The sequence below is a fragment of the Nicotiana tabacum genome, chromosome 1, assembly GCF_000715075.1.
Source record: "Nicotiana tabacum cultivar K326 chromosome 1, ASM71507v2, whole genome shotgun sequence".
In the NCBI taxonomy this organism is placed as follows: Eukaryota; Viridiplantae; Streptophyta; class Magnoliopsida; order Solanales; family Solanaceae; genus Nicotiana; species Nicotiana tabacum.
This window is the reverse complement of record NC_134080.1, coordinates 36,350,649-36,422,737: the sequence shown is the minus strand read 5'-3', so window position 1 is coordinate 36,422,737 and position 72,089 is coordinate 36,350,649. Positions and strand designations below refer to the sequence as shown.

Below are 72,089 nucleotides of genomic sequence, written 5' to 3'. Positions count from 1 at the left end.
GTTTGCTGATGGTAGGGATAAATTTGGCCGGATAATATAACGGTAGGGATAAATTTGGCCGGATAGTATAACAGATATTAAATGTAGACAATATCCGAAAGTAAAGGAGTATATTTGGCCCTTTTCCCAATTCAAAATGACCTATGAATTTTTTTTCTAGTTAGCATATATCGACAATCCAAAGGGTAATATATTAAAAACACAACAGCATACCTGCCCTTTTCTTCGTAGAGATGTCGAGAAGAGTATCTTGCTTCGTTTCTTATACATAATAGAAATGTAGATTGCTAATACTAACTATTGTATGGGTCGAAATCTGACCAAAAAAGAATCTGCGTAAAGAGAAATGGCAGTCACTTGGACGAAGTCGTATTCTTACAACGCTATAGCAACAAGCACCTCGGCCACGACCGAGGTCGTGTACTTAGAATGCTTGTACGACGAATTGGACGCTACGACATTTCAGAGGGTCAATCTGTAAAACAGTTAAATAAATTAGATACTATGGCTAATGATCGTTGTGTAAAGGAGAATACCTAGTATAAATATTAGGTGAGAGAAGGAATAAAGGGGGGGGGAGTAAAACCACACACTTCATCACTAATAAATGAAGGATCAGAAACTGGCCATTCATTTTTCTCTGTAACCATTGTTATGGAATAAACACAGACATACCCCGTGGCCATTAATGGTGAATTCTTTCCTTCTTCATTATTTTACATTATAGAGTAACGATGCCGAGAATGAATGCAAGCTCATCATATTCATTTGACTCTTTTTGTTATCTTGTGAGTTCATAAGCTTAACCTTAGCCAACTTTTCTTACTTAGCATTTATGGATCTAGAGTGAATTATCTTTAGTTATGATTTGCTCTCTATTTTCCTATTCAATTAATTTAACAAAAGGTCTCATACTTTTTGGTCGAACAATTTGGCACCGTCTGTGGGGATTTTTTAGCCAAAGCCTTAGTTCCTTCTAGATCCAAGCATGGTCTTAGCTCTATCTCCCGTTCGGTGAAGTTTCACCCTTTCATTACGAATGTCAACTTGCTAAACTGGTCGGTAAACCCCCGAAACTGCCAAACCAACCAAGGTTAAATCCTTACGCGAAATCAGAGTTATGCCTGGTTTGCACACGAAAGCTGCGATGCGCCACAACAGCAGCCCTGATGCATTGTGAATATGAGCCATCGTCGTGTGACTATGACTATGCACACCAAATGAGCCCGTAATCCCATTTCCAGGTTAGTACCCAACACCTACATCCTGCACATATCGCCTTTCCTCCTACTGTATGTGACGATGCTTGTATAATTTATTGATTAAAATACTCCTCGTCTGTATGTTTGTGGTATGACTTACATTTTTTTCATCTTTGCACGCCCAGGACTTAGATGAACTAGGACTCGAACTCGAGACCCTAATTGGGAGGGGGGGGGGAAGCGGATCGTCCACCCACGAGATGCCAAAGCTCAACTGGTGACGGGGTTGCACGTAAAACTGAAGCCGACATCAAACTGGAAACTAGTACCAAAATACAGAACCAGGCGAGCCGCGATCCCTAGTTCATTGCCAAACGAGGGAACTTCCCAGATATAAAGAGCGCAGTTGTCGAGGGAAGCGTGGCCAATCCCCCTCATTCGTCAGCTGAACAACCGACCAAGGTAACATATGAACTATGTACTTCTAACTCGCTATTCCTTCTAAAAAAAGAGAGAAAAGTGAAACAGAGAATAGGGACGTCCTCCCGAATACGCGAACGAAGGCTAGCCGACATACATGCTATATGTTCCTCCCTACGGCAAATCGGAATACCCCTTACATCGTACCATGCTACGAATAACAGACAAACAGCTCAAAACAAGCCGTCATCATTAAGAAATGATCTCCATAGCCTGGGACTGGTCGGAGAGCCCATGCAACGTACAATCTCCCCAACACAGGCAGAACATGAACACGAAAAGCTTGCCCGTATGCTCACCACGGCGACGCTACGCCAATTCAGCCGACTAAAAACACTACGAATCATATTTGAATTTTGTTCGAATTAGAGTCCCAGGGTGCCCAGAAGCCCGAGCAGTAAGTTTATCACCCGCCCATCAATGGTATCTCCAGGCCGAGCAATGAAAGCAAGATTAGCTAAACTGGGACTCCACCAACGCATATATAAACTATGCAACAATGTATGATATTCTCCAATAAAAGCAAGATTAGATAAACTAGAACTCACCCCGACGCATGTATAAATGATGTAGCAACAAGTAATATTCTCCAGTAAAAGCAAGGTTTCATGCAACATTCTTTCCACTCCATCGAGCCCCCACATCGCCAAGCAAAATTAAAATTCGGCCTCTTCGAATTAACAAGTCAACGTTCGACCTTGCTCGAACTCATCACGGGTCACAATTCGACCTCGTTCGAATTCACACCCATGCTGCCCTCGGCCATCGCCAAGCGAAAGTAAACGTCGACCTCGTTCGAATTAACAAGTCAACAACCTTGCTCGAACTCATCATGGGTCACAATTCGACCTTGTTCGAATTTACACCCATGCGCCCCCGGCCATCACCAAGCGAAAGTAAAATTCGACCTTGTTCGAATTAATAATTCTACGTTTGACCTCACCCGAACTCATCCGATTTCACACTAATGCGGCTCCCGACCATCGCCAAGCGAAGGAAAAATTCAACCTCGCTCGAATCTACAAGGCAAGATTCGACCTCTCTCGAATTTACAAGTCAAAACTGACTCCGCCCAAGTTGGCAAGTTAGAATTCGACCATACTCAAATTTACGAGTCAAAACTGACTCCGCCCAAGTTGGCGAGTCAAAATTCGACCTTGCTCGAGTCTACAAGCCAAATCTGACCCTGCCCAAGTTGGCGAGACAAAATTCTACCTTGCTCGAATTAACAAGTCAAAAGTGACTTCGCTCAAACTGGCAAGACAAAATTCGACCTTGATCGAATTAACAAATCCAAATGGACTTTGCTCAAATTTGCAAGACAAATTTCGACCCTGCCCGGGTTAACAAAGTCATGTTCAAATTAGCATGTCGAATTCGATCCCACTCAAATCAACTACCAGAAGTCGGGGACTTATTGCGAGAATTTGAGAAATTCGAAAAGGAAAAGAGAAAGGAAAGCCAAAAATATACAAACAAAGACGAGCCGACTATTTCATTCAAAGAAAAGATAAGTATCTTACAAAGGGCCAAAAAATGTGGGCCCACCTAGCCAACCAAGTACAAAAAAACTAAACTAAGTACAAAAGGACAAATTAAATGCACAAAGGTTTCACTCAGCATCATCACTATCCACACCACCACCTCCCTTCACGCTCGGTCCGGCCGCTTCGTCTCCACCATCGCCCCCTCCAACATCGTCATCATCGGAAGTAAGCTTGTCCTCGACCTCAGCATCTCTGCCAGCCTCCAGTGTTGCAGGGTCATAGCCACAAGCAAGACGAACTTCGCGTGCCTTAACCCGAGCATCTTCAAAAATGGCCTCAAGAAGCTCCTCGCCACCCACAAACCCTTGTATATATCTCTTTGGGCCTCAACATGGACCCATATCTTGTGCAAATGGAGGGGGACAACAATAGAGGCAGATTCTTGGGGGGGGTGAATATGGGTCTGAGCCAACAGTTGTGCCTTCTCGGCCTCGAGAGCCACAACTTGGTCTCCTAGGTTCGAGGTACCTCGCTTGAGCTCACCAATCCGCTACTCGAGCCTTGCCTCCCTCAGTGTGGTCGTTGCCCTCTCGGCTTCCCGTTCAGACCTAAGGACGCAGATAGTGTCTTCCAGCGTCGCTACCCTCGCTAAAGCCGCCACTCGGGCTCCCTCAACCCTCTCTGACTCGGCCACCTTCTTTTCTAGCTCTGACACCTTCTCCGTCCACTCTGCACTTAGATATGCAACTCTAGTGGCATTCTGCTCAAGCTCGGCTCGCAAAGACAATACCTTCGCCTAAAGATCCTCGCATTCTGCCGCAACCCCTTTGCCCAACTTGAGCTCCTCGGCTTTGACCCTAAGCAGCCCCTCGAGCTCGCTATATCTGCGGATAGACCACATCAGATCCTCGTCCCTCTTCTCCAACTCCTCCCTGATGGATTGAGCATTACCGCCCGCCCTAAGCTGCGTGTGCATCTTAAAACACCTGTCGCGATACCGGCAATACTTCATGGCTATTTTCAGAAAGGCATCAACCCGCGTCTCAGCCCGATGAGCACTCTCGATCTCCACCATGTAAGTCTAAAAAAGGAAGGATCAGCGAAAGCAAATTGCACAAAACAACGAAAATAGCAAAAGGAAACTCACCCTCAAGGCCATCCCAGCCACACCACGTGACAAACCGAAATCGCTAATCTCCCGAAGAGACCTGCTCTCGGTGTCGGAGCACAAAAGGTCAAATTGGGGCACCAAGTCCACTGTGTCCTCCAATAGATTAAAGTCCGATGGAACTTCAAGCACACAAGAAGGACCTTCCACCCTCACATCGACCCTGGTAAAACCTTCCTCGAGCATCTTCATATCCTTAGGATCAATATTAGAATCAGATTCAAAGTCATCTACCACTACGCCCTTCAACCTCTCATTAGCCGAAGAGGGGGCGCGGCCCTGCCGAGACGTCGATGGACCACTCGAAACAATTGTGGCGACATCCAAACTCTGTCCCCTGCCATAATAGCCTCTTCCATGATTGAAATAGGTATTGCCTCTACGCCCAAGCTGGCATCACTGCCGACTTTAGACACCACCGAAATAGGGTTACCCCTCGAGGGCATTTCAATCAAAGAAGCCCCCTCCGACATTACCCTCCGCCTCTTTGACGGGGCCTCTTGGCCACCATCATGAGAAGGTTCGTTCGTTGAATGAACTGTGGGGACCGGAGTGTCCGACAGAAGAGCAACCTTCGAACGAACATGTTCGGACGCAGACGCGGTCCGCGTAATAGCTAGACTTTGGACGCCCTCATCCACAGCCACCACTGGTATGTGCCTGGTAGAAGAAGCCGACTGACGAAAAGCAAGCACAGGAGCCCTTTCCCTTCGCGCTCCCCTTCGACCTGCCAATGAGAGAAATTCAACCAAATGAAGATATAAGGTAAAGGAAAATACGGAGCAAAGAACAAAACAACTAAGGCTGAAACAAGCCAACTCACCAGCGGAAGGTTTGCGCCCAAGCCTCTCGTGAAAAGTTGCCCATTCGCGAATCCCCATCGTGTGGGGCAGAATCGAGCTCACCTACTCCCAAATATTAGCAACTTGTGGAGGAAGTACTCTCTTGGCTGCAAAAAAACAAAAAAATCGGCGAACACTCGACGAGGTCATTAAAGGGAGATGACCAACAACCATCGTAAGAAAAAAATAAAAAGAAAGGAAGACATACAGGTGAAATTCCACGTCTCAGGAAACCCCGCAGGGTTCGATACCACGTGCTCTTTTCAAACGTAGAAGAAGTTCTCCCAAAAGCGATGATTTGCCTTGTCATTCATCTTCACCACCAAACCCTTGGTTCCTCATAGACACATGTGAATCATCGTACCCCTATAAAAATGGGGGGCGAAGAGGTGAAGCATGTGTTGTAGAGAAATTCCTCGATCGACCAGCTCCGAGTACTTGATGAGCATAAGGAAGAGCTTGTATATGTACGGAGAGAATTGAGCCGGACGCACTTCATAGAAGCGGCATAAGTCCATCTCCAAGAAAGGAAGGGGAATCATGTATCCGATGATACTTGGATATGCATAAAATGCGCAGTAGCTTGGGCGGTGTATATTCACTATGTCACGACAAGCCAAAACCAGTTTAATGTGATCGGGGATTCTCCATTTGGTTTTAAACGTCGTGAGCGTTGCGGCATCCATCATAGAAATAATAGGTTCAAACGCATCCTCAGCAGGGCTCTTGAAGTCGGTCCTTGCCTTCCCTAGGCGGGGGACCACTTCATCCACCATCAGGAAACTTTCATCCCCCACCATAGCCACTCCCTTTTCGAGTGGGGGAATATTGTTTTTCGGTACCGGGGCACCAACGGCTCTATAAGGTTGGAGGATGCACTAGCCATCTCTTCTTTGGTTGCGAAAATCGGGAATGATAAAGGAAAAAGTTAGCGGTCACAAGAATTTTTAACAAAGGGAAATGTGAGAAACTGAAGGAGAAGAAGAAAAGCTGCAAGTCTTTCTTGAGCGATTGGGAAGCACATCATTCAAATGTAAGATTTTCCCCTATTTATAGGGATATAAATACCTTGAGCGGGAAAACCAAATGCTGCCATTTTGAAAAGGAAAGGGCACGAGAAACAATGCGATACATAGAAAATGTGCGCCATAATAAAGCATGAGGAGTTTTAATGACACCCTGAATTGACGTGACGGTCTGATGCGGCTCTCGAAAGTTCACGTCACTACCTCGCCACATAGTACTCGCCCATCGCCCAAAGTGCTCAGATTTTTCACAACTTTCGAATTTACAGAGTCTGCCCATCGAGCTCGCCAAAAGACGACCCCAATAGGCGGATGGACTATCTGTATGGGTCGAAATCTGACCAAACAAGAATCTACGTAAAAAGAAATGGCAGTCACTTGGGCCGAAATCGTATTCATACAATGTTATAGCAACGAGCACCTCGGCAACGGCCGAGGTCGTGTACTTAGAATGCTTGTACGATGAATTGGATGCTACGACATTTCAGAAGGTCAATCTGTAAAACAGTTAAATGATTTAGATACTCTGGCTAATAACCGTTGTGTAAAAGAGAATACTAGTATATATATTAGGTGATAGAACGAAGAAGGGGGGGGACAAAAATCACACACTTCTTCACTAATAAAAGAAGGATCTGAACCTGGCCATTCATTTTTCTCTGTAACCATTGTTATGGAATAAACAAAGATATACCCCATGGCCGTTTATGGTGAATTCTTTCCTTCTTCATTATTTTACATTATAGAGTAACGATGTCGAGAATGAATGTAAGCTCATCATATTAATTTGACTCTTTCCGTTATCTTGTGAGTTCATGAGCTTAACCTTAGCCAACTTTTCTTACTTAGCATTTATGGATCTAGAGTTAATTATCTTTGGTTTGTATTTGCCTCTATTTTCCTATTCAATTAGTTTAACAAAAGGTCTCATACTTTCTGGTCGAACAACTATGCCTCCTAAACAAAAGAAAACTTATCAAGTTAAAATTAACCAAAGAACCATGGACCTTACAAATTTTAATATTCAAAGTAGACATAATACCAACTACTACAAAGAATAAGAAGTTATACATTTTTGAATTGTATTGAGTTTCCATTCCCGAGGGTCTATCGAAAAAACCTCTTTATTCCATCAGGGTAGGGGTAAGGTCTGCGTATACATTATCCTCCATAGACCCTTTATCTTACTGGGTTGTTGTTGTTGTTGTATTGAGCTTCCATTCCAATACCATTTTGAACAACAAGAAGTTAATCTTTTCCTTCCAAAATTTGTGGAGACCTCTTGCTAGAATAAGCAAATTTTAGATATTTGTCCTCATATCCTTCTAAAAAGTAAACTCTAAAATATGTTCTTCTAATCTTTCAATGTATTACCGAGTCCAACGGCGAGTAATTAGAAAAAAAGTTAGAGATAAACTAAGTTTACGTGGAACATAGTCAGTGAAAAAATCTCAGACAGTATTGTTGATGAGTTTACAATGCCTTAGCATTATGTTTTGATGATCTAACAAACTTAGTGTCAAAGAACCAGATAAGGAACCTGACACACTTGGTACACAACTCAAATCAACGGATTCCAGCTAATGTGAACTGCTCAACTTCAGAAGATAGAGAATCAACATAAGGACCTGATACCCTTGTGTTTCCCTAACAGCAGTACGAAGTCAACTGTCTACAGCTAGAAATTGACTGCCTACACTGTACATAAAAACGATGTAGCACAGTTCTACAGTCACTTCTCATTTGACCTACCAAGTGATTACATCATTCAAGTGATGTCTTCTATGTTGTATTAACAAAGTGCATTACAACAAAACATTACTTGAACACATTGATAATTCATTCAAGCATTCAAGCATCTAACATTCAAGCATTCAACTCTCAAGTGCATCAAGAACAAAGTTTAACACTACTACAGACCAGTTCCTAGAGCTAGTATTTTGTATGTCCTTAGTTGAGTTGTAACTTTGTGATTGTTCTTCATTGAAATTCCTACTTTGCTTATCTAGAAGCGTTACTTAGGAACCTCCTGCAAAACCATAAACCCTTAGTGTTTGTGTCGTGACTAGAATTAGTCATGAGTTAAAGTCTTTGTAATAGGTGTATTGCAAAGTGGCTTGTAATAGGTGTATTACAAGTTAGTAAGGGATTAAGAGTTTAATTCCTAGATTGCATAGGTTGCAATCTAAAGTTGCTCATAGTGAAGTTGAAATTCTACTAGTGTAGGTCGTGATTTTTTTATCCCCTTGAGCAGAGATTTTTCCACGTAAAAACTCCCTTCACTTTACAGTAAAGGAAGACGAATTCGCGAAAGGAAAGGTAACTGAAAGCGTATCTGCTTTGGGGCTTGAAGGATTTTCTGTTCTGACCTTCCTGAGAACGAGAGGCGTAACGATCTGGGCACTGTCTCGGAGAGAGGCTCGGTGAAGTAGACATGTCTGTGAATATGCGGACTACCTCCACCTGGACAGAAAGACCGATTGAAGCTTAACTGTTCCCTGGGATTGGCTTTGGGCTTTTCCTGCGCAGCTTAGGTTGGTCCGCTAACTCCATAAAGGGCTGGTGGGTGGGGGTAGAGCCTCTAGCGCCAATGTCGATGAATCAAAGGTGTCTGTTTATGGTATGGAATAGGAAGAGCAAGAATGGAACCGCTATCGCTTATCCTATCATCCGCGATGAGCTTCTTTCATTCGTTAGTATGGGGTAGGTAGAGTCCTTTGCTCGTATGCTTGGCATTACTATAGTCGCACCAGTCTTCCTTCCTTTTTAGTGCACATGAAACGGAAACCCTAATAGAGACTACCCACACGGTGATCAAAACTCTTCCTTCTCTGCTTCACTGTCAATTGATTGGCGCATGAACGAAGCTGTAACGGAGCATGTACGCGACGATCAAACACGGCTGCTTATTTGCTTACTGTTTTATTAGCATTCTTAGTAGAAACTCATAGAGAACCTGGTCTCTATATTGGACTCATATATTCTATCAATTGATATCAGAGCAGGTTCTTTCTATCAGGATAACACCTAGAAAGGATCCTTCTGGCTGCTCATCCAAATTTTGAAGAAGGTCAGCTACGTATAGACCACCCAGGTTCAATGGGAAATACTATGGATGGTGGAAGATAAGAATGCATGATTTTATCATGGTAGAAGATTCTGAGTTGTGGGATGTTATATGTGATGGTCCTTATGTCCCAACAAAGAAGGTCGGAGACCCTCCAGTAATAACGCCAAAGACTAGGAAAGAATACAACGATGCAGATAGGAAAGTTGTGGAGAAAATTTTTCGAGCCAAGAAAATTTTGGTATGTGGCATAGGACCTGATGAATACAACAGGATCTCAGCTTGTCAATCCGCCAAGGAAATATGGGAAGCTTTGCAAATAGCACATGAGGGGACCACTCAAGTAAAGCAATCTAAGATTGATATGCTCACCACTGAGTATGAGCTCTTCAGGATGAAAGTCGATGAATCTATTCAAGACATGCACACAAGATTCACTTCCATCATAAATGAGCTACACTCGCTCGGTGAAATCATTCCTAGGAACAAGCTCGTGAGAAAAATTCTTAGTGTTCTGCCTAGTTCATGGGAGAGTAAAGTGAATGACATTACTAAAGCAAAGGATCTGTAGGCCCTAACTATATATAAGTTGGTTGGAAATCTTAAAACTTACGAAATAAAGAAGAAGGACAGTGAAAGAAGAGAGCCAAAGAAGGAAAAGAACCTGGTGCTCAAAGCTGAAGGCAATGACTCAAGTGAGGAGGACTGTGACATGGCTAACCTAACCAAAATATTTCAGAAAATGGTCAGAAGGAATGGGGGGATACCAAAGAGAGGCAGTTCCAGCAGACCAAAGAATTATGACCTTTGTCATAAATGTGGAAAGCCAAGGCACTTTATAATAGATTGTCCTCTCCTGAAGCAAGAACACTTCAAGTACAACCCTGATAAAGTAACCAAGAGGAACACGGTTCCTGACAAATGCTTCAAAAGAAAAATGCCACTAATAACATTGTGAAGCAAGCTCTTGTAGCATTGTAAAGACCCGACCGGTCGTTTCATGAGTTACCACTCTGTTTTCCCCATTTCTATTTATTTATATGTTATTCAGCTGTATTTCATCGTATCGCATTGGTTGGTTTGGGTTCGAAGTGGTTTTATAGAAGAATGAGACACTTAGTCTTTTTTGAGTAAGCTTAAGTTAGAAAAGTCAATTGGATATTGACTTATGTGTAAAAGGTCCCGAATGTGAATTCCAATGGTTCGTATAGCTTCATTAGGTGATTTGGGACTTAGGAGCGTGATCAAAATGTATTTTGGAGGTCCATGGAAGATTTAGGATTGAATTGGCAAAATTGGAATTTTGGCATTTTTCGGTCGACAATGGAAATCTTGATATCAGGGTCGGAATGGGATTCCAGAAATTAGAGTAGGTCCGTTGTATCATTTTTGATGTGTGTACAAAATTTAAGGTCATTCGGATGAGGTTTGATAGTTTTTTGGATCGGTTGCGGAATTTGGAAGTTTGGAAATCCTTAGGCTTGAATCCGAGAGTGATTTGGTATTTCGGTGTTGTTTAGAGTGTTCCGAAGATTAGAATAAATTGGAATAGTGGTATGTGACTTATTCGTATTTTTGGTTGGAGTCTCGTGGGCCTCGGGATGATTTCGGATGGTTTTCAGAAAAGTTTAGACTTGAGGAAATGTAGCTGGCGTGCTGCTTCTGTCATATCCGCACCTGTGGTTGGGGACCGCAGGTGCGAGCTTCGCAGGAGTGGTCTTGAAGCCAGGTGCACAGAGGAATCGTAGGTGTGGCTAGGTCCCCGCATATGCGTGACCGCAGGTGTGGTTAGGCGACCGTAGAAGCAGAGCTTGGTTGGTTAATGAAAATTCGCAGAAGCGGAGATTTGTCCGCAGGTGTAGACCGCAAATGCGACATTGGTACCACAGGTGCGGTTTTGCTGGATAGAAAGTATAAATAGAGGCCTTCACGAAATTTGGTCATTTCTCTACCATTTGTGTTCGGACTTGGAGCTTTTTGAGAGGAATTGAAGAGGGATTCAAGGGGTAACAATTGGAGGTAAGGTTTTTGAACTCAATACTCGATTCAATGGTGATTTCTAACTAATTATATATGAAATTAAAGGGATTTAAGGGTTAAAATTGAAGGCTAGGGCTTGAGTTTTGGAGAGCTTTGAGTGGGGATTTGAGGGGCCATTTGAGGTCTGATTTCAATGTTTTTGGTATGTATGGACTCGTGGGAGGATAAGGATTCTAGTGATGTGATTTTATCGGATTCCGGATGTGGGTCCAGGGTCGGGTTTGGCCAATTTCGGGATTTTTGAGTTAATTTGATTATTTTCACTTGGGCTTTGTTCCTTTAGTGTGTATTAATGATGTGACAATGATTTTGGTAGATTCGGAGCATTTGGAGGCTGATTCGAGAGGCAAGGGCATCGCGGGCTAGAGTTTTGACCGGTTTGAGGTAAGTAATAATTGTAAATATTGTCCTGAGGGTATGAAACCCCGGATTTCACATCGTTGTGCTACTTTGAGGTGACACACACGCTAGATGACGAGCGTGGGGGCATGCACCATTGGGGATTGTGACTTGGTCCGTCCCGTACAACTATTAAGTTGCGTATTTGATTAAAAATTATTTGATACTATTCTATTTTGGAAAGTATTATTATGTTTTGGGCTGAATGCCATATTTGGGCCTCGTACCAACTGTTTGGACCCTTAGGGGCATTTTACTACTATTCCTCACTGTTTTGACTTAATATATGTACTCAGTCATGTTATATTTTACTGATTTCACAACTAAGCCATATTTACTCTGTTTTGATACTTTAAATGATATTTTGGGTTAAGTATCCTGTTTTACTGTTGCCCGAGTGACTTAAGAGGTTTCTGACTGAGTGAGGCCAAGGGCCTGTATTGTGAGGATATCATGGGATCGGATTGCACGCCGCAACATGTTGTACTGATTTGTGATATATGAGAGGCTGAGGGCCTAATTTATTATGCCACGAGATGGCTTGTCATAGCACTTGGGATGTAGGACCCCCTCCGGAGTCTGAACACCCCAGTGAGCGCGGGTACCCAGTGTAAGTGATGTGATGTTTCCCGAGGGGCTGTTGTTGATTCATGTTGTTGCCCGAGGGGCTGATTACGAGTGGTTGTAAGGTAGCCCGATGGGCTGGTTCTATTGATATTTTGCCCGAGGGGCGGTTTATGGTACATGTTATGCCCGAGGGGCTGTTTATATTTCTATCATTTTTACTCACTATTTCATCCATTGTTTGAAACTATTGAAAGATGTTTTTAAAAGAAAAGGTTTTACTAAAACTGAGTTGTTTTACGAGATAATTGATTTCGGTACTATTTTGGAAATATATTGTATTTGATGTGGTGTTATAACATGGAATTATCTGTTTTCTTACTGCTAAGTTTTCATTTAATTTTATTACTTACTGATTTGGCGTCCTCACATTACTCCCTGTACTTTTTGTGCAGATCCAGGAGTGGCAGGTCTTGATAGCGAGCATTGATCGTTCATTCAGCAGGTCTTGGAGTCGACAAGGTAGTTGCATCGCGTTCACAGCCTGTTCTTCTCCCTCATATCTTCCCTAGATTTTATTAGTATTGTCTTCTAGACAGTTTTAGACTTTATTGTACTTAGACAGAGTTGTAGTTGCTCGTGACTTGTGACACCCCAATGTCGGGCTTATGTTATATTTGCGCACTGGTTATTTGGAATTATATTATGAGATTTTGTTAATTAATGGCTTAAAATGACTTTTAAGGAATAATGGTAGATTAGGGATTTGTGTTGGTTGACCTAGTTTCACGATAGGCGCCATCACGACCGGGTCGGTTTTAGGGTTGTGACAAGTTTGTAATAGAGCCTAGGTTATATAGGTCTCACGAGTCATGAGCAGGTTTAGTAGAGTCTCACGGATCGGTACGGAGATGTCTTTACTTATCCTCGGGAGGCTGCAGAACCTTTAGGAAAAACTTCACATTCTTGAATTCCTATCGTGCAAATCTATTGATTCTGGTAACTAAACCTCTGTTATTCTATTCTCTCACAGATGGTAAGGACACGTGCTACCGATCAGGATGGACGACCACCAGTACCACCAGTTGGGGCCACTAGAGGCCGAGGATGCGGTCAAGGCCATGGTAGGGGTAGGGGTATAGCCCGCACGGCAGCTACGACAACACCTGCAGATCCACCAACTGCCCCAGTTCAAGATCAGGTCCTCGTTGCGGATGCTCTAATAGTACCAGCTCAGGCACTAGTTGTGCCTATTGTTATCCCAAGCCTTCAGGAGGCCCTGGCCTAGATTCTATCAGTGTGCACTAGCCTAGCTCAGGCAGTATCAGTTAGTACGGCTGCAGCTACTTCTCAGGGTGAGGGAGGCACTCAGACTCCCGCCGCTCGCACACCTAAGTAGGTCGTGCAGGGACTTTAGACACCGGGGATACCTCCAGCCCAGCCGATTGCAGCTGCTCAAGATTATGTAGCTCTCGTTATGCCAGAGGACGAGCAGTGCAGATTGGAAAGGTTTGGTAGACTTTAGCCTCCGTCATTTAGTGGTGCTGAGGGTGAGGATGCACAAGATTTCTTGGATAAGTGTCAGAGGATGCTTCGGACCGCAGGTATTCTGGACACCAGGGGGGTCTCGTTTACTAATTTCTAGTTCACTGGGGCTGCACTTAGTCGGTAGGAGGCTTATGAGAGGCGTAAGCTAGTTGGCGTAGCGCCCCTTTCTTGGCAGTAGTTCTCCGTTCTCTTTCTGGAGAAGTTTGTACCTGAGTCTCGCCGAGAAGAGCTGCGCAGGCAGTTCGAACAGCTTCGTCAGGGTGATAGATCTGTTACATAGTATGAGATATAGTTCTCCGAACTGGCTCGTCATGTAGTATGGTTGGTTCCCACAGACCGGGAGAGGATCAAGAGGTTTATATATGGCCTTGGTTTTTAGCTTCGGATGCTCATGACTAGAGAGAGAGAGTATCTGGTGCTACCTTTGATGAGGTTGTTGACATATCTTGACGGATTGAGATGGTTCGTGGTCAGGAGAGGTTGAGAGGGAGGCTAAGAGGCCTCATGGTTAGGGCGGATTCAGTGGAACTCCTTACGGAGATCAGTTTCAGCACGATAGAGGCCGTCCATTAAAGCATGCTCAATCAGCTCGCCCAGGTTATCATAGGGCATTATTGGGCCATGGTTCTCAATGTTCTCCTCAGGCCATTCCTCACTTAGTGCCCTTACATCCCAGAGTTCGTCCCGTGCTCCATCAGTTTAGGGCTCTTCCATTCCAGGTTCTTCTGCTAGTCATCCTGGTGCTAGAGGTTCCCTTCAGTCGCCGTCTCTAGCACCAGGGAATTGTTATGAGTGTGGAGAGTTAGGGCATATATGGAGACAGTGTCCTCATCGTCTTGGGGGTCCGTCTCAGCAGAGGAGTTAGCCATTGACTTCGGCACCAGTTACTTCACCACCCACCCACCCAGCTAGGGGTGGAGGACAGTCAGCTAGAGTTCGCCTAGAGAGGGAGGTCGATCAGGTGGTGGTCAGGCCCATTTCTATGCACTCCCAGCCAGACCCGATGCCATTGCTACAAATACGGTGATTACAAGTATTGTCTCAATCTACTACAGAGATGCCTATGTGTTATTTGATCCTAGTTCCACTTTTTCATATGTGTCATCATATTTTGCTTGTTATTTAGATACGCCCCATGAGTCTCTTATTTCATCTATTCGTGTATCTACTCTAGTGGGTGATACTATTGTTGTGGACCACGTATATCGATCGTGTGTGGTGACTATTGGGGTCTTGGATACCCGAGTGGACCTTTTGTTGCTTTGTATGGTTGACTTTGATGTGATATTAGGCATGGATTGGTTATATCCGTGTCATGCTATTTTGGACTATCATGCTAAGACAGTGACGTTGGCTATGCCGGGTGTGCCACGGATTGAGTGGCGAGGTTCGACTAATCTTGTTCCTAGTAGGGTGATCTCATTTTTGAAGGCCCAGCGAATGGTTGGGAAAGGTTATCTTTCTTACTTAGCTTTCGTGAGGGATGTTAGTGCAAAGACTCCTAGGATTGACTCAGTCCCGATAGTAAGGGACTTTCCAGATGTGTTTCCTGCAGACCTACTGAGCATGCCACCAGACAGGGATATTGACTTTGGTATTGATTTGGTAACGGGCACTCAGCCCATTTCTATTCCACCGTATTGTATGGCACCAACAGAGTTGAAGGATTTGAAGGAGCAACTTCAGGAACACCCTTGATAAGGGGTTTATTTGGCCTAGTGTGTCGCCGTAGGGTGCGCCTGTTCTATTCGTGAAGAAAAAGGATGGCACTATGAGGATGTGTATTGATTACAGGCAGTTGAACAAAGTTACAATCAAGAACAAGTATATGTTGCCTCGTATTGATGATTTATTTGACTAGCTTCGGGGAGCAAGGGTGTTCTCCAAGGTTGACCTTAGATCGGGGTATCACCAGTTGAAGATCAGTGACTCGGATATTCTTAAGATAGCTTTCAGGACCCGATATGGTCTTTATGAGTTCTTTATGATGTCTTTTGGGCTGACCAATGCCCCAGCAACGTTCATACATTTGATGAACAATGTGTTTTGGCCTTATCTCAACTCGTTTGTCATTGTATTCATTGATGATACACTGGTATACTAGTGTAGTCAAGAGGAGCACGCTGAGCATTTGAGAGTTGTGTTGCAGCAGTTGAGGGAGGATAAACTTTATGCAAAGTTCTCCAAGTGTGATTTTTGGCTCAATTCAGTGGCTTTCTTGGGGTACATGGTGTCCAGTGAGGGTATTCAGGTTGATCCAAAGAAGATAGAGGCGGTTCAGAGTTGGCCCAGACCGTCCTCTGCCATAGAGATTCGCAGCTTTCTTTGTTTGGCGGGTCATTACAGTCGGTTCGTTCAGGGATTTTCATCTATTGCATCACCCTTGACCAAATTGACTCAAAAGGGTGCTCCATTCAGGTGGTCAGATGAGTGTGAGGCGAGCTTTTAGAAGCTCAAGACTACCTTGACTACAACTCAAATATTAGTTTTGCCATCAGCTTCAGGTTCATATATAGTGTATTGTGATACTTCGAGGGTTGGTGTCGGGTGTGTGTCGATGTAGAAGGGTAGAGTGATTGCTTATGCTTCTCGTCAGTTTAAGACCCATGAGAAGAACTGCCTTGTTCATGATCTAGAATTGGCTGCCATTGTTCACGCGCTAAAGATTTGGAGGCATTATCTGTATGGTGTGTCTTGTGAGGTGTTTACTGATCATCATAGCCTCCAACACTTGTTCAAGCAGAAGGATCTCAACCTGAGGCAGCAGAGATGGTTGGAGTTGCTAAAGCACTATGATATCACTATCTTGTACCATTCGGGGAAGGCCAATATAATGGTCGATGCCTTGAGTAGGAAGGCGGTGAGTATGGGTAGTTTGGCGTATATTCCTGTTTGGGAGAGACCTCTTGCAGTTGATGTTTAGGCCTTGGCCACTCGGTTTGTGAGGTTGGATGGAGCCCAGTCGGGTCTTAGCCTATGTGGTTTCTTGGTCTTCCTTGTTTGATTGTATTAGAGAGCACCAGTATGACGATTCTCATTTGCTTGTCCTTAAGGACAGAGTTCAGCACGACGAAGCTAGAGATGTGACTATTGGTGATGATGGGGTATTGAGGATGTAGGGTCGGATATGTGTGCCCAATGTAGATGGGCTTCGGGAGTTGATTCTGGAGGAGGCCCATAGCTCGCGGTATTCCATCCATCGAGTGCCATGAAGATGTATTAGGATTTGAGATAGCATTACTGGTGGAGAAGAATGAAGAAGGATATTGTAGGATTTGTAGCTCGGTGTCTCAATTGTCACCAGGTGAAATATGAGCATTAGAGACCGGGTGGCTTACTTCAGCAGTTAGATATTCCAGAGTGGAAGTGGGAGCGGATCACCATGGATTTTGTAGTTGGGCTCCCACGGACTTTGAAGAAGTTCGATGCTATTTGGGTGATTGTGGATCGGCTGACCATGTCCACGCACTTCATTCCTGTGTGTACTACCTATTCTTCATAGCGGTTAGTAGAGATTTATATCCAAGAGATTGTTCGCTTGCATGGTGTCCCAGTTTCCATCATTTCAGATAGAGGTACTCAGTTAACTCTATAGTTTTGAAGAGCCGTGCAACGAGAGTTGGGTACTCAGGTTGAGTTGAGCACAACTTTTCACTCTTAGACGGATGGGCAGTTCGAGCGCACTATCAGATATTGGAGGACATGTTGCGTGCTTGTGTCATTAATTTTGGGGGTTCATGGGATCAGTTTTTACCGCTCACGGAGTTTGCATATAACAACAGTTATAAGTCGATTATTTAGATGGCTTCATATGAGGCTTTATATGGGAGGCAGTGTAGATCTCCAGTTGGTTGGTTTGAGCCGGACGAGGCTAGGCTTTTGGGTACAGACTTGGTGTAGGATGCTTTGGACAAGGTGAAAGTGATTCAGGAGCGGCTTCGTGCAGCTCAATCGAGACAGAAGAGTTATGCTGACAGGAAGGTTCGTGATGTGTCTTACATGGTTGGGGAGAAGGTTCTACTAAAGGTTTCACACATGAAGGGTGTTATGAGATTTGGGAAGAAGGGTAAATTGAGTCCTCGGTTCATTGGGCTTTTTAAGGTGCTTCAGAGGATTGGGGAGGTGGCTTTGAGTTATCTTTGCCACCTAGCTTGTCGAGTGTGCATCCGTTATTTCATGTTTCTATGCTCCGGAAGTATATTGGCGATCTATCTCATGTTTTGGATTTCATCACGGTTCAGTTAGACGGTGATTTGACTTATAATGTGGAGCCAGTGGCTATTTTGGAGCGGCAGGTCCGAAAGTTGAGATCAAAGGATATAGCTTCAGTGAAAGTGCAATGGAGAGTTCGGCCCATGGAGGAGGCTACCTAGGAGACCGAGCGGGAGATGCGGAGCAGATATCCTCACCTATTTGAGGTTCTAGGTATGTTTCTTGACTCGTTCGAGGATGAACGTTTGTTTAAGAGGGGAGGATGTAACAACCCAGCCAGTTATTTCATGAGTTACCACTCCGTTTTCCCCATTTCAATTTCGTAATGTGTTGTTCAGCTGTATTTCATCTTATCGCGTTGGTTGGTTTGGGTTCTAAGTTGTTTTGTAGAGGAATGAGACACTTAGTCTCTTTTGAGTAAGCTTAAGTTGGAAAAGTCAACTGGATGTTGACTTATGTGTATAAAGTCCCAGATGTGAATTTTGATGATTCGGATAGCTTCGTTAGGTGATTTGGGACTTAGGAGCGTGATCAGAATGTATTTTGGAGGTCCGTGAGAGATTTAGGCTTGAATTGGCGAAATTGGAATTTTGGCATTTTCTGGTCGGTAGTGTAAATCTTGATATCGGTGTCGAAATGGGATTCTGGAAATTGGAATAGGTCCGTTGTATCATTTGTGACGTGTTTGCAAAATTTCAGGCCATTCGGATGAGGTTTGATAGGTTTTTGGATCAGATGCGGAATTTGAAAGTTTGGAAATCCATAGGCTTGAATCCGAGGGTGATTTGGTGTTTCAGTGTTGTTTTGAGTGTTTCGAAGGTTAGAATAAGTTGGAATAGTGGTATGTGACTTATTCGTATTTTTGGTTGGGATCCCGGGGACCTCGGGATGATTTCGGATGGTTTTCGGAAAAATTTAGACTTGAGGAAATGCAGCTCGTGTGCTGCTTCTATCATATCTGCACCTACGGATTGGGCACCGCAGGTGCAAGCTTCGCAGGAGCGGTCTTGAGGCGCAGGTCTGCAGAGGAACCGTAGGTGCAGCTAGGTCGCCGCATCTGCGTGACCGCAGCTGCGGCTAGGCGACCGCAGAAGCAGAGTTTGGCTGGTTAATGAAAATCCGCAGAAGCGGAGATTTGGCTGGTTAATGAGGACCGTGGATGCGACATTGGTACCGCATGTGCGGTTTTGCTGGGCAGAAAGTATAAATAGAGGCATTCGCAAAATTTGGTCATTTCTCCACCATTTGTGTTCGGACTTGAAGTTTTTTGAGAGGAATTGAAGATGGATTCAAGGGGTAACACTTGGAGGTAAGGTTTTTGAACTCAATACTCGATTCTATGATGATTTCTAACTAATTAGACATGAAATTAGTGGGATTTAAGGGTTAAAATTGAAGGCTAGGGCTTGAGTTTTGGAGAATTTTGAGTGGGAATTTGAGGGGCCATTTGAGGTCCGATTTCGATGTTTTTGGTATGTATGGACTCGTGGGAGGATAAGGATTTTTGTGATGTAATTTTTATCGGATTCCGAGACGTGGGCTCAAGGGTCGGGTTTGGCCAATTTTGGGATTTTTGTGTTAATTTGATTATTTTTGCTTGGTCTTTGTTCCTTTAAGATATATTAACGATGTGATACTAATTTTGGTAGATTCAGAGCATTTGGAGGCCGATTCGAGAGGCAAGGGCATCACGGGCTAGAGTTTTGACCGGTTTGAGGTAAGTAGTGATTGCAAATGTTGTCCTTAGGGTATGAAACCCCGGATTTTACATCATTGTGCTACTTTGAGGTGACACACACACTAGATGACGAGCATGGGGCGTGCATAGTTGGGGATTGTGACTTGGCCCGTCCCGTATGAATATTAAGTCACGTATTTGATTGAAAACTATTTGATACTATTTGTTTTGCAAAGTATTACTATTTTTGGGCTGAATGCCATATTTGGGCCTCGTGCCAACGGTTTGGAGTCTTAGGAACTTTTTACTACTATTCCTCATTGTTTTGACTTAATATCTGTACTCAGTCATGCTGTGTTTTACTGATTTCACAACTCAGCCGTATTTACTTTGTTTTGATACTTTAAATGATATTTTGGGCTGAACATCCTGTTTTACTGTTGCCCGAGTGGCTTGAGAGGTTTCTGAATGAGTGAGGTCGAGGGCCTGTGTTGTGAGGATATCATGGGATCGGGCTGCGTGCCGCAACATGTTGTACTAATTTGTGATATATGAGAGGTTGATGGCTTGATTTATTATGCCACGAGATGGCTTGTGATAATGCTTGGGCTGTAGGAGTCCCTCCGGAGTTTGAACACCCTCAGTGAGTGCGAGTACCTAGTATGAGTGATGTGATGTTTCCCGAGGGGCTGTTGTTGATTCATGTTGTTGCCCCAAGGGCTGATTACGAGTGATTGTGAGGTATCCCGAAGGGCTCGTTCCGCTAATATTTTGCCCGAGGGACGGTTTATGGTACATGTTATGCCCGAGGGGCTGTTTACGTTTCTATCATTTTTACTCACTGTTTCATACCTTGTTTGAAACTATTGAAAGATGTTTTCAAAAGAAAAGGTTTTACTGAAACTGAGTTGTTTTACGAGATAAGTGATTTCGGTACTGTTTTGGAAATATAGTGTATTTGTTGTGGTGCTATGACGTGGAATTATCTATTTTCTTACTGCTCAGCTTTAATTTACTTTTCTTACTTACTAAGTTGGAGTCCTCACATTACTCCTGCACCTTGTGTGATGGTCCGGGAGTTGCGGGTCTTGATAGCGAGCATTGATCGTTCATTCAGCAGGTCTTGGAGTCGACAAGGTAGCTGCATCACATTCGCAACCCTCTTCTTCTCCCTCATATCTTCCCTAGATTTTATTTGTATTATCTTCCAGACGTTTTTAGACTTTATTGTACTTAGACAAAGTTGTAGTTTCTCGTGACTTGTGATACCCCAATGTTGGGCTTGTGTTATATTTCCGCACTGGTTATTTAGACTTATATTACAAGATTTTGTTAATTAATGGCTTAAAATGACTTTTAAGGACTAATGGTATGATTTGGGATTTGTGTCGGCTGACCTAGTTTCACGATAGGTGCCATCACGACCGGGTCGGTTTTAGGGTCGTGACAAGCATGTGGAGATTCCTCCAGTGAGTCTGAAGAAGAAACTGATGCTAGTGATAGTTCCATGATGGCAGTTGAAAGTGAAGAAATGTATATGATTCAATATTTGCTTTGATGGCTCAATTAAACAATGATGTAGATGATGACAATGATGAGGTAAAATTCAGGGATGTTCAGAGAAATCTAAAATCCTACCCTCCTAAGAAACTCTTGTCATTAGCAAATGTATTAATTGATGCCTATCATAGTCTTGTATATGATAAGGATGCCTTTACCATTGAATTAAGATATGCTGAGTAAACCAGAGAGGGCTTGTTAGTCTGTGTGGTTGATTTGAAGGAAACTATAGATAATCTGGAAAATAAAAAGAAGGTTCTAACTGAGAAAATCACTAGTGTAGAAAACGAAAGAGATGATCTGGTGGTAGTAGTAGTTGACTTGAAAGAAACCATTGAGTATTCCAGTAAAGAAAAGAATGCCTTAGTGGATAAAGTGACTGCTATTGAGCAGGAGAGAGATGACCTCTTAATAGTGATTGTAGACTTAAGGGAAACAATAGAGGAACTTGGAGCTGAGTGTATGCCTGGAAATTTTGCAAAAGGGAAAGAAGTAGCTAGTGAGGCACACATTAAGCTTGAAAACGAATTAAATGCTGTGAGAACTAGTTTATGTGCAGAACTTGAGAAAAATGGGTAGCTCCAAGCAGAACTGGAAAGAGTAAAAAATGATCTTGAGAAGTCCCTTAAGTGGACCTGGTCCTCAGAAGCTATTACTGCCATGTATGTCAATAATGGTGGTAACAAGCAGGGAATAGGGCTTTAAAGGGAGAGAACTCCTTACAACCCTCATAGCAAATATGTTACTCTACCCGAGAATTGGCTGTGTACCCACTGTGGGAACAATGGGCATTTCAAAGAAAATTGTCAAGCCAGGGTTCAGTCTCTATAGAAAAACAATGCTTTTGCTGAAAGAGTAACTGCTGAAAAGGGACCAGGCGCCACTCATAAAAAATACATGTTACCTGCATGGACTAAAAGAGCACGTATTTATCCTCTTGCTTATTATAAGGGACTCAAACTTGCTTGGGTTCCTAAATCTAACACGTGATCTCCTTGTGTAGGGAACAGTGAAAGGAAGCAGTCAATAATGGTACATGGACAGTGGATGCTCAAAGCACATGACTGGAAATACCATGGACTTTCTTTCTCTAAAATCCCTACAAGGAGGGAGTGTATCCTTTGAAAATGGGAAAAAGGGGTACATTCTTGGTGTTGGAAAAATTGGAAAGTCACTCACTCACTCAATTTAGAATGTGTACTATGTCAATGGCCTTAAGTACAGTCTCTTGAGTGTCTCCCAGATATGTGATAAAGAAAACAAGGTGGAATTCTTGTCCAAAATATGCACAGTTACAAATCCGGTAACTGGTGAAGTGGTACTTGTTGCCAAAAGATACAAGAACATCTATGTTGCTGATTTCGAGTCTTTACAAAGTGGTGATCTGAGTTGCTTGAAAGTTGTTGATGATGATGCTGAATTGTGGCACATAAGACTAGGACATGCAAGCTTCTCTCTACTGAATAAGTTGATTCAGAAGGACCTGGTTTGTGGTCTGCCCATGTCCAAGTTCAAAGAACACAAAGTCTGTGATGCCTGCGCTAGAGGGAAGCATGTGAAATCCTCATTCAAGTCAAAGAAGGATGTCAGCAGCTCAAAACCACTTGATCTCTTTCATATGGATCTATGTGGTCCTATAATAGTGCAAAGCAGGGGAGGAAAAAGATATATCTTTGTGATAGTGGATGACTACTCCAGATTCATTTGGACTCTGTTTCTTAGAACAAAAGATGAAACTGTTGAAGTGTTCATAGCCTTTATGAAGAAAATCCAAGTGAATATGAAATCAAAAGTAGCATGCATTAGATGAGATCATGGAACAGAGTTTGACAATGCTAAGTTTGATGAATTCTGTAACGAGAATGGCATTACTCACAACTTCTCAGCCCCAAGGACTCCCCAGCAAAATGGAGTTGTGGAAAGGAAGAACAGAACCCTTGAGGAAATGGAAAGAACAATGCTGATCGACAGTGGGATTGCTAAGAACTTCTGGGCTGAAGTTGTCAACACTGCCTGTTACTTGGTGAACATGTGCATGATCAGGTCTCTCCTGAATAAAACCCCCTATGAGTTGCTGAATGGAAGGAAGCCCAAGTTGACTCACCTAAGAACATTTGGGTGCAAATGTTATGTTCTCAACAATGGAAAGGATTAGCTTGGAAAATTTGATGCCAAGAGTGATGAAAGAATCTTTTTGTGGTACTCTTCTCGAAGCAAAGCTTACAAGATATACAACAAACAAACTCAGTGTGTTGAGGAAAGTATACACGTAATTTTTGATGAGTCCTATCCCTCCTATAAGAAAATCAACAAGGATGATCAAGATGGAGAGCCTCTGCTAGTTCCAAGTAAAGTCATTGACATGACAAATGGAAAGGCAGACATGATGAGTCAAGTAAAGACAATGCAGTCTCCTCATCAGCCGGAGAGGAACCAGGTACCACAATTACAACCACTGAAGCTGAAGAAAGAATGGTTGATGCAGTGCAAAGTACTCCACAAGTAGCTGAGAGAAGAATGCAAGGGAACCATTTAGATCTACCCAGCTCCTCCACAAATGAGGCTCAAGTGCCCAACTGGAAACACAAAAGCTCTCATCCTCTTGACAACATAATTACCCCTCTAGATTCAGGAGTACAAACCATATCAAAAGCCAGAAATTCACTTGCCTTCTCAGCCTTTCTTTCCCAAATAGAACCTAGAAACATCAATGAAGCCTTAAAAGATGCAAACTGGATAACAACCATGCAAGATGAGTTGCATCAGTTCAAAAGGAACAATGTATGACACCTGGTACCTAGACCCTCAGATCGAACCATCATAGGAACCATGTGGGTATTCAGGAATAAGCTTGATGAACATGGAAACAATACAAGGAACAAGGCTAGGCTAGTGGTTCAAGGTTACAATCAGGAAGAAGGAATTGATTATGATGAGACTTTTGCTCCGATTGCTCGCATGGAAGCTATCAAAATCATAATTGCCTTTGCATCACATATGGAATTCACTCTATTCCAAATGGATGTCAAAAGTGCATTTCTGAATGGATTCCTTAAGGAAGAAGTCTATGTAAAGCAACCCCCAGGCTTTGAATGTCATGAGCACCCTGAATATGTGTTTAAATTGGATAAGGCATTGTATGGGTTGAAGCAGGCTCCTCGAGCTTGGTATGAAAGACTGCCAAAGTTTCTCTTAGAAAATGGTTTTACAAGAGGAAGAATTGACAACACTTTGTTCCTAAAGAAATAAGGGAGGAACCTGCTCATCGTTCAGGTATATGTTGATGATATCATTTTTGGGGCAACAGGTAATTCACTGTGTGAAGAATTTGCAAAACTCATAGGAAGTGAGTTTGAAATGAACATGATGGGTGAGTTGAATTTCTTCTTGGGTCTTCAAGTGAAGCAGTCCACAAAGGGTACATTCATCAGCCAACAGAAGTACATCAAGGAGCTCCTGAAAAGGTTTGATATGGAAGAATCAAAAGTGGTTGACACTCCCATTGCCACTGCTACTCGACTGGACATGGATGGATCTGGATCTCCTGTAAATCAAACCATGTATAGAGGCATTATTGGGTCTCTTCTCTACCTCACTACCAGCAGACCTGATATTGTCTTTAGTGTGGGGCTATGTGCAAGGTTTTAGTCAAATCCCAAGGAATCTCATCTGAAGGCTACCAAAATAATTTTGAGATATCTTAAGGGAACAAAAGACCTGGTCCTGTACTACCCCTCAGGTGACAATTTTAATCTTATTGGGTATGCTGACACTGATTATGCAGGTTATCTTGTGGATAGGAAAAGTACTTCTAGAATGGCTCACTTTCTAGGATCGTGTCTCATATCATGGGGCACAAGGAAGCAAAACTTAGTGGCTCTTTCAACAGCTGAAGTAGAATATGTCATTGCAGCTTCCTGCTGTGCTCAACTCTTATGGATCAAATAGCAATTGGAAGATTTTGGTGTGTACACTGACTGTGTGCCTCATCTATGTGACAACACCAGTGTACTCAACATGGCTAAGAACACGGTTCAACACAAAAGAACCAAGCACATTGATATGAGACATCATTTTCTAAGAGACAATGTGGAGAAAGGGCTTATCTGTATGAAGTTCTGCAGTACAGAAGAACAAATTGCAAATATCTTCACCAAAGCATTGAGTAGAGAACATTTTGAGAGAAATAGGCTAGAGATGGGGCTAATAAAGCCTAACTGAGAACCCGATTCCTATCAATTGGCTATGAAAGTCACTTTCAGGTAACATTAGCTAAAGTGTTTTCCGGCCAAGTCTAACTCACTTCAATGCCATTGCAGGTAGACATGCATGATAATTATAGAAGTTGTAGATGCAGTGCATGGGTGGTAAAAGAGGATTGAAATTTTCAAAGACAGGTCAAGAACATGGTTCTTGTACTACAGGTTAGTAGTCTTGTGCTTTTTCATACACTAAAGGATGCAAAAAGTCGAGTGCCATGTCATCAACCTTTTCAGACCCTATATGTCACGTCTTTTCATTTCAAATCCCTTCATCTCCCTTTGAAATGTTGCAACTCCCCATAAATCTACCGTCGTTTCAGAACCGGTTTCTCTCTCTCCCTCATAATTATATCTTCTCCTATTAAAACCTCTCTTCTTCTTGAAAGATCATATCCTTCTCTTCAGTCCTTCGCCAAAATTCTCAACTTCATCCTTGCCATGGCTGAAAATCAACCAATAATCCCCTCCTTAGTTGAGAAAACCCCAGAGAAAACCCTTGATTCTTCTGCCTCTGTTAAACCATCTTTTATCATCCATGTCTCAACCATCACTGCTAAAGACACTTCCAAACCAGATTTTCATACACCCTCTAGTTCTCATGCGACTCTCGCAGACCTCTCTCTCACTCTAAATGTTGAGAACTCAGAAACCCAAAAATTCGATAATCCTTCATCTCTATCGCCTGAGATTCTCACTGACCAAAGCAAGGGTGGAGAACAGAGTAAAGTTCTGCAGGTAGTAGAGGTCTCAAAGGTTGGTATTGATTAGTCTTCAGTTGTTCCCGCTTCTGAGTTTGTGGAACCCATGGAGTCTCAAGAGAAAGAGACCGTAGAAAAGATATTGGCCATATCTGCTGATGGCATAGTGTATGGGGTGATTTCTTTTGTGCCTAAGTTTTAGAGAAAAGATACAGTTGTCAGAAGAAGCCAGAGCTGTGGTGCTCTTTGAAACTTCTGCACCAGCAGAGACTATTGGGACCCCTATTGAAGGATCTGACCCTTTTTGTTGAGGAAACAGGTCAAGGATCCTCTTCCCATGTCAATCTTGACCTTGGTCCTTCTCCACACTTTGATGCTGAGCCATTGGAAATTTTGGCTCCTGGTATGCAGTCCAATGATGAAGAAGATCAAGATGATGTTGCTCTAGACGCACTCATTGCCAAGAGGAGAGCAGTAACCACTCCTGAGCTTTCTCCTAAGCAGCCTACTACTAGATTACAAGCAAAAGAGGCTTTTGAATCTGCCTTACAAAAGAGTAAAATGAGTAACAAGAAGAAGAAGAAGAGGCTGGTGAAAAATGGGGAAGGTGTGGGGTGACAAATATTCCTATGGTGGAAGTAGATGAGGAAGCAGAAGAGGAACCAAGTTCCTTGGTGAAAAGGTCTCAGAAGAATAAGTGAGAGGAAGGTGTTGCTACGCCAAGTTCAAGATCAGTGAAAAGTTGTGGAAAGTTAAAAGAAGTAGTGAGTGACCAGTCATTGTCTGATGAGGACGTGTTAGAAACGTCAGCTGGAAAGAGGAAGGTGGAAACTGTGAGGGAACCTGATTTTGCAAAGAGAGTGAAGCGTGAGAGTCTATCTACTAAAGAACGACTGGGGTACCAAAAGGTCTTGTGGGGTCGCACTTTTGACCCGGCAATCTCTGAAATGGCCAGAATATGACAAATAATTAACCTGGTCGAGTTTCAATAGTTGGGGACATCTGTTCAAAGTGGATGTGCCCAAGGTCTATGAGGATGAGGTCCAAAGCTTCTATGCATACCTCTTTCCTTTTGACACTGACCATATCTGTGCTTTAGTTAATGGAGTGGATATTGTGTTGGATGTTGCTCTGCTTGGGGACATTCTTAAGGTCCCTGTTGATGGTAAGTCTTCTATGAAGAATGTGTGTGTGTCAAATTTCAGAAATGCTATTGTGAAGGAAGGTGCAGTCCAGCGGGGGGAACGGGTTCACAAAAAAGCTCTGCTTCCGGTTTATCAGTTATTGTTCGAGCTGGTGAACAAGGTTCTTTTACCCCGTGCTGAGAGAAGGTCCATTACTTCCAAATCTGACTTGTATCTGATGGAAGCACTGGATGGGTTTAAAGCTGTAAACTTTCCTGCCATCATGATTGAGCACATGCAGAAGGTGACAACTTTCAAGGATGGAAACCATGGTCTTCAATATGGATTTCTTATCGTGCACGTCTTCAAGTTCTTCAAAGTGCCTTGGGACAGTCTATAGTAGGGACCAAGAAGCAGACCTTCTCTCAAACTACTTTGGAGGAATACGAGTGTATCGAAAAGAATGGAGGGGTCGGCAACACTTCGACAATCTCTTAGCCCATCAATGCTCAAAATAGTGCTACTGAGGAGATTCGAAAGTTGAAGGCAAGGAATGCCATACTGGAGAGTCAGCTCGTCTGACTAAAGAAAATGCATCTCAGAGAACAAGTGGAGTACCTGAAGGAGAAACTGCTCACCGAGCAAATGTCAGTGAATGCCCAAATAGATCTAGTTCTCAATACCCTTGCTGCAGCCTCCAAGCCCCTTCCTCCTAGTGTCCTTTAGGCAGCCCTTCAGTGACTAGTTTCTGGATTATTCTGTTTTTGTTTTGATGACTTTGGCAGTTGTTTTTGTTTCTTTTTGTGGTGTGGATGGGATGCACTTTTACTACTCCCGCTGATAACAGTCCAATATCTGCCTTTGCTGTATAGTAGAGGCATATGTTTTATAAAAACTATCATCTTTTCTTGTTTAATGCTTATGCTTCTCTGTTTCTCTTTTCTATCATGTTGTGTGCACATATGTGACATGAGTTAGCTAGGCTAGACTTCTTTATGCGGATTGCTTGCTTGTGTATTTTTAATGATGCCAAAAGGGGGAAATATAATTGAAACAAGGATCTGATTAAGGGGGAAGCATAGAGTCAGGGGAAATTGTGAGGTTCATGTTGCTTCATCTGGTTAATTTTGCTCTAAACGTGTGTTATCAATTTCTAAGTTTGTCATCATCAAAAGGGGGGAAATTGATGGGTTTACAATGTCTTAGTATTATGTTTTGATGATCTAACAAACTTACTATCAAAGAACCAGATATGGAACCTAACACACTTGGTACACAACTCAAATCAACAGATTCCAGCTAATGTGAACTGCTACAACTTCAGAAGATAGAGAATCAACACAGGGACCTGATTAAGATCATACTCAAAAGAGGCTCATCAACAGCAAACATAGAGATGCCTAGCCACCCATCAATTCTTGCTCATATTGACTAACCTACCTCGTTACTGACTCATAACTCTTTCGAACAAAATTTCTCACCAGTATGTACCATGTGACATTATTGGGAATGAAACCAACAGCTATGCCTCTAGTAAGCAGGGTATAAGCATCATCAAGCATGTGCATTTTACAATAGGAAGAAATCAAGGTGTTATAAGTGAAAGTATCAGCACAAACTCCTTCAACTTCTAATTTTTCAAAGAGGTTGTGAGCTTCTCGAATTCGACCATTGTTACAAAAGCCATTTATCAGACTGTTGTACGTGACTATATCAGGTGTCAATCCACGATGTACCAGGTCTCTCAGAAACTCAAGGGCATTTTGAACCTTCCCTATTCTACAAAAGCCATTGACCAAGATGTTGCGTGTTACATGATTAGGTTTTATTCCCTTTGTCAGCATTTCTTCAAAAAGTCCAACTGCTCTCTCAATTGCTCCATCATTACAAAGTGCTTTTACGAGGCCATTGTATGTGATTTCATCAAGGGGACATCCTCTGAATAGCATATCATTCACAAGCTTAAGCGCCTCTTGGGTTTTACCTTTCCTCAAGAAAGCATGAATCAATGTGTTGTAGGTAACTGTATTGGCAATAACTCCCTCAAGGAACATATCTCGATACATCCCCAATGCTTCACCCATCTTGTCTACCTTGCAAAAACCTGAAATCAAAGCATTGAATGTGAAAATGTCTGGTTTACATCCTTTGCTTGACATATCACCAAAAATTTCTAATGCCTGTTGAATCATTCCTTGTTTACACAAAGCTGATATAAGAGAGTTAAAACCCACTACATTTAGGCTGAGACCTTTTGCTGACATCTCAGTAACAAGGTCATAAGCTTCCTGTAGACGGCCAGCCTTGGAGAAGCCATCAATCAAGGTTGTGTATGTGATCACATTGGGCTGGCAACCATCGGATGACATTTCTTTTACAACTTCATGAGCCGAAGACAAAGATCCCTTCTTGCAAAGACCTCGAATCAGAATGTTGTATGTATAAACATCTGGTTGATAACCTTTAATCAACATGTTCTCATTCAGAATGGCTTTTGCTTCATCAAACCGTCCATTAGTCACATAGCCATTAATCAACATATTAAAGATGATATTATTCTGCTCAGGTGCTTTGTTGAGAAGAACCCTTGCTTCATCAACTTGCCCTGTTCGACATAAAGCATGCATCAGAAAGCCATAAGTTATAGCATCGGGGGTGAAACCTCGGAGAAGCATCCGATCCACCAGTTTTGCAGCCTCATGAATCCTATCAGCTCGACAAAGCCCATGGATAATGTCATTGAAAGTATTGATGTCGGGTATGCAACCCATAAGAAACATCTCCTCCAAAAGTTTCAATGCATCATTTACCCTATCAGACTTTGAAAGTGCACGAATAAGAATCTGGTAAATCACTGAATTTGGTACACACCCATGTTTTGTCATGTCTCTAAGAAGTGAACAAGCAGAGTCTACCTCATTGACTATACATAATGCTTGTATCACTCGAGAAAAAGTGAATACAGAAGGAGAAATACCTTTCCCTAACATTTCATAAAACACATTCGGAGCAACTTTTGGACAATTTTCAGCCAACAGAATATCCAATACTTGATTGTATGACTTAAATGTGGGTTCACAAGAGAAAGTATTCAACATATCCAATAGTATTCTAGTTGCCTGCCCTGGTAAACCAGCTCTTCCATAATGCTTCATTATCACAATAAAGAGGGACTCTTTGAAAACTACCCCTTCATCTTTCATCTGTAATAACAATCTATCTATAATCTTAAATTCCTTGGCAGTCCCAAGTTTGTCAATCAAAGTATAGTAGACATCAAATGAGTGGCAATAGCTCGTCTGGCTACCGGCCCACTGGAATAGCTCCATCGATGTTGGTACATCCAAAGGCAGTGCCAATAATTTATTGAGCTGATACGGGGTAATTTTATTAAGTGATCTTTGGAGTTGCTTGAGGTTAAAAGGCTTAAGCAATCTTTCCCATTCATTCTCGGACTCCGACCCACCACTGCCTTTAGCGTTACCACACTTGTCATCAGTCATACAAGTACAAAATGCAAAAGAAGGATTCTTATACAGAGTTCCTAGCTCTTCACGTATGTGAATCAAAAGTTTCGACCTTTTCAGCATACCTTCAAATGGGCAGTGCAGAAATTTCAGAAACTAGCCATTATATGTTATTCAGATACTTATTCAAGAATTGCCATGAAAGCTTCTCCAATTTGGTTTATGAATAAACCCATTTTAGCTCCATATTGTAAGCGAAGACATTTCTTTTCCTAAAACATTCAAGAATAAGATAAAAAACCATAAGTACAAAAACAAAAACCAAAGACATATATTAATATTAATAGAAATGGTGGACACAGGAATTGAGGTCCACTAAACCACAGAAACTTGCCAGTCATAACAACGTAAAACCGAACAATATAAGGTAAATATAATAAAAAACAATTGCAGAATAACAATTTATTAGTATCAAACTATCATTCCGAACATAATTTACTTCACTATCGTTCAAACAAGTTTTTGTATAGTGAACACAATCTACAGTATCAATCTCTAGTAAAATTCAATTCAGTTCACAAATCACAATTTTTCTTAATAATGATTCACAAATCACAATTCAAAATCAAATTTTACGCCAAACCAATTTACCAATCCAATTCAATTCAAGTTCAATCACGATTTTCCAAAAATTCAAGTTTCTAAGAGACAAAAGAACTTGTTGATTTCACCAAAAACTTAACGTGATGACTGAAAATTCACAGCACATTGCCCGCCTAGAGTTTTTCTTTTCTTGCAAAATAGCATCTCGGTAAGGGAAAGCTTCAATTTCAAGCAAAATCCATTCTTCTTTCACACAAAAAAAAAATAGCGAAAACAGAGGATTTTTCATAGAACAAATAGAGTAATGAGAAAGAGTAACAAAGTGAGCTAAATAAAAGTAAAGAAGAATGAAGAAACGCGAACCTTTATTGCTGAATTTGCTACGTATGCAAAGGAGCGTGCACCAAAAGAAACAGCAACACTCAAACGAGCTACTGATTGGAACTTCGAACCGGCGACGGAACCTCGACGGAAAATCGCGACTTGCGACCTTGCAAAATCGATGAATTGGTGGCTGTTTTTTGCTGGTTTTGGAGCTGCTTTTGGGGTGTTTTTTGGGACTGTTTGGTGGCTATTTTTGCTGCACTTTTGGGGTGGGATTTGAGCTGGTTTGAGGTATTTTCTGGTGGAAGAAAGGAGCTGATTTTTGGTGGTTTTGGGGGCTGTTTTCAGCTGAGTTTTGGAGGTTTTGGTGGAAGAAAGGGTTGTTTTGGTGTGTTTTAATGGAAGAAAACAGAGGTCATTGGATAGTAGAGAAAGGCTGTGTTCGATGGCTAGAACTAAGGGAAGGAAGATGAAATGAAAGAAGAGAAGGCAGCAACCCTTTTTTCGTTCCTTTTTCTCTTTTAATTTCTTTTCTTTTAAAGAATAACAAACAAAATTAAAAGAGTATCCTACTAATAGCTTGTTTGGCCAAGCTTATTTTTTGTCAAAAATTGAGGTGTTTGGCTAAGCTTCTGCAAGAAAAAAAAAGTGCTTTTGAGGAGAAGCAGAAACAGTTTTGGAGAAGCAGAAAAAAGTAGCTTCTCTCCAAAAGCATTTTTTTGAGAAGCACTTTTGAGAAAAATACACTTAGAAACAGTTTTTTAAAGCTTGACCAAACACTAATTGTTGCTTAGAAGTATTTTTCAAACTAATTAGCCAAACACAAACTGTTTCTCACCAAAAGTACTTTAAAAAAAAACGTTTCTCAAAATAAACTGATTTTTGCAGCTTGGCCAAACGGGCTATAAATTAAAATAGTGAGGTAAAATATTAACTAACTATGTACCTAGGACAATATAAGAAATTACTGAAAAGACTTAAAAAATACTAACTTATCACAAGAAAAAAATATTTTTTTTTTGTGAATATGTATTCTTTAATTTGTACTACATCATGTATCACAGTAAATCAGAAATTTGCTGATGCAAAGGTTTGTGCCACAGTAAACCAGAAGTTTACTAAGAGATAGCACATGCCATGATAAACTTAAAGTTTTTATTTGTTATTTTTAAATGAGCTATTTGAGAATTCAGATAAACATATAGTGAAGAACTAGAAGATTCTTCAAGAATTCTCGTGTGTTGCTTGTTCTCATAATAAATTGATTATATCAGCTAAAGTTGGGACTAAGATCCCTGAATTCTGCAATATATTGTAAGCATTTAAATTTTATTAAATTTATATTCAATAAAATAATTTGGACTATATTTGGACTATATTTTAAATTTAGAAAGAAGAATCAGGAGATTCATAGAGATTGTACACTCAAATTATTTGAAATGAAATACTACGATCGTTGCAATATTTTCCGGTCTTGATTTTATTTTCTCGACACAATTTATTGTCTACAAATTTTGGCACGCCCAGTGGAACGATCTCTACCTCTCATCTCTTCTTTTCCAAGTTCAAGAACAAGATCTAACAATTCAACCATGGAAGAACAACTTGCAAATTTGACCAAAGCACTTGAGAAGTTGACCAAGTATATGAAGGATCGAGATACTCGCCTCGAAAAGTTAGAAAGTGAGATCGAGATCTTAGCAGAAGCAAAATAAATTCAAGCACCTGTGGAGATTTCTGAAGATAAACAAGAGGGAGAATCCTCTGCGAGGCAAACGACAATAGTCAAAGAGATCAAAATTTCTTCAGAAGGTTTAATTCATATTGATCAATTGAAGGACTTCATCATGGGGATAATTGAAGATAAAATTGATCCTATGATTAAATCTTCCCTCGCATATGAAAGTCATACACACAACAGATTGATAACTTGAAGATGCCTACTGGATATCAACCTCTAAAACTTCACGATTTGATGGAAAAGGAAATCCCAAAGAACATGTGCCACATTTCGTCGAGACATGTAACAATGCTGGGACTTATGGGGATCATCTTGTCAAACAGTTTGTTCGTTTTCTCAAAGGTAATGCATTCGATTGGTACACAGATCTCGAACCTGGTTCTATCGATAGTTGAGAGCAGTTGGAGCAAAAGTTTCTCAATCGTTTCTATAGAACAAGACGCATCGTAAGCATGATCGAACTTACAAACACTTATCAAAGAAAGTATGAGCTAGTTATTGACTTCATCAACCGTTGGAGGAGCTAAAGCCTCAACTGCAAAGATCGCCTTAGCGAAACTTGTGGCATCAAAATGTATATTCAAGGCATGCATTGGAGTCTTTGCCATATCTTACAAGGCTTAGAGCCCAAAACATTTGAAGAACTAGCAACTCGTGCACATGATATGGAATTGAGTATGGCTGCAAATAGAGATCAAAGGTTTCCTAGCTTTGAGCCTCATGATGAAGTAGAAGCAGACGATGCTGATAATAGGGGCAAGTATTTAGCCGTAGATGAAACTGAAAAGTCCATGCATGTTGCAATACTCCTTGACGCATGAGCCTAAACCGCAAGTCGTAACGTTCCTTAATCCATGAGCCTAAACTGCAAGTTATAATTCTCTTCAATGCACGAGCCTAAACTATATGTTGCAATGCTCTTCAACGCACGAGCCTAAACTGCAAGTTATAATGCTCCTCAGCGCTCGAGCGTAAACTGCAAGTTATAATGCTCTTCAACGCACGAGCCTAAACTGCAAGTTGTAATGCTTCTTGGTGCATGAGTCTATATTATATGTCACGAAGCTCCCCAATTTTGAACTAAAGCTTTAAGACGTAAAGCTCTTATAATTCAAGCAAAATCTTCAAGTTGCAAAGCTCTTCAAATTCGAGCAAAGACTCAAGTCGAAATCTCTTCAAAGTCGAGCAAAGACTTCAAGTAGCAAAGCTTTTCAAATTAAAGCCAAACTTTAAGATGTAAGGCTCTTAAAATTTGAACAAAGTTTTCAAGTTGCAAAGCTCTTCAAATTCGAGCAAATTATTCAAGCTGCAAAGCTCTTCAACTGTGAGCTAAATCTTCAAGTAACGAAGTTCTTCAAATTCGAGTAGAACTTCAAATTGTAAGCTAAATATTCAATTTGGAACACTCTTGGACGCACGATCCTAAACTACATGTCATGAAGCTCTTCAAATTTGAGCAAAATCTTCAGGTTGTAAAGCTCCTCAAAATACGAGCTTAAATTCCAAATCGCCACGCTTCTTGACGCACAAGCCCAAACTGCATGTTCCTATGCTCCTGCCCGCATGAGTCTAAATTGTGTACGGCCCACCAAAAAAGTTCGCTAGGTTGAAAACCTCAAAAGAGTCAGCCTAGGCAAAAGTTAGGACATAAAGAAAAAAACAAAAAAGAACTCACCCATTCTAAACTACGGTATGACTTGATCATTTTCACCAAGGTACGTAGGCAGCTTAGAGTTTCATTCTAAGTTCAGTCGCATGAGTTAAAAATATACATATTACCCTAATCATTGTTCGAAGGAAGAATTATGGAATATAATCCACTTGATTGGAACTTTAAAATCAGGCTTACATGAACTTTATGCCTTATCAAGGATTGGTGGTTCAATGAGGGCAAGCCTCCATAGCAAATTGGCATCTCTGATAGATGGATGTAGACTTCTAGTAGAATGCCAAATCTTCAAGTTGAAGTCTGCAAGTCCTCCAGTCTTGAAGTTGAAATATTCAAGCCCTCCAAGTCTTTAAGTCTGTCGGTGGTCAAGTTGAAGTGCTCAAGTTCGCCGGTCATCAAGTTGAATTATTTAAGCCCTCCAAATCTTCAAGTATGTCGCTCTTCAAGTTGAATTTTGCAATTCCACCACCCTTTAAGTTGAAGTATTCAATCCTTCCAAGTCTTCATGCCCGCCGGTCTTCAATTTGAAGTCCTTCGATTCGCCGGTCTTCAAGTTGAATTATTTAAGCCCTACAAATGTTAAAGCTGAAGTCTTCAAGTCTACTAATTTTTCAAGTTGAAGTTTAAAATTCCACCGATCTTCAAGTTGAAGCATCAAAGTCCACCAAATTTTTAAGTATGTCAAATATTCAAATTTGTTGGTCTCCAAGTTAAAATCTGCAAGTCCGCCAAGTCTTCAAGTTGAAGTTTCCTATTTTTGCCAATCTTAAGGTGGACATGTTAGTTCCTTTGCACCTTAAGTTGGCCTCTTCTCGAGTTTGTCCTTAAAAGGAACTATAATTTTATAATCTTAAGGTGGATGTTGAAGTCCCTTTGCACCTTACGTTGACCTCTTCGTAGGTTTGTCGTTAAAAGAAATTATAATTTTTCAATCTTAAGATGGACGTTGAAGTCCCTTTGCACCTTAAGTTGACCTCTTCATGGATTTGATACTTATATATGTTGTCATGGATTTGATACTTCTATATGTTGTGTTGGATTTGATGCTTCTATATGCTGTCGTGGATTTGTCTGTCTATATGGTGATGGAGATTTATCCGTCAATATGTTGATATGGATTTATCCATCTATTTGGTAATGGAGATTTGTCCGTCTATATGTTGGTATGGATTTATCCGTCTATATGTTGATATGGAATTATCCATCTATATAGTGATGTGAAGTTGTCCGTCTATATAATGATATGGATTTGCCCATCTATATTGTTAGTTTGTATGAGTCCGCCAAACAGTAGAGTACCTGGTCCTCTACGAGATTCTGCTGAGAATGCTAATAAATTGTAAGTAAATGAGACACGGAATTTTTACGTGGAAAAATCCCACACAAGGGGACCAAAAACTACGACCTACACTAGTAGGCTTTCAACCTTACTAACTTGTAAAAACCTATTTCAAGCCACTTTGTAATGACTCCATTACAAAGAATTCAACTCAACTAACTTGTGGTACTCTTACCAGAAGCCACTTTGTGAGTCCCTAGTTATAAAGACGTTTACTAACTTGTGATGCTCTCACCACAAGCCACTTTGTCACTCTACATTTACAAAGGCTTTTGATTATGACTAAACCTAATCACAAAATAAACTCAAAGAGTTTACGGATTTTACAAGAGGATTCCTAATCAACGTTTCTAGCTAAGAAATTTAGGAGATTCAATAAGTACAATCACAAAGTTACAACTCAACTAAGGACAACAACAAGCTAACTTTAGGAACTGGTCCGTGGTCGTGTTCAACTTTGTTCTTCAAGCTCGTGAGGATTGATTTCTCTGTTTTTGCAAAAGGCTTGAATGAGAAACTGAAACATTCAAGTAATGTTTTAATATAAACTCATGTTAGTACACCTTGATCACATCACTTGAAATGATATGAGCACTTTAGTTGGTCAAGAAGTGAGTGGGCGCTGGAAACAGTGCAGTGCGGTAGAAACAGTGCATGCAGTCACTTCATTTCCAGCTGTGTCCAATTGACTTTGTACTGCTATGAGGGAACCACAAGGGTATCAGGTCCTTGTTTAGTTTCCTAGCTCCTGAAGCTGTAGCAGTTCACATTTAGCTGGAATCCGTTAAATACAGTGTAGTCCAAGTGAGTCAAGTTCGCTATCTGGTCCTTGACATTAAGATTGTTAGATCATCAAAACACAAGGCAAAGATATTGAAAACCTATCAATTTTCCCTTTTTGATGATGACAAACTTAACATTGATAACGTGGATTTAGAGCAAAGAGAATCCGATTAAGTAACAGGAGAACACAAGTTCCCCCTGACTTTATATGCTCCCCCTAACTTTATTCCCCCTGACTTTATGGTCATATTATACTATTATTTCCCCTCTTTTGGCATCAATAAAAAGACACAAACAAAAGAACAACACAAAGAAGTCCAACCAAGCTAACTCATGCCACATATGTGCATACAAACATGATAGAGAATAAAAATATAGAAGTAAAGCACTGATATAATAAAAAAGGATAGAATTTATATTGATAAAATTTTAATATGACTTTGCTTAAAAAGTAAGAGGCAATATTGGACTGTTAAAACGGGAGCAATAGTGTTTCATCCCAACCACATAAAAAAAAAACATGTGCCAAAACAACAAAAAAAACTGAAGAACATTTCCAGAATCTGGTCACTAAAGGGATACTTATGGGGCACTAGGAGTAGAAGGCTTGGAGGCTACAACAAATGTTTGGAGAACAAGGTCTATTCGGGCATTGGCCGACTTTTGCTCATTGAGCAGTTCTGCTTTCAAGTTCTCTACTTTCGCCCTGAGATCAGCATTCTCCTTTGCCAAACGAGCAAGAACAGGTCAGACTTAGAGGTCATGGACCTCCTCTTAGCTCGAGGCAATAGAACTTTGTTGACTAATTTAAAAAATAGCTGATAGGCAGGGAGTAACGCCTTCTTATGGATCTGGTCCCCCTTCTGGTTTGCGTTGTCCTTTACCACGGTATTTCTGAAGTTAAATTGACAAACATCCTTTACATTGGACACACCGGTTGTGGGAACTTTAAGAATTTCACCAAGCAGCTTTACATCAAATACTATATCCAGTCCATTCACCAAAACACAGCTGTGGTCAGTCTCAACGGGAAAAAGGCTAGCAAAGAAGCTTTGCACCTCATCCTCATAAGCCTTAAGGATTTGAAATAGATGCCCTCATCGTTGAAACTCAACCATTTCAAGAATCTGTCGCATGCCAGCCATCTCAGAGATTGTGGGGTCACATGTACAACCCAGTAGAACCCTTTGGTGCCTTAAGCGTTCTGAGCCAAGACTGACTTCACTCCTTAATCTCTTCACAGAACCAGGTTCCTGAACAATTCCAGACTTGCGTTTTTTGGACTTCTCACCACTTAATTTTCCTTTTCCCTTGGATTTGACTAGAACATCCTCATCAGACATCGAGAACTCACTCACAACCTCCTTCAATTTGGAGCTAGAAGGTGACCCCTTTTCTATTGAAGCAGGCATTTTCTTTTTCTGAGATCGTCTAACCAGAGAACCAGGTTCATCTAGTGTTTCTTCTTCCACCTCTACTATAGGGATCGACTCATCGCTTACGAGTACACTGTCTTTTACCAACTTCCTCTTTTTTTTCTTACTACTTTTCTTACTCTTTTGAAGGGCAGAATCGTAGGCCACCTTAGCTTGAAGCCTGGTAGTAGGTCATTTGGTTTCAGACTCAGGAGTGGACACAACCCTACGCTTAACTATGAACGAGTCAAGAGCCACGTTATCTAAGTCCTCCTCATCACTGGACCTCATTTCAGGTACTTGTATTTCCAAGGGCACAACAGTGAATGCAAGAGCAGAACTGTCTTGGGAATGAGAGCCCTGACCTGGGTCCTCCGGAGAGGGATCAATTTCCTCATGTGAGGGCCCAGTAGTATCTGCTAGTGCTTCGCCTTCAACAGTTATAATGGCCCCTTCACCCTCCACACCTTGTACCTCGTTTTTCTGAGAGATGATCTCATGCAGTACACTATCAACAGACATCATTCTCTTCCTCAATTGGTACTACTGCTACCACGGAATCGGTAGCAACGATGGCGAAACTCTCTGTGACCTCAGGGTTTTGACCTTGTTCTTCACTTAGTCTTTGACTAGTGGGAACCTCAGAAGATAGAGAGGGCGGAGCAGCAATTTTAGGGGTTTCTAAAATAGAGAGACAGACATGGAATCTGGGTGAGGTGTGATTTTAGCGGGAAGGGTAAGAGTGGGTAAGGAAGGCTCAGTAGGAACGGAAGTCTCCCTAGGTTTATCAGTAGTAGGTACGACTGAGGCAGGAAGGTCGGAGTTTGTCTCAGCCACTGGAAAAATAATGTGAAGATGCTTTTGGGAAATTCTAATGGAGGACTTATGGTTAGGGAGAACAGAAAATGGTTTTTAGGAGGAGAGGATAATTATGAAGAGAGAGGAATAGGCACCGGTTCTGAAACGGCGGTTGGGTATGGAGAAGTGCAATGTTTCAGAGGGATATTGAACGATTTGAAGTGAAGAGACGTGACAACAGAATCTGAAAAGTTGAATAACATGGCAATTGTGTTTTGTACCCTTTTTAAGACGTGTATTAAAGGGTGCACAGAACTACTAACCTTTGGTACAAGAACCAGGTTCTTGACCTTTTATTTGAAGAAATCAAATCCTCTTTTATCATTCATGCACTGTATCTACAACTTCTATACTCATCATGCGTGTTTACCTGCAACGGTATTAAAGTAAGTTAGACACAGCCAAAAAATACTTTTAGCCAGTTATTTCGTGAAGGTGATTTTCATAGCCAGATAACGAGGAATCAGGTTCTCAATTGGGCTTTAAAAGCCCCAACTTCACTCTATTTCTTTCAAATTGTTCCCTACTTAATGTCTTCGTGAAAATGTCTGCAATTTGGTCTTCTGTACTACAGAACTTCATACATATCAGCCCCTTTCTCCACATTGTCCCTTAGAAAGTGATGTCTCACATCAATATGCTTTGTCCTTTTATGTTGAACTGGATTCTTGGTCATGTTGAGTGCACTGGTGTTGTCACATAGAAGGGCAACACAATTAGTGAGTACCCTAAAGTCATCTAGTTGCTGCTTAATCCATAAAAGTTGAGCACAACAGGATGCTGAGGCTACATATTCTGCTTCAGCGGTTGAAAGAGCCACTGAATTTTGCTTCCTTGTGCCCCAAGAGATAAGACATGAACCTAAGAAGTGAGGCATTCCAGAAGTGCTTTTCTTGTCCACAAGATTACCTGTATAGTCTACATCAGCATAACCAATGAGATTAAAATTGTTACTTGAGGGATAATACAGAACCAGGTCCTGTGTTCCTTTGAGATATCTCAGTATTCTTTTGGCAGCCTTCAAATGAGATTCCTTAGGATTTGATTGAAAACTTGCACATATCCCCACACTAAAGACAATATCAGGCCTGTTGGCTGTGAGATAGAGGAGAGACACAATAATGCCTCTATACATGGTTTGATTAATAGGAGATCCAGTTTCATCCATGTCTAGTCGAGTGGCCATAGCAATGGGAGTATCTATCACCTTTGATGTTTCCATGTCAAACCTCTTCAAGAGCCCATTGATGTATTTTTGCTGACAAATGAATATACCTTTTGGGGACTGTTTTACTTGAAGACCTAAGAAGAAGTTTAGTTCCCCCATCATGCTCATTTCAAATTCACTTCCCATGAGTTTTGCAAATTCTGCACACAGAGAATCAGCTGTTGCCCCAAAAATGATATCATCGACATAGACCTGAACAATGAGCAGTTTCTTCCCCGTTTCTTTAAGAACAGAGTGTTGTCAATTTTCCCTCTTTTAAAGCCATTTTCCAATAGGAACTTTGATAGCCTTTCATACCAAGCTCGAGGAGCCTACTTAAGCCCGTACAATTCTTTGTCTAGTTTAAACACATATTCAGGGTGTTCATGACATTCAAACCCTAGAAGTTGCTTCACATAGACTTCTTCCTTAAGAAGTCCATTCAAAAATGTACTTTTGACATCCATTTGGAACAAGGTGAATTCCCTATGAGATGCAAAAGCGATTAAAATTCTAATAGCTTACATGCGAGCGACCGGAGCAAACATTTCATCATAGTCAATCCCTTCCTCCTGATTGTAGCCTTGAACCACTAGCCTGACCTTGTTCCTCGTGGTAATTCCATGTTCATCAAGCTTGTTTCTAAATACCCACCTGGTTCCTATAATGGTTCGATCTGAGGGTCTAGGTACCAGGTGCCAAACATTATTCCTTTCAAACTGATGTAACTCGTCTTGCATGGCTGTAATCCAATCTGCATCTTTCAAGGCTTTCTTGATATTCTTAGGTTCTATCTGGGAGAGAAAAGCTGAGAAGGCAAGTGAATTTCTGGCTCTTGACCTGGTTTGTACTTCGGATTCTAAAGGAGTAATAATGTTGTCCATTGGATGAGAGCTTTGGTGTCTCAAGTTAGAAGTATGAGTTTCATTTTGAGAGGATGTGGGTGCGTTTGGTTGGTTTTCATGCGTTCTTCTCTCAGGTGCTAATGGAGTTCCCTAAACTGCATCAACCACTCTTTCTTCAGCTTCAGTGGTTGTAATTGAAGTACTTGGTTCCATTGTAGATGAGGCAGTATTGTCTTCACTCAGCTCTTTTACTTGACTCATCATATCTACCTTTCCGTTTGTCATGTCAATGACTTCACCAGGGACTAGTAAGGGTTCTCCATCTTGATCTTCTTCAGCACTCTTCTCAAGGGATGGATAAGACTCATCAAAAATAACATGAACACTTTCCTCAACACATTGAGTCCACTTATTATATATCTTGTAAGCCTTGCTTTGAGAAGAGTAGCCCGGAAATATTCCTTCATCACTCTTGGCATCGAATTTACCAAGCTGATCCTTTCCATTGTTGAGAACATAACATTTGCACCCAAATGTTCTTAGGTGAGTCAGCTTGGGCTTCGTTCCATTCAACAATTCATAGGGGTTTTTTTCCAGAAGTGATCTGATCATGCACCCATTCACCAAGTAGCAGGCAGTGTTGACAGCTTCAGCCCAGAAGTTCTTTGCAATTCCATTGTAGATTAGCATTGTTCTTGCCATCTCTTCCAGAGTTCTGTTCTTCCTTTCTACTACATTTTGCTGGGGAGTTCTAGGAGCTGAGAAATTGTGAGTGATTCCATTTTTATTGCAGAACTCATCAAATTTGACATTGTCAAATTCTGTCCCATGATCTGATCTAATGCATGCGACTCTAGACTCCATCTTCACCTGAATTTTCTTCACAAAAGCCATAAACACTTCAATGGTTTCATCTTTAGTTCTGAGAAACAAAGTCCATGTGAATCTGGAGTAGTCATCCACTATCACAAAAATGTATCTTTTTTCTCCTCTGCTTTGCACTCTCATAAGGCCACAAAGATCCATAAGCAGAAGCTCTAGTGGCTTTGAGGTGCTCACATCCCTTATAGACTTAAAGGAGGACTTCACATGTTTTCCTCTAGTACAGGCATCACAGACCTTTTGCACCTTGAATTTTGACATGGGAAGACCATGGACCAGGTCCTTCTGAATTAGTTTGTTTAGAAGAGAAAAAGTTGTGTGGCCTAGTCTTCTGTGCCATAGTTTAGCATCATCATCAACAACTTTCAGACAACTCAGATCACCACTTTGTAAGGACTCGAAATTAGCAACATAGATGTTCTTGTATCTTTTGGCCACAAGTACCACTTCACCAGTTACCAGATTAGTGACTGTACATATTTTGGATAAGAACTCCACCTTGTTTCCTTTATCACATATTTGAGAGACACTCAAGAGACTGTACTTAAGGCCATTGACATAGTATACATTTTCAATAGAATGAGTGAGTGACTTCCCGACTTTTCCAACTCCAAGAATGTATCCCTTTTTCCTATTGCCAAAGGATACACTCCCTCCTTGCAAGGCTTTTGGTGAAAGAAAGTCCATGGTGTTCCCAGTCATGTGCTCTGAACACCCACTATCCATGAACTATTCTTGACCACTTCCTTTCGTTGTTCCATGCACAAGGAGTTTAAGAGTTAGTTTTAGGGACCCAAGCAAGTTTGGGTCCCTTGTAGTAGGCAAGAGGATGAATAAGAGCTCTCTTAGTCCATGCGGGTAATGTGTGTTTTTTGTGAGTGGAACCTGGTCCCTCTTTTGTAGTCATCCTTTCAGCAAACACGTTGTTTTTCTAAACAGATTGATCCCTAGCTAGGAAATTTTCTTTGAAGTGCCCATTGTTCCCACATTAGGTACAATGCCAGTTATCAGAGACAGTGACGTACTTGCTGTAAGGGTTGTAAGGAGATTACTTCCTTTGGAACCCTATTCCCTGCTTGTTTCCACCATTATTAGTGTGCATGGCAGTGGTAGCTTCTGAGGACCCGGTCCACTTTATGAATTTTTCAAGATCATTTTTACTCTATCCAGATCAGTTTGGAGGTTCTTGTTTTTTCCAATTTCAGCACACATCCTAGTTTTCACAACTTTCAACTCAGTTTCAAGCCTAATGTGTTCCACACTAGCTATCTCTTTTCCTTTTTCAGAGTTTCCAGGTTTTGACTTAGTCCCTGGTCTCTCTATTAATTCCCTTAGGTCTGCAATTACTGCCATGAAATCACTTCTTTCTTCTTTGAATTTTTCAATGGTTTCCTTATGGTCAATGACTACAGCCACTAAGTCATCTCTATTTTGTTCAGCTTCTCCTAGTTCTACGGTTAGGGAATCCCTATCCTCCATAAGATTATGATAGGCATCAATCAATACACTAGCTAAAGACATGAGTTTCTTAGGAGAGTAGGATTTCAGATTTATTTAAACATCCCTGAAATTTACCTTATTGTTGTCATCGTCTTCATCATTATCTGATTGGGCCATTAAAGCAAAGGTTGAGTCATATCCATTTTCCTCGCCTTCAACTGCCATCATGGAACTATCACCAACATCAGTTTTATCTTCAGCGTCGCCAGAAGAATCTCCCCATGCTGCAAGAGCCTATTTCATCACATTGTCATCAGATCTTTTTCTTTTGAAGTCCTTGAAAGGAACCAGGTTCCTCTTAACTGCTTTTTCAGGGTTGTTCTTGGAGAATTCTTGCTTCAAGAGAGGATAGTATCTAATGAAGTGTCCAAGCTTTTCACACTTATAACAGAGATCATACTTTTTTTAGTTTGCTAGAGCTGCCCCTTTTTAGTATTTCTCCATTTCTTCTCACCATCTTCTGAAACCTTTTGGTCAAATAAGCTATGTCAATGTATTCATCACTTGATTATTGCTATCAGCTTTGAGTACCAGGTTCTTTTCTTTCTTTGGTTCTCTTCTTTCACTGTCTATATTCTTCTTCATCTAGTAGGTCTTCAAATTTCTAATAAGCTCTTCTGTGGTCAGCTCCTGCAAATCCTTTGATTCAGTAATAGCATTCACCTTTATGTTGTCATGGATTTGATACTTCTATATGTTGTGTTGGATTTGATGCTTCTATATGCTGTCGTGGATTTGTCTGTCTATATGGTGATGGAGATTTATCCGTCAATATGTTGATATGGATTTATCCATCTATTTGGTAATGGAGATTTGTCCGTCTATATGTTGGTATGGATTTATCCGTCTATATATTGATATGGATTTATCCGTCTATATGTTGATATGGATTTATCCGTCAATATAGTGATGTGAATTTGTCCGTCTATGTAATGATATGGATTTGCCTATCTATATTGTTAGTTTTTATGAGTCCACCAAACAGTAGAGTACTTGGTCCTCTACGAGATTCTGCTGAGAATGCTAATAAACTAAGTAAATGAGACACGGGATTTTTACGTGGAAACATCCAATACAAGGGGACCAAAAACCACAACCTACACCAGTAGGTTTTTAACTTCACTAACTTGTAAAAACCTACTACAAGCCACTTTGTAATGACTCTATTACAAAGAATTCAACTCAACTAACTTGTGGTACTCTTACCACAAGCCACTTTGTGACTCCCTAGTTACAAAGACTTTTACTAACTTCTGATGCTCTCACCACAAGTCACTTTGTCACTCTACAGTTACAAAGGCTTTTGCTTATGACTAAACCTAGTCACAACATAAACTCAAAGAGTTTACGGATTTTACAAGAGGATTCCTAATCAACGCTTCTAGCTAAGCACTTTAAGAGATTCAATAAGTACAATCACAAAGTTACAACTAAACTAAAGACAATAAGATGCTAACTTTAGGAACTGGTCCGTAGTCGCATTCAACTTTGTTCTTCAAGCTCGCGAGGATTGATTTTTCTATTTTTGCAAAAGGCTTGAATGAGAAACTGAAACATTCAAGTAATGTTTCAATATAAACTCATGTTGGTACACCTTGATCACATCACTTGAAATGATGTGAGCACTTTAGTTGGTCAAGAAGTGAGTGGGGGCTGGAAATGTGCAGTGCGGCAGAAACAGTGCAGACAGTCACGTCATTTTCAGCTGTGTCCAATTGACTTTGTACTGCTATGAGGGAACTACAAGGGTATCAGGTCCTTGTTTAGTTTCCTAGCTCCTGAAGCTGTAGCAGTTCACATTTAGCTGGAATCTGTTAAATGCAGTATAGTCCAAGTGAGTCAGGTTCCCTATCTGGTCCTTGATATTAAGTTTGTTAGATCATCAAACACAAGGCAAAGATATTGAAAACCTATCATATATGATATTGTAGATTTGTCCGTCTATATGATAATGGAGATTTTTTCGTCTATATGTTGGTATGTATTTATCCATCTATATGTTGTTATGGATTTATCCATCTATATGACAATGTGGATTTGTCCGTCTATATGTTGTAAGGGATCTATCTTCTTATATGTTGTTGTAGATTTGATCATTTATATGTCATCATGGATTTATCCTTCTTGTTTGACCTACAAAACAAAAAGAGACAAAAACGCAAAAGAAAAAAGGAAAAAGAAAAATTTTACCCGTCAGATACGAATTCGAGCAAGTTTGAAAACTGCAATTGATGCTTAATAAACATATGAACAGGGGTTTATATAGATCGCAAAGGGGCTGCTGAAACGTGAATTGCTGATGTGGGATGATACCCTAATCAAACTTCGAGAAGGATTCAATTTGTAGTGGCAGTGAAACTTTTGCTAAAAGCAAGGATTTTTCCTAACGTGGAGGTATATTCTTAGTTAAAAGGTTACCTGGCAATACTTCAGAAGCCTACTTGAATTCAAAAGAGTGACGAGAGAATCCCACGAGTTTACTAGTCCTGCGGGTCTAACTCTTTCGAATTTAAAGTACAAGAAGTAACACAAAATGGAAAGTTAAACATATTTGGAGGTTATGTGCTATCTCAGTTTGCAAAAAATCTTGCAAAGACATCATATTAAAGTTTCAGACATGATGTCTCCGAGACTTTACTATCAAAGTATACAATGACTAAATAACAAAACTATGTCCGCCAGTACTTCAAAACTTGTCACAACCCTAAACCCAGACCCGGTCGTGATGGTGCCTCTCGTGAAGACAAGGCCAGCTGACACAACAACCAATTTATTTTTAAGCAATTAAAAGGACACAATTTAAGTCTTTAACATAATTTAATCCCAAATAAACAGTGAGATAGTACAATTAGCGGAAGAAAACCAACACAGCATGACATCGAGGTGTCACCAATCATGAGCATCTAACATAAGTCTAAGAATAAGGAAAAGGGACTACACAGTCTATTACAAAATCCAGTAAGGGGAAAGAAAAATGATAAAAAGGAGAAACATTGGCCTGCGAACGCCGAGCAGCTACCTAGTGGACTCCGAAATCTGCTGGAAGCTATCAACCCTCGCTAGCAGGACCTGAAGCGCCTGAATCTACACATAGGGTGCAGGAAGTAAAGTGAGTACTCCAACTCAGTGAGTAATATCAATAAATGAAGACTGAGCGATAAGAAATCACGTAAAAACACATCAACATGCTATAAAGAAGCACAGTAAAACCAAATAAACGCAATGAAACAGTGAAAACATATAAAGACACCTTAATTCAGAATAAGCTTCTTTAAAATACCTTTTTAATAGTTAAACAATTAAATGAAGAGCAGCTAGAACAGATAAACACATTAAATCCGCCCATCGAGCACAATGTCAACAGAATCAGCCCCTCGGGCAATAACATGGAACAACACTAGCCCTTCAGGCTATATCTCATATCACAATGGGTACCCGCGCTCACTGGGGGTGTACAGACTCCGGGAGGGGCCCCTTAGGGCCCAAGCGCAATATCAAGCCATATCGTGGCATAATCAATAGACTCACAACCTCATATCAAGCCACCTCGTGGCGTACAACTCAGGCCCTCAGCCTCATAATCATTAATCAATATATCACTGCTGTGGCATGCAGCCCGACCCAAAAGTATCCTTATAGCACAGACTCTCGGCCTTACTAAGTCAGAAATATCTAAAAGCCACTCGAGCACAGTAAAATATGATGCTCAGCCCAAAAATATTAGTCAAAGTATTAAAACAGAGCAAATATGGCTGAGTTATGAAAACAATATAATATTGCATGACTAAGTACATATATAAAATCAAAACAGTGAGGAAAGAGCAGTAAAAGTTCCCTAAGGGTCCAAATAGTTGGCACAAGGCCCAAATATGGCGTTCAGCCCAAAACATAATGATAGTAAATAGTTTTCAATCAAATAAGCGGTAAAACAGTCATTCGGGATGGACTAAGTCACAATCACCAATGGTGCACGACCCCATGCTCGTCATCTAGCGTGTGCGTCACCTCAATATAACACAACGATGTGAAATCTGGGGTTTCATACCCTCACGACAATATTTACAATCATTACTCACCTCAATCCGGTCCAAACTTTAGCCCGCGATGCCTTTGCCCCTCGAATCGGCCTCCATTCGCGTCAAATCTATCCAATAATCAGAATCACGACGTCAAAATATGCTAAGGGAACGAAGCCCATGCAAAAATAATCAATTTACAACATAAATCCCGAAACTAACCAAAACACGACCCCCGGGCCCACGTCTCGGAATTCGATAAAATTTACATCAATATAGTCCTTATCTCCCCACGAGTTCATACATATCAAAAGTCCCAAAATCCGACCATAAATGGCCCCTCAAATCCTCAAGTCAAGGTCTCCAATACCATGCCCTAGTTTCCCAATTTTTAACCCTTAATTTCCATAATTACAGCTCTAATCCGTGAAATAATACCATAGAAATGAGTTTTTGGTTCAACAATCTTACCTCCAAACGTTATCCCTTGAATCCCTCTTCAAAATCTCCCAAAAAGCTCCAAAACAGACTTGAAATGGTGAAGAACAACTCAAAAATCGCGAAGGAATTTTTTTATACCTTCTGGCCCATGCTTTCCGCACCTGCGGTCCATCCACCGCATCCGCGGTACCACTTCTGCAGTCCAAGATACCGCATCTCCGGTTTTCACTTATGGGCCAAATTCCGCATCTGCGATGCACTGCCCGCACCTGCGCTATCGCAGGTGCGCTCCCCTTAACGCTTCTGCAGTTCCAGCTGAGCCTTCTCTTGGCTACATCTGCGGCTCCCTCTACGCTTCTGCGAGCCCGCACCTGTGGTCCCCTAGCCGCAGGTGCGGTTATGACACCAGACTTAGCTTCAGCTACTACATCCAACTTCCAAACTTTCCGCCAACCATCCAAAATCACCCCGAGGCCCCCGGGACCTCAACCAAAAGCACAACCAAGTCACATACCACCATCCAAACTTATACCAATCTTCAAAATACCTCAAATAACATCAAATCAACCAAAACACATCGGATTCAAGCCTAAGATTCCAAAATTTTCCAAATTACATTTTTGATCAAAAAGTCTACCAAACCACGTCCGAATGACCTGAAATTTTGCACACTCATCCCAAATGACATAATGGACCTACTGCAACTCTCGGAATTCCATTCTGACCCCTATATCAGAATCGCACCTATCAACTGAAAAACACCAAAATTCTAATTTCGCCAATTCAAGCCTAAATCTATTCCGGACCTCCAAAACACACTCCGATCACGCTCCTAAGTCCCAAATCAAATCCCGAAGCTATCCGAACCATCGAAACTCACATTCGAGCCCTCTAACACATAAGTCAATATCCGGTTGACTTTTTCCAACTTAAGCTTCCTCAAAAGAGACTAAGTGTCTCAAACCTTACCAAAACCTCTCCGAACCCGAGCCAACCAACCCGATCACACATAAAACCGATAAACAAAGCAATAAGAAGCAGAAATGGGGAAAACAGAGCGGTAACTCATGAAACGACCGGCCGAGTCGTTACATCCTCCCCTCTTAAACAAACATTCGTCCTCGAACGAGTCAAGAACATACCTGAAGCCTCAAACAGGTGAGGATATCTGCTCCACATCTCCCGCTCGGTCTCCCAGGTAGCCTCCTCCACGAGCCAACCTCTCCACTGCACTTTTACTGAAGCTATATCCTTTGATCTCAACTTTCGAACCTGACGCTCCAAAATAGCTGCTGGCTCCACATCACAAGTCAAATCACCATCTAACTACACCGTGCTGAAATCCAAAACATGAGACGGATCCCCAATATACTTCCGGAGCATAGAAACATGAAATACTAGATGCACACTCGACAAGCTAGGTGGCAAAGCAAGCTCACAAGCCACCTCCCCAATCTTTTGAAGCACCTCAAAAGGCCCAATGAACCAAGGACTCAATTTACCCCGTCACACCTCCTTTTTACTACACCCGGAAGGGTATAAAGGAGTTTTTTCCAATTTAAGTGACAATTGAAACGGGACATATTTATTTATTCAAAGTCGCCACTTGGGATAATTTATGGTGTCTCAAGTTACCGGTTTAAATCCTGAATCGAGGAAAGATTGACTCTGATTTACAGTCCGCGAACACAGAAATTCGGGTAAGGAATTCTGGTAACTCGAGAGAAGGTGTTAGGAATTTCCGGGTCCCGTGGTTTTAGCACGGTCACTCAACTGTCATTATTGGCCTAATTATTTGATTTTAAAACATCTTTGAGACCTATGTGCATTTTTATTCCTTTTAAACCGCTTTTAATAACCCAATTATTATACCAATTTATTTAATACACGTCGCGAATCGTGTCACGGGAACCGTACCCACAATCCACAACATGTTTATTTTAACAAGATTAAATTGGGGTCGGGTCACATAAATGTACCCCCGAATTTTAGAAATTAAGTGTCACGACGACGTCACGGGAGCCGTACTCGTAGCTATGACAATTATTTAATCAACGTACCTAAAGCAAACTACGAGAGTTCAAGGCATTTTTATACTAATTTCGTATTTATATGAGGTCCATACATTATGGATTTTATTTGCTTATGGCGCACCTCAATTTATTTTAAGAAAAAAATTTGTATTTAGCTAAGGCAAACCTTAAATACTTCTACTTATACCTAATTTTTAAAGGAACTAAGTATCCCAACCACGTCACGGGAACCGTAACCGTAGTTGTAATAACTTAATTGAGCGCCTAAAGCAAACTACGAGATTTATTTATAAAAGGCTAGTTGTGATATCTATGAGGGCCATGGGCGATTTGATTAAAATGGCACACCCCAATTATTGGTAAAGGACAAACTTGATTGAAACAAATTATGAAGTTTGTTAAGGCAAAGCAGATCATCAGCGAGAAAGCCAGGGATACATGCCAATCTTTGCATTGCATTTGGGCCGACTGTAAGCCCAAACCACGTATAACAATAGTGGAACAAACGAGAACAAAAGGGATTGGGCTTGACCAATGGTATAAATGAGTATTGGGCTCAATTGAGCCACAGAAATGAAATTGGGCAAAGGGTCAATGAGCTTCAAGTGAGCCACATGATATGGACCAAGGCTAAGGACCCCTGGGCCTGAGATTTGGCCCACGATCCAAAGAAGACTGGATCTGTTAGTTTTGGGCCTTGCATTGGGCAAACTAATCCAACAGGCCCATGACATGCCTCTTGATACTTTTTGCCTTAGGTACATGCACATAGTGTTAAACGTAGAAATCACTTTGCTGAAATTAACTAAACACACATGCTTCTGGGCATTAAAACTACTATTAAGCTGCTACTGAGTTCATACATGGCAATTTTAACAACAAATCTACTCTAAACTTTGAATCAAGTGTTATAATGATGCATAGCTCCTAAGTTCATATGTTTAAAATCAAAGCATAAACAACAAAACATGATGAAGGATAACCATGGACTTAACATACCACTAGGGTGACCCAACTCAATCAAAACCCAACAAGGAAATGCTTCTAGTCTAAATTGAAACCCCTACTATAACAGCACAAAACTTAAATACATGGCAGGAAAGGGTTCAATCCAATCAAAAGCAACATGAAAAAATTAAAGTCCTCATACAACCCCCAAGAATGTACTGTTAATGGTATGATTGAATGCAGTAAAAAAAATAAAAAAAATCATCTTTGAAGAACATAGACTGATCTACAATCAACTGATCATTCATCCATAATATCCAAACCAATTACATGACTTCAAACTGCATTTCACACATTCATAGGGTCCAAGAAGTACTTGGGAGCAGAAATTAGAGCAAAAGAAGATGAGGAAATCAACAGCAATAGAACAGTGCAAATCAGCAAATCAACAACAGTAAACTCGACTACCATAAACCATTTTTTGAGCCCAGATCAACCAGGAATCCTTTGGATTGTTAAAATTACTCTAATCGTGCCAACTAAGTGTAATTCCAAGCAATTTTTAACCAAGAGTGATGTAGAGAATTTTCAGTCTTTTTAAGGTGTGAATGTGTGTGTAAAGAGTGAGGAAAAGCCTCTTTTATACAACAAAAATCTGTTGTGCGCCTTCCAATGCAAGGATATGGGACTTTTTCCAAAATATCCCTCATAGGGTATCTTTTAAAACTAATTTTGTACAGCTGTCCCTTTCCTTTAAGATATTTTCATTTTTAACCTGTTTCTCCTAATAATTTTGGGCAGTTGTCCATTTAAGAAGCTTCCCAATCAGTTACTAAAGATTCCTCAGGTTTACAATCCCCAAATTACCCCCTTAAGTCCTATTTATTCAATTACCCCTTAAAGTTCGGAATACTTACAAACATAAGCAAATAGAAAACAAACGAGCTAATACCTTCAGATGGATTAAAAACAAATGACATTCAAAGCTAGGAATGCATCTAACAACTGGGGAATCATATTAATTCATGAAGAACTAGTTTTCTACAAGAACCCTCAATGGAACTTTCAAAAGTGCTAGAAAACTAATGATTTCCAAAACATGCTCGAATAAACTAACAAATACAATTGCACCTTGAATTAAACCTAAGTCTTTCTCACATAAACATAAACTCAGAAAATAACATTGGAACAAGAATTAATGCAAATTATGAACTACACTGACTATCATTAATGCTGAAGCTCCGGAATTAATTAACAAATATAAAATGAAAGCTAAAACTATTGCTTAACCGACAGAAATTAAAAGAGCAGAAAGAATGAAAACCTAATAAACCATGAATTGAAACCAAGCTAACGAACCCCCTATGAAACTGATTATTATTAACGATTAGGCATATAAACTAGATAACAAACATAAATCCAGAAACCTAAGTCATGCAATCGGACAAAACAAAACTCATGAGACAAGAAAACCCCAAGAAAGAGGAGGAGAAGATCCAAGGGAAACAAATAAGACAAGCAAAAGAAAATTACCCTCATACTTGCTTCAGGCAGACCCTTGTACGAACTCGAACAACCTCTTTAAAGAAGAAAATGAACATTTGACTATCATTAATCGATTGTCCCTAGCAATGGGAAGTCGATTAATGATGGTTTGGGGTTCACTCGACCACGGACCAACCAAGAAAAAGAAGAGAGGGAAAACCAGGACTTTCAGACCCCTGCTTCAACATTGACGAGCTGATTTGAGAGGAAACAAGAACATATTTGGGGAGGGAAAGGGGTTAGGGGTTGCACTGTGTAAATTTGGATAGATTTGGGGATATTAGGGTTTCGAGGTGTCGAATTTAGATCTGAAATTCGAGAAAATTGAGAGGGATTCGAGGAACATGGCTTGGATATTATGAGAGAAGAGGTGAAAGGGATTCTAGGGTGTAGTTTAGAGGTGGATTGGGGCTGCGCCGCCGGCGAATATGGCAGAGGTTTTGGGGGAAATGGGCTCTAGGGCTTCCTTGATGGAGACGACGATGGGAGGGAATGGGTTCGGACTGGGGGGGGGGGGGTTCCTAGTTCCGACCGTTAAATATAAAATGAACCCCAAGTTCCCAACCATTTGATCAGTGGAGATCAACGGCTGGGATGAAATGCCTACAGAACGACATTGTTTCTGATTGGGGGGGGGGGGGGGAATCGGACCGGGTCAGGGCACTAGGCTGGTGAGACCAAAAATTGGGCTTGGCCCTTGGTGTGTTATGACAGCCTCATTTCTTAATTTCCTTCTTCTTTTTTTCAATTTTCACCCTTCTTTTTTCCTTTTTAAAATTAATTAAAAACCCAAAATAACTCTTATCTTAAAATAATTAAGCTAATTAACCACCATAATATTTACAATAAATTAATTACTCCTAAAAAAGAAAATTATTAATTTAAATCTAAATGGTTAAAAATGCAAAAGTAAGCCATTCTTTTTGTGTTTTTTATTTTTAATAAGACAACTAATTTACTAATTAACTTGAAAGTGTAAAAATAAATCCCAAATGCAATGCAGAGTATTTTTGTATTTTTCGTGATTTAAATAAAACAAACATGCATAAAACTGCAAACAATTAACAAAAACCCTACAAAAGATCTACGAAATTGCAAATAATGGAAAAAATTATTTTCTTGAATTTATGAGAGTAATTCATATAGGGCAAAAATCACGTGCTCACAGCTGCCCCTCTTTGCTTAGAAACACGAAGAGTTTTCGTGCAAAGATAAAGTGAGCGGATACGAGCGATTTTTGCCCGTTTGAATACTCCGTGGGAAGCACTTTTGAAAGATTTGACTGCGAGGTTGCCTACATATCTTTGGCTATAAAGAAATCAGGTTAGTGTAGTTCGGGAAGTTTTGGTAGCAGGGACTACCAGGAAGCTGTGATTTCACTGTTGCTGCTGCTACTGCTTGTTGAACCCCTTATTACACCAATACATAAATAAAAGAAGCTAGACTAAACTATGATCTATGAATTACAAGAATCCTATCTATATCTTCAAACTTGGTCTTGCAATTTCTATTGCTCTGTTGACTTGTACTCTCCAGGTGAAATTCCTTTGTTGCTGACTTGAATTGTATTCTGAGGTACTTTCCCTTTGTTCTCCAGGCGGGCGCCTGATTACTGAACTGGAACCGTCTTCCTTCGAACATTGAAACTTTCCCTTTGTTCTCCAGGTGGGCGCCCGACTACCAACATTTGAATTATCTTCCTTTCCTTCCGAAACTAGACTTGTTTTCCCTTTGTTTTCCAGGTGGGCGCCTGATTGCTGACCTTGAATTGTATTCCTTTCCTCTGAAACTTGAATCATTTTCCCTTTGTTCTCTGGGTGGGTGCCTGATTACCAACGTTTGCACTGTTTTTCCTTGAGACTTGAACTATTTTCCTTTGTTCTCCAGGTGAGCTCCTAATTTCAACACTTGAACTGCTCTCCCTTTGTTCTCCAAGTGGGCGCCTGATTTACAAAACTTGAACCGCTCTCCCTTTGTTCTCCAAGTGGGCGCCTGATTTCCAAAACTTGAACTGCTCTCCCTTTGTTCTTTAGGTGGGCTCCTGATTACCAACACTTGAATTGTTTTCCCTTTGTTCTCTAGGTAGGCTCCTAATTACCAACACTTGAATTATTTTCCCTTTGTTCTCCAGGTGGGCTCCTGATTGCCGAACTTGAACTACTCCCTCTTGCGAACTGCTTTTCCTTTAAACTGTCTTCCCTTGTTTCTCCAGGTAGGTGCCTGATTGCTTGAACCTGAGTTGTCCTCCATTATTGAAACTCGTGTTGTCTTCCCTTGTTCTCTAATTGGGTGCCTGATTTCAACGAAATAGACAAAACAAACAAAAATTTTCTACCTCAGTTTGGTAGCTGGGCACATCTGTGAGTGTTAATTAAATCATATTACCAGAAAATCTCAAAGAATTTTAAAAGCTAGATCCCATTATCCAGGAAGGTCCTGAAAACTCCTAATTAAATGGCAGTTTTAAAGCTAAATTATATTTCCTAAAGGTATGACTTCCTTTAAATCTTGTTATCTATGAAGATCTTAAAACTAAATCCCATTATCCAGGAGGGTCCTGAAAATTTCTAATTGTGTCTCGTCCTAAGAATAAAAACTTCAAAACCAATTTATATTTTCTCAAAGTAGAGCTTATGCTAGATCTTGTTACTCATGAATGTTTCGAATTTTAACTAAGTCCCATTGTCTAGGAGGGTCCTGAGAATTTACGGTCAAACCTGTCTGGTACTTGCTTTCCTTACGGAGGGTTTCTCCGAAACAAAACAAAATTTTCTGCCCCTCTTTCAATCAAAGAAAAATCTTGTCAATTTAAAAAATGTGGTAGTTAGTTTGCAGCATTCTTGCTGAAGGTGGCCCTCTCGCTGCCATGTTTTGATTTGACTGTCTGCCTTGAACTGGCCAAAAATTATTTGCTTTTCTGACTGAATCTCAAATGCAGGACCCTGAATGAGCCAAGTGTTCTACACTCAACCCATCATTTTACATTTTTGTCCCTCCAATTTGAACCTCTGTATCTTCCAAAAATCATAAACCCCTTGACCGCTTGAACTTTCATTAACACCTTATTTTCACTTTTGCATTATGGTATTTCTGGTATGCTTTGGCCGCACTTTGCTTTGTGCAATTTGGAAGTTGGTAGTAAGCTTTGAAATCCTTTCTTACTTGCTTAAACAAGGTTGACATTGGAAAAACCTTTGAGAAATAAACCCAAAAGAAATGAAATGCAATGACTTTGAGAGTTAGGAATAAAACAAACTCCAAAACTGGATGACTATTTGAGAGGGCAAAAGGAAAAGAGACTTATCTGAGTGGAACAGCCGGTACCAATGATCATTACATGTATTTCGGTTAATCAGCCCAACATATTCAACCAATCTTCTTTCAATCTTCACACCTTTATGCCCGAGGTTCCTATTGTCACACCTCCTTTTTGCGCGCCCGGCCCCGAAGGGTTAAATGCGTGAGGGAGTTTTTCCAATTTAAGTGACAATATTCGAAATGGGATTATTTATTTAATTCAGAGTCGCCACTTGGGAAAGGTTTGGCTTTTGGTGTCCCAAGTCACCGGTTTATCTTGAATACCAAATCGAGGAAAATATTCGACTTTTCCAAATGAAGTCTACGAACCAGAAATTCTATGTAAGGAATTATGTTGACCCGAGGGAAGGTGTTAGGCACCCTCGAATCCCGTGGTTCTAGCACGGTCGCTTAAATTGTTATAATGGCTAAATATCTGATTTAAATACATATTATGACTTATGTGCTTTTATTAAGTTTAAACCGCTTTTATTATTATCATTTATTTTTATAGAATTGCAACGTCGCGAAAATGTATCTCGAACCACGTCACAATCAATGCACCCGTAGTTGTTAACACATTTCGACTCCGTTGAGATTTGAATTTGGGTCACATAAATGCGCACCCGAATTTAAGAATGTTATTTAATTATGTCGCGCCTAAAGAGTCTAACACGTTATTATCTTTGGGGAAGGAAGTGAAATTCACTAAACAGTCCATCCCAAATTCTAAGTATTTATTATGATCAATTATTGAGGGCCCCGCCGTTTGCATTTTTATTTGGCGAGGCTCGTCTCATTATTTTTAAAAAGGCAACCTTAGCACGACTACATTTCTATATTTGTTTTCTAAAATAAATAAGAAAAAATCCTAAATCATTACAAGCTCAAAAGAGGCGTACCATATTAAAGGCTAGATTGAGACGCGCATTTATTGAAAGGAACATTACTAGAAATTGTGAACCAAATCGAGGACGATGAAATAATATATCCAAACATGATTAATCATCCTATAGCTAAATTAATTCCCCATGATTATATGAACAAACGAATAATCGTCCGCGACTATTAGTGCTAGGATTAACTATAATTATTAATGCTCATTTGGGAGTTTATTTGATCTAGGCGCAAAAACATCTTACCCAAACTCATGCCTATTAAATTATTTTTTCTCAAAATTGTTGCATTATTTCAAAACAATGAATCTATATTGAAACTTATATCGAACCTATATCGAAACAAAGAATCTAACAAAAGAGTCGGCGTACATGGCTAACCTGTTAACGTAACACCACATGAGAATTTGTTTGGGATACATTTATCTTGAAATCAAATGGGACCGGATATAACAGATTTGACAGTTCGGAGGTCTAGACAAGAGTACATACAGATGCTTGCCATGATTCTATGTTATACTGTCATCACTAAATCAAACCTAATGGTTATACACATGGAAATACATCTGATCTAACAACAATACTATCTAGTAGTCCATCTCAATTAGGATGTGTGTTAATTCATACAGAGCAATTGCAGTTGGAATGAACTTAAACAAATACAGGCTAACTACCATTCAACCTATTGTTATATTTTGAACACAAGTACTGTGAAGTAAACAACATTCATTTCTTTATTTCTACTTCAAACTTCAAGCTTTCAACAACGCATGGTTTCAGAAGTGTGTACCTGGAAGTGCTTACAATTGAAGAAGAAGAGAAGTCAGTAGAGTAACAATGGTAACAGAAACAGCAGCAGTAACAACTGGTAACAGCAGAACAAATCCCAGTGCAAGATGCAACTATAGCCGATGGAAAAGTAGCAAAATGACAGCAGCAAACAGTGTAGTAGAAACAGAACTCCAGACAGACCAAAATCCAGGAATACTAATGCAACACACAACCAGTAACCTCAGTTAAAGACTTGGAAGAATCAGTATTGATTAAACAGGTTGAAAACAAATGAAATCCAAACAACAATAGGAAGAAACAGTTTCTGATTTTGTCTGTATCTTTTCTATTTCTTTTTTTCTCTCTATCTGTGTTTTTCTTTTTAAAATCCTCTCCCTATCTTTGTTTTCAAAAATCCAGTCCCTCTCTTTGTTTTCCAAAATCTCCTCCCTTTCCAATGGAAGTTCACCTATTTTTATAGCTTAGCATCAGCCCTTTACAGTCTGTTAGACACATCAGAACCCCCCTCTTTTCTGTTGTTTTTCCACTCATCTTTTAAAAGTAGAAACCTCTCATGATATTCCTTGAAAGCATTTTGCTTAGATATGGTTTATTATTTCTTAAACAACTCAGGGTGTGGGCAGTCTGAATATGCCCTGACAGCACATGCTGTCAAGTTATTTTTCATCTCAAAAAAGGGCCTTTATGCACATGTTGTGTACAAATGCACATGCCACCAATTCAAACTGCAGCTAACCAAACCAACCCTTAAACTTCTGATTCAAATACAACAACTATAAGTATCTATACTCGATTCTCAATTTGATTCAAACAAGGTTCAGCAGGAAACAAATCAAATTGTTATCATTCAAACAGCTGAAACTATTCGACGACACGTATCGAATCGACTATACTAATCATAACATATACAATCAACAGCCAAGGATTGGAATCAAACAGTATTGAACAAAGGGTTCAGATTGCATTGTCAAAACAAAGATGACCTTGGGAACTAATTAATCGACCAATTTCAAAAATGTGTCGATTATACAGTTTACACACACACATATTATTAGTGAATGAAGAAGGACTTGACCAAATACAAAGGTCCGGGCAAGGTGGACAGGACACAGTCGACAAACAGTTCAAAAATAAAATCAACTAAACATTTTGGGGCAATAAACAAACATTTAACTACAACAAAATTCATGAACTGATAAAAGAAAGCAAAAATACCTGAAATCTTGAAAAATCAGCAAACCCTAGCTCGGATTTGAATTGATCTTTCTTAGGGTTGAACGGACTTTAATCGAAGTGTTCTCAAATGAGAAACACTTCGATTAAGGTCCATTAGACCCTAATCACTTGGCTCAAACGGACACAAATCAGTCATGAAGAATCCTAGGGCTCCTAAAGGCAGATTTGGGATTTATGTTTCCCTGGTTAGATTCGGACCAAACCAAGCATGGTTTGGTCACGAGGGAGGTCAGAGGAGGTCCTGGTATGAACCTGGGGTGGTTTGGTGTAGATCAAGTTTTTGCTCGAATCTTCAAATGAAGATTCGAGACCCTAGGGTTTGATTCGAGGCCAAAGGACAACAGATCTATGTTCAGGGTGGTGAGGCGGTCCTATGGTGTTAAGGTGGGGGTCACCGGCGTCCATGCCGCCGGGTTTTTGGTGAGGGGAAAGGGGGGCGGCTCTAGGGTTCCGGGGTTTTGGGTCTGTGAAGGAGATGATCTAAGGGCAGGGGATCTTGTATAGGGGGCAAGGTATGATATGAGGCCTTTTATACGGGGTGGATGGTTGTGTCTTGGCCGTTAGATCACTCGAGATCAACGACCTGGATTCAAAGGTTAATCCAAACGGTGTCGTTTGGTTTAATATTGGGTCGGGTTGGTCCGGGGTTGAATGGGTCGGGTAATGGGATTATGGGTGAAGGATCTAGACCGTTAGATCAATTTAGTTTAATGGCCGAGATGGATTGGTCTTGGAACGACGTAGTTTTGGTGTCAAACTACGTCGTTTTGGAGGCCTGGGGATGGGTCTGTTGGACCGGTTGTCTTGGGCTGCTCTTTTTGGGCCTCAAATTTTAAATGGGAAGCCAAGCCCAATCCCAATTTTAGACCAATTTTGCACTCTTTTCTTTTATTTCTCATTTTAAAACACAAAACCTAATTAAGCAAAAATGAAAACCGATTAATTAACATTTAATACAATTATTATACACATATTCGAATATTTAAAAATAAGTAAAATCACATCAAGGCAACAAATAGGACAAACGATGCATATTTTGTGATTTTCCCTTTAATAATCGGACACATTTTTTTTTGTATTTTTGTTTGATAAAAACTAGAAATGGACAAGATTACAAATAACTAAACAAAATTGCCACGTAAAATCCAAAAATTGTACAGCGAGACCATTTGCTATTATTTTTTATTCCTTTTGGAGTGATTATCGCGTAAACAAAAATCACGTGCCCACACCTATAATCTAACTTCCTTTCCAAGTCAACAACCTTATTCGGCATGCGGTGCCCTGAAGTATTTTCACCAACAAACCTCTCTCATTTATTTATCTGTCAACTCATTGTCGCCTTACGGTGCCCGTGAGGGTTTTCACCAATAAGACTCTCATTTTTAATTTCTCTCAGCTTTCTATCGCCTTGCGGTGCCCGTGAGGGTTTTCACCAATAAGACTCTCTCATTTTTCATTTCCCTGCTCAGAGCGGAGTGTTGTCCCTGACACGAATCACCTCTATTTGCTCGACTTGGCATCTCTCAAAGACTGATCCAAAGGTCTTTCTTTGGACCATAATGTGGGCTTTTGGATAGGGTTAGAAAGAAAGGATATCAAAAGGATCAAAACAATTTGAAAGGGTTCAAAATTACAACTTTTGGAATCAGATTTCTTAGAACAACCACAACTTTTTGCCCCGGTTTCTTTGCTTGGGGACTTTTGAATTTTTATTTTGATGGGACCGAACCATAAGGCTGCCTACGTATCCTTAAAAGGAATCAGGTCGAACGTAGTTCATATCATAGGAATTGCTTTGTTGTTGTTACTTTTCTCTTTTCTTTTCTTTCTCTCTTTTTCCTTTTCTTTTTCTTTTCTTTTATATTCTTTTTTTTCTTTTTTTCTTTCATTCTTTTCTTTTCTCTTATATTTTTTTTAAATTACCTTGTGCGTTCGTGTTTCTGAATTTTGCTACCGATTCCAAAATAGGGGTATGAAAGGAAATTAATAAGGTTCAAAGGGGTAACAAAGGGTAAAGTGTTTAGATAGCAGAATAAAATGCCTTCATCATTCCAATCTTCAAATCATGCCAGGTACAAACAAACACAATTTAACCCAAAGAAACCATACATAATATCTTTTGACTGCATCAGAATTGATAGCCATATCTATACATTTGTCTTCTATATCTGTCAAATACAAAGCACCATTGGACAACACTTTCATTACGATGAACGGCCCTTGCCAATTTGGGACGAACTTGCCTTTCACTTCAACATGATGTGGAAGGATGCGTTTCAATACTTGCTGACCGACTTCAAATTTTCGCAGACACACCTTCTTATTATATGCTCTTGCCATTCTCTTTTGATACAACTGGCCATGACACACTACTGCCAACCTTTTTTCATCAATCAAACTCAATTGCTCCAGATGGGTTTTGACCCACTCATCATCATCAATTTCGGCTTCAGCGACAATCCGAAGGGATGGGATTTCAACCTTTGTGGGTATAACTGCTTCTGTGCCATATACCAACAAATAATAAGTTGCACCTATTGAAGTGAGAACAGTAGTGCGATAACCCAATAATGCAAAGGACAACTTTTCATGCCATTACCTGGAACCTTGCACCATTTTCCGAAGTATCTTCTTTATGTTTCTGTTGGCTGCCTCGACTGCTCCATTCGCCTTGGGGCGGTATGGGGTGGAATTTCGATGTGTAATCTTAAACTATTGACACACTTCTCTCATCAGATGACTATTAAGATTAGCACCATTATCTGTGATGATCATTTTTGGAATCCCGAACAGACAAATGATATTTGCATGCACAAAATCGACCACGGCCTTCTTGGTCACAGATTTGAAAGTTTTAGCTTCAACCCACTGAGTGAAATAATCAATGGACACCAGAATGAACCTGTGTCCATTGGATGATGCTGGTTCAATTGGTCCGATGACATCCATATCCCAAGCAACAAAAGGGCCATGGTGCCGACATTGTGTGCAATTCAGATGGCGGAGAATGAATCAAATCTCCATGTACTTGGCATTAATGACATTTGCAAACAAAACTAATACAATCTCGCTCCATGGTGAGCCAATAATAACCTGCTCGAAGAATCTTCTTTGCCAGAACATACCCACTCATATGCGGTCTGCAGACTCCGGAATGCACTTTGGTTATGATAGTTGTGGCTTGCTTTGCATCAATGCACCTCAATAATCTGAGATCTGGAGTTCTCTTGTACAAAACTCCTCCACTGAAGAAACATCCACTCGCTAAACGTCGAATTGTTCTCTTTTGATCCCCCGTGGCTTGTACCGGATACACCCCCATCCTGATATACTCCCTGATGTCATGAAACCATGGTTCACCATCAAGTTCTTCTTCAATCACATTACAGTAAGCATGTTGATCGCATACCTGAATATGCAAAGGGTCAACATAAGCTTTGTCCAGATGGTGCAACATTGACGCCAAGGTAGCCAAGGCATCGACAACCTCATTATGGATCCTTAGAATGTGCCTGAATTCTATAGATTGAAACCATTGACAAGTATCATGCAAAAATTGTCGATACGGTATAAGCCTTAAATCCCGTGTCTCCCATTCTCCTTGAATCTGGTGCACCAGGAGGTCCGAAGCCCCCAAGACCAAGACTTACTGGATTCCCATATCTACAGCTAACCTTAAACCGCAAATGCATGCCTGGTACTCAGTCATGTTGTTGGTACAATAGAAACGGAGCTGAGCCATAATAGGGTAGTGATGCCTGTTTCAGAAATGAGTACAACTCTTATCCCAACGCCTTTCATGTTAGAAGCCCCATCAAAGAAAAGTTTCCACCCGAGCTTTTCATCCTTCTCGATCTCATCAATGTGCATGACCTCTTCATCAGGAAAATAAGTCTTCAAAGGTTCATATTCTTCGTCCACCGGGTTCTCGGCCAAGTGATCGGCCAAAGCTTGGGCTTTCATCGCCGTCCGAGTCATATATACGATGTCAAACTCTGTGAGCAAGATTTGCCACTTTGCGAGCCTTCCTATGGGCATGGGCTTCTGAAAGATATACTTTAGAGGATCCAGGCGAGAAATGAGGTAAGTAGTATAGGACGACAAATAATGCTTCAACTTCTGTGCTACCCAAGTCGGGGCACAACATGTCCTTTCCAGGGGAGTATACTTAACCTCATAAGATGTGAACTTCTTGCTGAGATTGTAGATGGCTTGCTCTTTCCATCCAGTGATGTCATGTTGATCCAACACACAACCAAATGAATTATCCAAGACGGTCAAATACAGAATCAAAGGTCTCCCGGGTTCTGGCGAAACTAACATAGGTGGGTTCGATAAGTACTCTTTGATCCTATCGAACTCTTCCTGGCACTCATCAATCCATTTTACCGCAGCATCCTTCTTTAGCAGCTTAAAGATGGGCTCACAAGTTGGTGTGAGCTGAGCAATAAACCTGTTGATGTAGTTCAGCCTCCCTAACAGACTCATCACCTCGGTCTTGTTCTTTGGCGATGGCAATTCTTGGATAGCTTTGATCTTTGACGGATCTAACTCAATGCCCCGCTGACTGACTATGAATCCCAATAGCTTCTCCGATGGAACACCAAATGCGCACTTTGCAGGGTTGAGCTTAGGATTGTACCTGCAGAGCCTTTGGAAGAACTTTCTCAAATCTTTGACGTGGTCAGACTACTTCATGGACTTTATGATCACATCATCTATGTAAACCTTAATCTCCTTGTGTATCATGTCATGGAATATGGTCGTCATTGCCCTCATGTAAGTTGCTCTAGCATTTTTCAGACCAAAAGGCATGACACGGTAGCAGTATGTTCCCCATGGCGTGATGAATGTCATCTTTTCCGCATCTTCCTCATCTATTAAAATCTGATGATAGCCCGTATAGCAATCCACAAAAGACCCAATCTCATGCTTGGCACAATTATCAATCAAAATGTGGATATTTGGCAGTGGGAAGTTGTCCTTTGGACTAGCCTTGTTGAGATCAGGGTAATCAACACACACTCTGGTCTTACCATCCTTCTTTGGCACATGCACAACGTTGGTTAACCATGTGGGATACCGCGTGACCTGAATGACTTTTGCATCAAGCTGCTTTGTGACCTCTTCGTTAATCTTCACACTCATGTCGGTTTTTAACTTTCTCAACTTCTACTTAGCAGGAGGAAATGCTGGATCAATTGGCAATTTATGGACCACCAAATCGGTACTTAAACCTGGCATGTCATCGTATGATCATGCAAAAATATCCTTATACTCAAACAATGCATTAATTATTTCTTCCATGATTTGTCGTTCAAGATGGACACTTATCTTAGTTTCTCTAACATTAACTGGGTCCCCTAGATTGATTGCTTCTGTTTCATTTAAGTTAGGCTTGGATTTTTCTTCAAAATGACTTAGTTCCTTACTAATCTCTTCAAAGGCCTCATCCTTATCATATTCTGATTCATCATCACACTCTATTTCTTGGATTATTATTTCAGAATTAGATTGACTTTTAAGACTGGGCCGAAGATTCCTCATGCATGTCATGTCATTGAAACCAGCATAACAAGAACTGTACAGAGAAGAAAAGAAAACAAAAAATAAAAACTATCAGGAGTGATGGAAAGGGAAATTGCATTTCATTAAAATAAAGGATACAGGGTTTGTACATCAACAAGCGGAAATAAAAGTCAGGGTCACAACCCTGGAATGACCCAGATAGAAAGGAAAACAAAACAAACTACCAAGACTCCTTTCGAGTAGGGAGATGAGTAGCCTTCCAATTGTTAAGCTTTGCATTCGGCCCGACGAACTGCACGTCTGCTTTGCTAGAACCTTCTCCAAATTCCACCATGTTCACATCATCAAACAAGCTCTAGAATCTTTCAATTAACTCCTCATCAATGTCAACCACAGAACTCAGGACTGTTATCACTGGGCGTTTCTTGGCACCCGACTTGACAAAAGGCCCGGAGAGACGCGGAATGGACTTTGGTAGTGCCCACATCTTTTATTTCAACCTTTTAGCGCTTTTCACATATGCCTCTGGAGGTTTGAATCCAAGACCGAACGTACCCAAATTTTCAGGGAGGGACACTGGTTGTATGATACCTTGCAGAGACACGCCCAGACTTTCCGGGCACAAAGACATTTTCAGCATTTCAAAAGCTGCCATGACTAATGCGGAGGTTATCTTTGGGGTTGGAACACATTTCCCTTCTGGAACCTTCTCCACCGGCACTGTTTCAAAAACTTGATAGACTCAAGGTCCTTTTTCATCTCCAACCTCAATGAACGGGATAAAGGCATCATTATGAGCACACAAGTTATCTTCACCATGCACGACGATCTCCTGTCTATCCCATTCGAACTTGACCATCTGGTGTAGAGTGGACGGGACTGCTTTGGCGACATGAATCCAAGGTCGACCTAACAACAAATTGTAAGAGACAGCTACATCCAGCACCTGGAACTCCTTGGTGAATTCCACCGGTCCTATTGTCAACTTAAACACTATATCACCAACTGAATCTTTCCCTCCACTGTCAAATCCCCGAACGCAGATGTTGTTCTTGTGAATCTTCTCATCATCCACTTTCAACTTGTTCAGAGTAGAGAGAGGGTAGATGTTTGCACTGGAACCATTGTCAACTAATACCTTGCTAACCACAGAATCTTCATATTTTATTGTAAGATAGAGAGCTCTGTTGTTCCTGAACCGAGGGTCTATCGGAAACAACCTCTCTGCCCTATCGGGATAAGGATAAGGTCTGCGTACACACTACCCTCCCCATACCCCACTTAGTGGGAATTTACTGGGTCATTGTTGTTGTTGTATAGAGAGCTCTGTTGTCTTCAGTACCTTCCACAGGAAACTCATCATCAGAGAAGGTGACCCTATTCACCTCAAATATTTTGTTGGCGATCTTTTCCAGATGGTTTACTAAAATTTTGTTGGGAACATGAGCCTCGTTCAGAATTTTCATCAAGGCCCGGCGATGCTCGTCTGAGTGGATTAACAATGACAACAATGAAATCTGAGCAGACGTCTTTCTCAATTGCTCCACGATAGAATAATCTTGTACCTTTATTTTTCTCGGAAACTCCTCCGCCTCTTCTTCAGTCACTGCTTTCTTTACTAGAATTGGGTTATATCTGGATATTTTAGCTTTTCTTAACTCTTCCGGGGCAAAGCATTTCCCCGAATGAGTTAATCACTGGGCCTCACTGACTTCTTCTTTCACTTCCTTTCCCTTATAGGTCACTACCACCCATTCATAGTTCCATGGGATAGCCTTGGTGCTGATTACCGGCAACTGTGTTGCAGGCTTAATGATGACAGGATCCGTACGGGCACCCTCTACTATTATGATAGGCTTGTTTGCCATTCCTGGCACAACTACTTTTGACTTTTCTTGCTTCGCCGCAACATCACTTGGGGATCTTTTCTTGACTGCCACAGATGGTTCACCGCTTGTCATGCTCAACTTGTTTACTGATCCTTCAACCGTTGGTTTTTTGACCGACTTAACCTTACTGGACCGAATCATCATGACGGTCTACGAAGCCTTCTTGGGCTCCCCCCCTTGTGTACTATTTCAATCATGTTTGTTTCCTGATGTGTCGGCAATGGGTTCTGGTTGATGTTGGGTGCCTCGGAAGTTTGGACTTCAATCCGGTTTGTGTCAATGAGCTCCTGGATGGCATTTTTCAGGTTCCAGCACTTCTCCGTATCATGCTCTAGAGTACCAGAACAATATTCATAGCTCATGGAGTAATCAAGATTCTTTAGAAGAGGGTTTGGCAATTTTGACTCGATTGGCCTAAGCATATCCAACTGCCTCAATCTATGGAATAAACTGGTATAAGATTCCCCTAATGGGGTAAAGGTTTTCTTTTGCTGCAACCTCTCATTTTTGAATGCTGGATTGGGTCAGAAACCTGGGCTGGCAGGGTTTCAGTAGGCTCGTGGGGGTGGGTAGGCATTTTGTGGAGCTGGGTAGGTGTTTTGTGGGGCTGGGGCACGCCATTGAGCGTAGGCAGGAGGTTGAGTATATGTTTGGGCGTGGTGGACAGAAATATGAGGGTCTGATGGCGGGAAGTAGTGTTGGGGTGGGTTATATGGGGTTTGGATGTAGGTTCGGTGATGGGTCGAGGCTGGGTATATTGGTGTGACGGGCCCTTGGGTCCAAACTATGATCCTGAATTAATTGTTGCCACATCTTCTTTCTTCTTCTTTCCAATCACTCCCCTAGTACCATTCTGAATGGCTTGGGTAGTTGTCTTGATAGCCGAGTAACTCATGATTTTGCTTGATTTAAGCCCTTCTTCCACCATGCCACCCATCTTCACTACCTCGTTGAAAGACTTGCCTATGGCCGATATCACATGGCCAAAGTAAGTAGGCTCTAGAGCCTGCAGGAAGTACTCCACCATTTCGCTTTCCTCCATTGGAGGGTTGACTCTTGTCGCCTGTTCTCTCCAACGAAACCATATTCGCTGAAACTTTCACTAGGCTTCTTCTCAATCTTAGTCAAAGACAAACGATCTGGAACAATCTCGATGTTGTACTGGAAATGACGAGCGAATGCTTGGGCCAAATCATCCCAAGTATACCATCTGTTGTGAACCTGACGAGTGTACCACTCCAATGCCGAACCACTCAAACTCTGGCTAAAGTATGTCATCAATAGCTCATCTTTCCCACCGGCTCCTCTCATTTTACTGCAGAATCCCCTCAAGTGGGCCACCGAGTCTCCGTGCCCATCATACAAATCAAATTTCGGCATCTTAAATCCCACATGCAACTAAACATCGGGAAATAGACACAAATCCTTGTATGCTATGCTCAACTGGCCTCCCAATCCTTGCATGTTTCTGAATGACTGTTCTAGGATTTTAACCTTCCTGAACATCTCCTCTTGTTCTAGGTTTTTAGGTGGTTTCTCAGTCTCACCTGGGAGGTCGAAACGAGGAGTGTAGGAGTAATGCTCTAGGGCCTTGAAAGTAGGCTCTGGGAGGTAGTATTGGTTATCTTGGGTCTGGAATAAGGGCTCACTAGAGGATCGGTGGAGTGTAGCATATAGGGGTGCCATGAAAACAGGGGTGGCTGGTGGAAGGGTATGGGATTGGTTTGAGTGGTGGAACTTGTGGGGTTTGGGAAGAGGTGCCTTGGTAGTGGTGGTAAATGGGAAAGCCTGGAGATGAATCAATAGTGGGAGGTTCTTGGGATTGAGCCAGCGGCGGGACGAAAGCAAGGTTGGCGGGGTATGATGGTGGTGGATGCCCTTTCACACATGCTTGGTACATCTCTGTCATCTGATGTTTCAACTTATATAACTCCTCTTTCAGATTAACATCAGACTCTTCCCCCTCTCTTGGCGGATCAATAACACTTGCATCCAGTTCTTGGTTAGCCATGATCAACTTATCTTTGGACCTGGTATTGTACGGGTGGGTTGCCAGAATGCCAAATAAACTAACCACCTGCCTAAATTTCAAATCAACAAGCAAACTTGTTAGCGATTAGAGCTTAACAAATAGGCAACCGCACGTTAGGGATGCAATGCACCTAAGCAGTTAACCATTTTTATTATGCATTTGAATGGCTGTTTGCGTCATCCCAGCTTCCACTTAATTGCATTTTTCTTTTCCTCTCTTTTTTTCATTCCTGCTTTTTCTTGCTTGACTCTTGTTTTTTATCCTTTTATTCTCTCATTTTTCCTATTTTGTTTTGCCATTATTTCTTTCTCGATTTTCTTGTTTTCTCTCTTTTTCTTTTCTTTTTCTCTTTCCCTTTTTTTCATGGTTATGATCGAATCCTATGGGGATTGCCTACGTATCATGACACCGCATGAATCAGACCAAGCGTAGTTCTGGGAATAAAAATAAATAAAACAAACATTTTTTGGGGTTTTCAAATTTTTATAAAATAAAAACGTCTTGATTACAACGACTCATCCTATAGAAATTAATCATAAAAACTAAAAGTCTCGAAAAGGGGGACTAATAGACTCCAACAGAAAGATGAAAATACAGACTCGAAAATAGACTAACAGACTCCAACAAAGAAAATGAAAATACAAACTCGAATGAAAATCATGAATACATTAATGCCTCAATTGCTCCAGGGGCCCGCGGGACATCAGACGATATCGCCACGGGCCTATGCACGAGGTCCCCTTGCAGACGCTCCAGGTCACTCATTACTTGACGGACAAAGGTCATTACCGCAACAAAGAAGGTGGTTCTAGTCATGTCTTCACATTCATGGCACTTCATGACGATGTAGTCAGCAATTGCTCTAACCCTCTCCTTGATGATACCCTTTTCTTGTAGCAACAGTCCAACCTACTGAGACCTGGCCCCTAAAACTTGTTCAGCTATATGATTTTGTTCTTGAAGCTGCTGCAGGTCTTTTTCTAACTTCGACATCAGTGCATAATAGTGTTCTCTTTCTGCTTTGAAATCCCTTGCCTGCTTAGTCATTTCCTTCTCAAGGATGGTGATCTTTTTCTTCAACCCCACTATTCCATTGTCATATTTCTCTTTTAACTGTTTGATCAAGTATGCTCGTTCCTCTGCATTTTTAGCCAATTTTGTTCGAGCTCTTGCCAGTTCGCTTTCGGCCTTGTTCAGATCAAAACCATATTCACCCACACTCTGTCTAAGGTTACTTATAAGCTTTTCATCTTTTGCATTTATAGCGGGGTTTTCGGCCGCTATTTTCATTTCCTGAATTGGGCTCGTGAGGCGTCATTTTCTTTGGCTAGCTTTTTATTTTCACCCTCATCCGCAGTGGCTTGCAAACCATTCTCAAATTGAAGATCTCTAACTTGCTTTTCCAGCTTGCTTATGGTGGCCCTATACTCATTTTCTTTGGCCAACCAATCCCATTTTTCCTGTGACGCCTCGACAAATTCTTGAAGATGGGTTTTTTTGACTGGTCTTCCAAACTCAACACTTCTTTTGTACCATGCGAAGTAACCGGGCGAGACTTCACCCTTGGATAGATCATGCACTTGGGTGCTTACTGTTAAGTACTGACACTCACTCCAAATCTGGCGAACTGCCACTTCATGAAATTGACCTTTGGAACCGATCTCGACTACCTGAGTACGAAGGTCTTCATCCTTTGGAACTATTTGACACCTCCCCAGCTGTCTCAAAACCCGGTACGGGGCATAAAGCTATATGCTTCTGAGACCTATCAAGAGGAAGTGAGGACCGGTAGCAGACATATATATGATTTCATCAGCAGGAAGCCAACCCAACTTCCATTCTATTTGATTGGCAGTGACAGAACGGAGGCAAGATATCCATTATGCGACCCCTTCTGGCATGTTGAACCCATCGACCTTTGTTTAAAACTTCTCTATGCAGATTTCTTCCGTTGACCCATGGGTCATGTACTGGGGACGATGACATAGATGCTCGTTCATCCACATTTGTAGCAACAAGTTACACCCTTCAAAAAAGTCTGCCCCGGCTTTGCAGGCTGTGAGAGCTCAAAATATTTCGGACACTATCATGGGTGCGAGGGTGTTTTTGGCCTGGGTAAGCAAAGTGTTGACGACCCTGACTACACGTACATCGATATTTTTGTCCTTCCTGGGAAATACTAAAAGACCCAAAAATAATACCATGAAGGCGAAACATCTATGCTATTCCCATTTTAGTCGATTCCCTTTGCTGCAAATTTTTCTCTCCGGGTTTTTGAATCCCCCTATGTGTCCGTACCGCTGATAATAAACTGTGGAGTAGAAAACCCAACAGCCAAATCTGCATATTCGACCCCCCTGCTTATTTTTAGCAAATCAAGAAACTTGTGAGAGGTGACAGCTCTCTAAGGGCAACCAGATATTTATGTCTCAAAGCTTCGGTACTCCCAACATAACCAGCTATCTCTTCTAAAGTGGGTGTGAGTTCAAAGTTCGAGATGTAAACACATTGTGTGTTGGATCCCAAAATGTAACCAATGTTTTTATTATGTCTCCTCTAGGCCTGATCTTCAATAACCCGGTGAGACCCCCCAAGTACTGGTTGGCCACATCTCGTCCTTATTTTTCCAGATTTTCCCACCACATGTACAGTTCCAAAGAAATCTTGGTCATGACCTTCATTGGCAAGTTTTGACTCGTGCTCATTCTGCACATTTAGGTTTAGGTGATTGGTTTACACACAAAGTGAATCTCATTTGAAAAACTGACAAAGGGGTTAACTTTGCAAAAAATTAAGAAATCAGGGCTACTTTGCGAATATGGCCCTTCAGCTTTTTGAAATGGAAGTTTTTAGGGCTGTTCTCGCTAAGTGGCCAAAATTTGACAAAACACAGTCAACGACTATTCTTGCAAAAACAGCCTTCCGGCGCTCCGTCAGGACATTCGGCTATTTAGACAAAAACGACATGACCATTTTATTTATGACAAAATGACGACACCTCATATATTTTTTCTAAAATTTTCAAAAAGCGGGGCTGGACCCGATGAGAGTTGCCTACGTATCCCATATCCGGTGAGAATCAAACCCACATAGTTCGGCCAGTTTTGACACAACTGAAAAAAATACAAACACTTTGAAATGATTTTTCTACTCTTTTTCTCGTTTTTTTTTTCAAAAAATTTTGGCAGAGTTTCATGATGTTTTGGATACCGGATTTTGGGCAATGGATGAAAGTTTCTCTCATTCTCCGCACTTGGTCTCTTTTTTTTTCTCAGACAAATTTGGTTTTTCTCACTCAATCTAGGAGTCGGTCAACATGTAGTCCGGAACAAATTAAATGCACAGGTAGCACATAAAAATGCATCAGGTTGGTCTTTTATCTTTGGGTACACCTATCCTAGAAGGACCCAACCCCTGTATTGAGTCCCCAAAGTCAGATGCAC

The 72,089-nt window shown here is 41.0% G+C and overlaps 1 protein-coding gene across 1 annotated transcript; it reads right to left on the bottom strand.

Moving 5' to 3' along the window:
* Positions 1-28,498: 28,498 nt before the first annotated feature.
* LOC107818581 (uncharacterized) lies at positions 28,499-32,295 on the bottom strand. Its single transcript, XM_016644619.2, has 2 exons — positions 31,790-32,295; positions 28,499-31,095 (listed from the first exon to the last, which is right to left on the bottom strand). The coding sequence occupies exon 2, from the start codon at positions 30,944-30,946 to the stop codon at positions 28,793-28,795; it is 2,154 nt and encodes a 717-aa protein (XP_016500105.1). The 5' UTR covers positions 30,947-31,095; positions 31,790-32,295; the 3' UTR covers positions 28,499-28,792.
* Between the last annotated feature and the right edge of the window lie 39,794 nt (positions 32,296-72,089).

Excerpts from the sequence above, each read along its gene's own strand:
- LOC107818581 (XM_016644619.2), bottom strand. The coding sequence starts at position 30,946 with ATGCTGAAAAGGTCGAAACTTTTGATTCACATACGTGAAGAGCTAGGA.